This window comes from Balaenoptera ricei, chromosome 9 (assembly GCF_028023285.1).
Source record: "Balaenoptera ricei isolate mBalRic1 chromosome 9, mBalRic1.hap2, whole genome shotgun sequence".
NCBI lineage: Eukaryota > Metazoa > Chordata > Mammalia > Artiodactyla > Balaenopteridae > Balaenoptera > Balaenoptera ricei.
Window position 1 is genome coordinate 11,799,358 of NC_082647.1, and position 59,617 is coordinate 11,858,974.

Here is a 59,617-nt window from a genome sequence, read left to right on the forward strand (position 1 = left end):
TTGCAGGCAGGACAAAAGGCCACATCCCAGTTTGAAGGCAGGAAGAATTCCCTCTTACTCAGGGGAGGGTCAACCTTTGTGTTCATAGCACAACCTCTGCTCCCTTCTCCCATGCCTCCTTTACTCGAAACCCCGTCATGTCATGAGTCCCCTCACTTCCCTGCAAAGTCTGATCTCCCTCAGAACTACCCTACCAGGCCTGACCTGGGATCGGAGGGCAGACAACGGGGTTCACTTCTCAGAGGTTTCCAGAAGTGAGCAACCCGGCAACCCAGGCACAGAGGGGTAGTTTCTGACTACAAAGTCCTTTGAAGGTGAAGGGAAAAGCCAATGTTTGTGCAGTTGAGTGGGGCATCCTGGGGGACCCGGTGGATGCAGATGGGTGTTGAGGGATTGCAGACTGAGTGTTGCTAAAAGACCTGGGCTCCTTGGCCTTGAGCTTTCTCTCTTTCTCGTTCTCTCTGCCAAGACAGCTGCATTTCTCTCTTGCCATATCCCTCCTCCTCTCAAAAACTGACAGTCAGAAGGCAAGTACATGCCTGCCTGCCCACACTCTCTTCCCAGACACAGCAGCAGAGCCCACCATTTTCAGCTGGGGTTGTTTTTGCTGTGCAACTGGTCACAGAGTTTCAGAGCTAAAGCATCTCCTCCAGTCTCCATCTTTATCAAAAAAGGAATACTGAAACACAGGCAGCAGAAAGGGTGCGCACAGGTGGAGATGCAGCATGCCCTGGACATTCAGATGTCTAATTAGGCTCCAGTGGTTTCAGTACAAAATCCCTGAGGCCAAGATCACTGGCCCAGTCCTTTAGGCTTTGCTGTGAGTGTGTGTGTGTGTGTGTGTGTGTGTGTTTTGGGGGCTGGCAGGAGACAAGGCCAGTGCAGCCTGTGAACCTCCTCCAGCCTGCAAACACAAGCAGACTACGTGGACTTCAGCCAGCAAATTCCCTGCCAGTGGGGACCAGGCAGTTTTGCTCAGCTCCTCTCCTCCCCCTGCTGCCTCCCCCCACCCACAGGCCCCTCGCCCCTCCTCCTCTGACGTCACCGACATGCTCTTTGCAGACTGGCTCTGGGCATGGGGAGGAAAGTCTGGCCTTGGGGAGGGCCTGAAGAGGGAAGGAGGGAGAGAGGAGCCCACGAAGACTGGGAAGTTACCTGACAGCCCCTGGGAGTTTAGAACGTCCTTCTCACACATGTCACATGTATGTCAACAACTCTGAGAAGCAGCAGACTTTTCAGCAGCAGTAGAACAACGCAAGTGTTCTGGTGATAAGATGTTCTACCCACAACACTTCCTACCCGTAAAAAACTAAATTATCTGGGGGACAAAGATGAACAACGTAAAAGGGAGAAGATGAACAGAAAGACCGAAGGAAATGAGCATAAAAAGGGCAGTAGATTTAGAACTGAGGGATGCCTGCTGGGTCCAGGACACAAAGGAACAGGTCAAACTCACTCAGAAACAAATGAAAGAGGAGAAGCAGAGAATGGGATGTGATGACAGAAACAGAGATCCAAGGGATGAGATTGTTGGCTTTGAAGACGGAGCAAGGGGCCCAAGCCAAAGAATTTGGGCAGCCTCTTGAAGCTGGAAAAGGCAAGGAAATCGATTCTACCCTAGAGCCTCCAGAAGGAACTGGGAGCCCTGCCTACACCCTGATGTACCCAGTGAGATGCTCACTCGCTGGACTTCTGACCTACAGAGCTGCAAGATAGCAAATGTGTTGTTTCAAGGCACGAAGTTCGTGGTCATTTGTTAGGGCACCCATAGGAAAGGAATGCACTCCCCAGCTGGTAAGTAGAAGATGTGGCAGTGGCTTCAGAGTTCAGGCTTTCAACAGCTACACCTTTCTATCTCTCCCTCATGCGCAGTATCTGTCACCTATTTGTTGGTCAGAAAAAAATTTTAACACCTTCCTGTTTTATTTGGTTTACAAAACAATACATGTGATATTTTTTAAAAATTCAGTGGTTATGAAGATAAGTATCAATAGCCAACATCTTCATTCTTAGCCCTTCGCCCTATATAAGCACCGTGAGATTGTTTTCTTTTTATATAAGCACGTAACCATACCCTCCATTTTAAGGCAACTTCATTCTTTTAATTAAAAATATGTTTAGGACCCATAGACTTAACTCGTCCTTGGAAATAATTGTGCATTATACTATATGAAAATATATTATTATTTTCAACCGCTCACTTGTTCATAGTCTGACGGATTTCTTTTTCGACAAATTGCCCTGCTGCACTCCCAGCGCAGGGGCTGGGGTCTGCATCCCGAATTTAAGGCTGCATCTTCGTGCAAAAACTGACACAAAGCGGGGCCTCTGCGACTGGGGTGACCGGCCAGGCTCCGCCCCCACCACCGCGGCCACCAATCAGATCCCGGGACCGCCCCCCTCTTTGGCCCCCCCCACCCCCGTCCTTTCTACGTCCCAGTCCTCAGTCAGCGGCCCAGTCCCTTTTCGCCTGAGGAGCTCCTGCCCTTTGGGAACCGCCGCCGCCCCCTCCTAGCCGGTGTTCTCTGCCCCCAACCCGCGCTGCAGGGAATAGCGGGGCTAAGGGTGAGTGTGGGCCCGCGATGAGTTCTGGACCGGAGAGGCCTGGCGGTGACACAGGCCACAGTCCGGAGCGCGGGTGGCCGGGCGGGGAGACGGGCGACGTGGGCGATGCGGATGGCCGGGACGTGCGTTTGTGTGGGGCCCGGGAGGCGTGAGGGCTGCCGTGGGGCCTCTGCGGTACCCAAGGGGAGGCAGCAGGTGGGTGCCACCGAGGCTTGCTTGCTGTTTACTTCTCGGCTCCTTGTCTGGTGTCTGCCTGCAGCTCCATCTCTGTTCCCTTCTTGCTTCGTTGTCACTCACCCTTGCTGCTCTGGAGGCGCGGGACCCCCTGTTCTCTTGTGCTTTTTAGTGCTCCGAAGGGAGCCGTCGAGATTTCAGCTGAAAGGAACCGTGGAGGCGATGTCATTTCATCTCCCAGGGACTTGCTCTTGAATTCTTTGGGGGTGGCTTGCTTCTGCAGAGCCCGCAAGGTGCAAGTGCTTTCCTCCCCAAGTGCTCTACGCGCCCTCAGGCTCTGAGTGTGTCTGCGGTGGGGGGGTGAGGGGCAAGGTGCGGTTGAGTGGGTGCGGGGAGTCGGGCGGACTCTTCAGTCCGCAGTGCCTTTGGCCTGAGGCAGTCAGGGTTGGATTGAACAGTTCCCAGGTAAACAGACCCGAGCTGGCCCCTGATTTGGCTCAACCTGAAATGGAGGGAGAAGGCCTTACGCATAGGAGAAAAAAATTTACGAATCAGATAATCATGGAAACTTCTTGGAGGAAGTGCAGGTCTAACTAGACATAAAAGACAGAGCATATGTCTAGCTGACCATCCATCCATCTATCCATCCTTCTGTACCCCAAAATATTTATTTGTGAATTGACTTCACTTCAATACTTTGCTTTCTTTTTTTCTTTGATTTTTTAAAAATTTATTAATGAAAGGTATATACGATAATAAAGTGAGTGCCTGACCATCTCCTAGGTCAAGAAATAGGACATAGCAGTACCCTAGAAGCCCCTTTGTATCCTAGGTCATGCCTATCCTTCTCCCTTCCCTGAGAGATAACATCTACCCTGATTTTTTGTATTAATCATGCCTTTGCTTTCCTTTATAATTTTACCATTTGTGTGTATGTTCCAAAAACATATATATGTGTTTGCTTTCCCTATTTTTTACTTTCGTATTAATGGCATTGTACCATATGTATTCTTAAGTTTTTGAGGTTCACACCAGTTGATGAGTCCTTCATTTTCACTGTTTATGGCTTGAGTCTACTATAATTCATTCATTCTACATTTGTTGGTTGTTGCTCCTTTGGGGTTTGGTTTATATTAGTTATCTATTGCTGTGTAACAAATTACCCCAACACTTAGCAGCTTTAAAACAAAACAGACAAACAAAAAGCCTATTATCTCACAGTTTCAGTGGGTCAAGAATCCAGGAGGAGCTTTGCTGGGAGTCTGACTCAGTGTCTTTCTCAGGCTCTAAGCAAGGTATTGGCTAGGGCTACAGTCATTTCAAGGCTGGGTGGAGGGAACCCCTTTAAGGCTCACTCACATGACTGTTGGCAGGCCTCTTGGTCTCACTGGCTTTGGTTGGACACATCACTTCTTTGTCATATGGGCCTCTGTATAGGATCAGCATGGCAGCTTGCTTCCACCAGAGTGAAGGCTTCCAGAGACGGAGAAAGACAAAAGCCAGAGACTTTTTGTAACCTAATCTCAAAAGTGACATCCCATCATTTTTGCCGTCTTCTGTTCATTAGAAGTGAGTCACTAGTTCAGTCCACACTCAAAGGGAGGGGGTTAAACAAGACCATGAATATCTGGAGGCAGCGATTATTGGGGGCCATTTTAAAGGCTGCCTACTACCGGGGATATTAACAAATAATGTCCTCTAACTATCTTGTACATGCCCTCTGGTTCACATGCACCCATTCACTCTGGTTCCTTGGAGTGTACACCTAGGTGTAGAATACTGGGTTTTAAGATTTGTGTATGTTCAACTTTCTTAGGTTATTGCTAAACTGTTTCCAAAGTGTTGAGCCAGTTTGCACTCTCTCCAGCAACAGATGGGAGTTCCTGTTTTTACATATACCTGTCACAATTTGGTATTATCAAACTTCATTTTTAGCCAGTCTAGCAGGCATGAAATAGCATTCAGTTTTGATTTTGATTAACATTTCTCTGGTAACTAATGAAACTGACCATATTTTCATATAATGATGAGCTATTTTCCTTTCTCTCTGAGAAATTCTGCTTCCTCTCATTCATTTTCATATTGGGTTGTTTGTATTTTTCTTATTGTCTATTGGAATGCTTTCTTTACATAATCTGGATGCTAATCAATCCCTAGTTAACCATATATGCTGCAAATATCTGCTTTCAGTTTGGTGCTTAGCTTTTCTTTCTCCTTATGTCTGCCTATCTCTGCCAATGAATTAAGTTTTGAATTTTAATTTCAATTTTACTATACTTTCCTCTAAAAGTTTTTAAAGTTTTGTACTTGGCAATGTCTTAATCCACCTGGAAGTTTCTGTTATACTGTTTACTCCATATGAATAATCAACTGTCCCAGCACCAGTGATCTGCATGAATCAAGTTTTTCATATATGCATGAATTTGTTTTAAGCTCCCTACTCTCTCTGATTATCTATTTGTCTAACTCTACATCAATACAAAATTGTTTTTAACTACTATAGTTTTATAATAAGTCTTTAAATCTGGTAGGAAAGATTCTCCCACCGCTTCATTCTAATTCAAGAGTTTTTTTTAGCAATTCTTGGACCTTTGATCTTCCATATAAATATTTAAATAAACTTGTCAAGTTCTTCAAAACAGGAAACAAACAAGCAAAGAAACAAATTTGCTGGAATTTTTATTGATACTGAATTAATTCTATGTTTCAATTTTGGGAGAAATGTTCTCTTCAAGGCGAATTTTTCCATCTAATAACTTGGTATATAATGCCATTTATTTAGCTTACCATTAATATTTTTTAATGTTTTGTAATGTTTTATAATATCTTTCATTGTTTTCCTTTTGCTCGTTTCTGTTGACTTTATTTCTAAGTACATTATATTCTTATTGCTATTGTAAATGTTTTCTTTTATAAAAATTACATTTTGTAGCTTATTGTTTGTTGCTGGTGTATAGAAATCCAATTGCCTTTTATATATTGATTATATATCAAACTTGATAACCTCCATTAATAATTCTAAATTACCTATAGAGTCAGATTTGCTAAAAAGGCAGTTATATCATCTGAAAATAATGACAGTTTTGTTTCTTCCTTTCTAATCCTTATACTTTTAATTTCTTTTTCCTGTCTTACTGCATTGGCTAGGAACCCCAGCATAATGTTAAATAAAAGTAGGGAGGGCTGTCTTATTTTATTCTTAAGATAATAGAGAAAAAGATTGCACTATATCAACTTTAAATATTGCATTCATGATGGTTATTTTGTAAATGCTTTGTCCCATGATAAGAAATTTCAGTTCTTCTTTTGGTAAGCACTTTTATTATGAGTAAATGTTTCATTGAATGCTTTTCCTATAGCTATTGATTTTCTCATATGATTTTTTTCTTTAAGTATGTTAATGTGGTGAAGTTTGTTTTATTCAAAGTAATATTAAATCAACTTTACATTCCTGGAATAAATTCTCTATGATAAATATCTAATAACTTTTAGATATAGATATAAGGATAAGCATTAAATATTTGTATCTATATATGTGAATTAAGATTGGCCTGTAAATATTCTTTATGGTACTAACTTTATCTGTCATTAATATCATTTCATAAAATAAGATGAGTAGTATTCTCACTGTTGCTATTCTCTGGAAGAATTTGTGCAAGATTGGAATTATCTGGTCAAATATTACTTCAAATCACCAGCAAAACACTCAGGGTTTAGAGTTTAGTTTGTCAGAGGATATTAAACTTGTTGGTCCAATTACTTTAAAGATTATAGGACTATTTAGGTTTTCTTATGGAATCAGTTTTCATAAATTGCATTTTCCAAGATATTTAACCAAAATTAATGGAACAAACTTGTTCACAATATTCTCTCATTATCTGTTTAAATATTTTCTATTATTATAGCCCCCTTTTCATTACTAATGTGTGTATATTTTCTTTCTCTTTTTGGTTTGATTAATTTTGCCAGAACTTGGACTACTTTGTTAGCTCTTTCACACACACACACACACACACACACACACACACACACACACAACTGTTTGTTTTCTTCATTATTATTTATTTTATTACTTCTTTCTGCTTTCTTAGAATTTTTCTGTTATTTCTCTTCTAAGCTCTTAAGGTATATGCTTAACTCATTAATTTTGAGCTATCATTCTTACATAAACTCTTCAGCCTATAAATTTGTGTCACTGCTCTTTAGCTTTATCTCACAAGATTTGATATGAATATTTTGCTGTCATACTTTAAATATTTATCATTTCTATTATGGTTTCTTGTTTGAGCCATGAAATTTTAAGAAATATGTATTTTAATTTCCAGTCACTCCATAAAGAATATTTTATTATCTTCTAATAAATGTTGCCTAGCTAATTTATAATTAATTCAGAGAATTATGATACCAATTCCTTTGGATTATTGAATCTAGCTTTATATCCTAGCACATTGTCAGTTTTATTTGTGTGCTTGAAAATAATGTGTAGTCTCTAATTATATAATGTCCTGTATATACCTTTAAAACAAGTGTGTGAATTATGCAATCCAGAGCTGCCATATCTTCACCAATTTTATCAGCTTAAATTATCAGTACAAAAATAGATACATTAAAATCTCTCACTATGATGGTGAATTTTAAAATTTCTCATTGTAGATCTGTTAATTTTTACTTTATATATTTTGAGGCAATGTTATTAGGGAATTGGAATAAATTGAAAATTTTATTGTAATGTAGGGATATAAAATATTATGGCTAAAATAAAATAAAATATTAATGCTTTTGTTTTGAATTCTTAATTTGTTCATATATCATCAAATCAAGAGTTTCTTGATTGGTGTTTACCTCATTTATCATTCTTTCATCCTTTCACTTTAAATCTTTCTAAATCTATGTTTTAAATATATATGTCGAATTTTGTCAAAAGCTTTTCTGCATCTATTGAGATGATCATATGGTTTTTATTCTTCAATTTGTAAATGTGGTGTATCACACTGATTGATTTGTGGATATTGAAAAATCATTGCATCCCTGGGATAAATCCCACTTGATCATGGTGTATTATCCTTTTAATGTATTCTTGGATTTGATCTGCTAGTATTTTGTTGAGGATTTTTACATCTATGTTCATCAGTGATATTGGCCTGTAATTTTTTTTTGTGGCACCTTTGTCTGGTTTTGGTATCAGGGTAATGGTGGCCTCATAGAATGAGTTTAGGAGTGTTCCTTCCTCTGTAATTTTTTGGAAGAGTTTCAGAAGGATAGGTGTTAACTCTTCTTTAAATGTTTGATAGAATTTGCCAAAAGCTTTTGACAAAATTCAACACCAATTTATGATGAAAACTCTCCAGAAAGTGGGCATAGAGGGAACATACCTCAACATAATAAAGCCCATATATGACAAACCTACAGCCAACATCATACTCAGCGATGAAAAGCTGAAAGCATTTCCTCTAAGATCAGAAACCAGGCAAGGATGTCCACCCTCACCACTTTTACTCAACATAGTTTTGGAAGTCCTAGCCACAGCAATCAGAGAAGAAAAAGAAATAAAAGGAATCCAAATTGGAAAAGAAGAAGTAAAACTGTCACTGTTTGCAGATGACATGATACTATACCTAGAAAATCCTAAAGAAGTTACCAGAAAACTACTAGAGCTCATCAATGAATTTGGTAAAGTAGCAGGATACAAAATTAATATACAGAAATCTGTTCCATTTCTATACACTAACAATGAAAGACCAGAAAGAGAAATTGAAGAAACAATCCCATTTACCATCTCATCAAAAAGAATAAAATACCTAGGGATAAACCTACCTAAGGAGGCAAGAGACCTGTACTCTAAAAACTATAAGACCCTGATGAAAGAAATTGAAGCTAACACAAACAGATGAAAAGATATACCATGTTCTTGGATTGGAAGAATCAATATTGTCAAAATGACTATATTACCCAAGGCAATCTACAGATTCAATGCAATCCCTATCAAATTACCAATGGCATTTTTCACAGAACTAGAACAAAAAATTTTTAATTTGAATGGAAACAGAAAAGACCCTGAATAGCCAAAGCAATCTTAAGAAAGAAAAACAGAGCTGGAAGAATCAGGCTCCCTGACTTCAGGCTACAATACAAAGCTACAGTCATCAAAACAGTGTGGTACTTCACAAAAACAGAAATATAGATCAATGGAACAGGATAGAAAGCCCAGAAATAAACCCATGCATCTATGGTCAATTAATCTATGACAAAGGAAGGAAGACTATACAATGGAGAAAAGACAGTCCCTTCAATAAATGGTGCCGGGAAAACTGGACAGCTACATGTGAAAGAATGAAATTAGAAAATTATCTAAGACCATACACAAAAATAAACTCAAAATGGATTAAAGACCTAAATTTAAGAGCAGATACTATAAAACTCGTAGTGGAAAATGTAGGCAGAACACTCTCTGACATAAATCACAGATCTTTTTCGATCTGTTTCCTAGAGTAATGGAAATAAAAACAAAAGTAAGCAAATGGGACCTAATAAAACTCAAAAGCTTTTACACAGCAAAAGAAACCATAAACAAAATGAAAAGACAATCCACAGAATGGGAGAAGATATTTGCAAACGATGCTACCGAAAAGAGATTAATCTCCAAAATTTACAGACAGCTCACACAGCTTAATACCAAAAAACAAACAACCCAATCAAAAAATGGGCAGAAGACCTAAATAGACATTTCTCCAAACAAGACATACAGATGGCCAACAGGCACGTGAAGATGCTCAACATCACTGATTATTAGAGAAATGCAAATCAAAACTACAATGAGATATCACCTCACACCAGTCAGAATGGCCATCATCAAAAAGTCTAGAAACAATAAATGCTGGAGAGGGTGTGGAGAAAAGAGAACCCTTCTACGCTGTTGGTGGGAATGTAAATTGGTATAGGCACTATGGAGAACAGTATGGAAATTCCTTAAAAAACTAAAAATAGGGCTTCCCTGGTGGCGCAGTGGTTGAGAATCTGCCTGCCAATGCAGGGGACACGGGTTCGAGCCCTGGTCTGGGAAGATCCCACACGCCACGGAGCAGCTAGGCCCGTGAGCCACAATTACTGAGCCTGCGGGTGTGGAGCCTGTGCTCTGCAACAAGAGAGGCCGTGATAATGAGAGGCCCGCGCACCGCGATGAAGAGTGGCCCCCGCTTGCCACAACTAGAGAAAGCCCTCGTGCAGAAACGAAGACTCAACATGGCCATAAATAAATAAATAAATAAATAAATAAATATATAAACCCAAAAAGTTAAAAAAAAAAAAAACTAAAAATACAGTACCATATGATCCAGTAATCTCACTCCTTTGCATATGTCCGGAGAAAACCATGGTTTGAAAGGATACATGCACCCCAGTGCTCATTGCAGCACTGTTCACAATAGCCAAGACATGGAAGCAACCTAAGTGTCCATCGACAGACGAATGGATGGAGAAGATGTAGTACACATATACAATTGAATATTACTCAGCCATTAAAAAGAATGAAATAATGCCATTTGCAGCAACATGGATGGACATGGAGATTATCATACTAAGTGAAGTAAGTCAGACAGAAAGACAAATATCTTGTGATATTGCTTATATGTGGAATCTAAAAAAAAAAGATACAAATGAAAATATTTACAAAACAGAACAGATTCACAGGAAACAAATTTATGGGGAAAGGTTGTGGGGAGGGATAGATTGGGAGTTTGGGATTGACATATACACACTACTGTTTTTTAAATAGATAAGCAACAAGGACCTACTGTATAGCACAGGGAACTCTGCTCAATATTCTGTAATAACCTAAATGGGAGAAGAATTTGAAAAAGCATAGGTATATATATATGTATAACTGAATCACTTAGCTGTACACCTGAAACTAACACAACACTGTAAATCAACTATAGTCCAATGTAAAATAAAAATTTAAAAAATAAAGAAATAAAAACCACAATGAGATACCAATACATAAAAAAGCATATATGTCGTAAACATATGTGTATTTTTTTAAATCCTAGGTTTTTAAAATTTTTGTTAGACAATTTATAACTTATCAATGAATAATTTAATCCAGTTATATTTACTGTGATTAGTAATACAATTGGATTTATTTTTACCATCTTATATTTGCTTTTAATTTTTTCTGCTTTATCTGTCTCTTTCATTCCTAACCACTCTTTCTTTTTTCTCTTTTATTCCCCATTTTACTCCTTCTCTTATTTGGAAGTTACATGTTCTAATGTTTTAGGTCAAATGTCTTAGCAGTAATTCTAGTAGATAGCACACTTAACTCATTGAAGTATAATTGAGAAATAAAACTTGCATATATCTAAGGTGTACAATGTGATGTTTAGATATATGTATACATTGTGAAATGATTACCACAATCAAGCTAATTAACATATTGATCACCTTGCATAGTTTACCGTTTTTTGGTGAGAACAATTGAGATATACTATCTTTGCAAATTTGAAGTATATAATACAATATTGTTAACTACAGTCATTGTGCTATACATTAGTGCTCCAGAACTTATTCAGCCTGCATATCTGAAACTTTGCAACCTTTGCTCAATATTTCCCCATTTCCAGCCTCTCGCCAACTCCTAGTAACGACCATGCTACTCTCTGCTTCTATAAGTTCAACTTTTTTAGATTCCACATATAAGTGAAGTTGTACAATATTTGTCTTTCTCTTTCTGAATTATTTCAAAACTTAGCATAATGCCTCAAGGTTCATCCATATTGTCACAAATGGCAGGATTTCCTTCTTTTTAATGGCTAAATTCCATTGTGTATATATGCCACAATTTATTTATTCATTAATCCATTTGTTAGTCACTTAGGTTGTTTCCATATCTTGGCTACTGTGAATAATGCTGCCATGAACATGGCAGTGCAGATATTATTTCCAGTTACTGATTTCATGTCCTTTGAATATATACCCAGAACTAGGATTGTTAGATAATATGGTAGTTCTAATTTTAATTTTTTGATGAATCTCTATACTGTTTTCTATAGTGACTGTACCAATTACATTCACATCAACAATGTGCAAGGGTTTCCTTTTCTCCACATCCTCACCAACACTTGTTATTTTTTCTCTTTTTGATATTAGCCCTTCTAACAGGTGTGAAGTGATATCTTGTGGTTTAGATTTGCATCTCCATGATGATTAGTGGATTTGAGTACTTTCCCATATACCTGTTGGCCATTTGAATATCTTCTTTTGCAAAATGTCTATTCAGGTCCTTTGCTTATTTTTAATTGGATTATTTGTTTTCTTGCTATTGAGTTGTTTGAGTTCCTCATATATTTTGGATATTATTAACTCCTTATTGGACATATGGTTTGTAAATATTTTCTCCCATTCTGTGGGTTGTCCCTTTACTCTGTTGTTTCCTTCCCTGTGCAGACACTTTAGTTTGATATAGCCCCACTTGTTTATTTTTGCTTTTATTGCCTGTGTTTTGGGGGTCATATCCAAAAATTTATTTCCCAGCCCAATGTTAAGCTTTTTTCCAATGTTTTCTTCTAGTAGCTCTACAGTTTCAGATCTTATGTTTAAGTATTTAATGCATTTTGAGTTGCTTTTTGTATATGGTATGAGGGAAGAATTCAATTTCGTTTTTCTGCATGTGGATATCCAGTTATTCCAACACCATTTATTGAAGGCACTATCCTTTCCCCATTGTGTGTGCTTTGCACATTTGTCAGAGATCAGTTGAATGTATGGTTACAAGATATAAAGTCAACTTACAAAAATCAGTTGTGTTTCTATACACTAACAGCAGTTTGGCAATTTCCTGAAAGGGAAATTTAAAAAAAGAATCCCATTTACAATAGCATCAAAAACAATAAATACTTAGGAACCAATTTAACCAAGAAGGTAAAAGACCTATACACTGAAAACTATAAAACATTGATGAAAGTAACTGAAGACACAAATTAAAAGATATTCTGTTCATGGATTGGAAGAAGTAATAATGTTGAATTGTCTCTGCAAATTTATACATAGAAAAGCTTAAGAAAAGAAGTTAGTCATCTGCAAACAGAGATATCTGCAAACAAAGACAATTTAACTTCTTTCTTTCCATTTTGGATGGCATTTTTTTTTCTTGCCTCATTGCTCTGGCTAGAACTTCCAATACTCTGTTGAAAAAAAGTGAAAGGGGGACCCCTTATCTTGTCCCTGATCCCAGAGGAGAAGCTTTCAACCTTCACTCTTGAGTGTGATGTTAACTGTAGGCTTGCCATATGTGGCCTTTATTATGTTGAGGTACATTCCTTCTATATCCAATTTGTTGACAATTTTTTGTCATGGAAGGGAGTTGTATTTTGTCAATTGCTTTTTCTGCATCTGCTGAGATGATTTTATCCTTCATTTTGTTAATGTGGTAGCACATTTATTGATTTGCAGATGTTGAACCCTCCTTGCATCCCTGGAATAAATCCCACCTGATCATGGTGTATGATTCTTTTAATGTACTGTTGAATTCACTTTGGTAATATTTTGTTGAGGATTTTTGCATCTATATTCATCAGGGATGTTGGTCTGTAATTTCCTTTCTTATAGTCTCCTTGTCTGACTTTGGTGTCAGGGTATGGGTAAGGTTCAAACAATGCAATAAATTTAAAACCGTTTATCTTCATTAACCCCCACTTGCAGCTGTGCTATTGTTATTGTATATTTATTATGCTTTTATATCCCACAAGATGTATTTGTTTATTTAAATATCAATATTGATATTTGCCCAGCTCTTTACTCTTTCCAGTATTCTCAATTCCTTCCTATAGTTATGTACTCCCATCTGGGATCATTTTTCTTAATTTTGAAGTACTGCTTTTTATACTATAATGCTAGCAAATTCTCTCAGCTTTTGTTTATCTAAAATTGTCTTTATTTTGCCTTCATTTTTTGAGGGATATTTTTGTTGTGCATAGAGTTTTAGGTTGGCAGATTGTCTTCTTTTTTTTTTTTTTTTTTAACCAATACCACTGTGTTCTGGTTTCTATCATTTTCTTTTGAAAAGCCAGATGTATTATTGTTCCTCTAAATGGAAAGTATCCTTTATTTCTCGCTGACTTTCAGATTTCCTCTCTGAATTTGTTTCTTAGCATTTGACTATAATGTGCCTAGGTGTAGTTCTCTTTGTATTTATTCTGCTTAGGGAATGAGGAGGGGTTTCTTTAAATTTGAGTTTTGATGTTTTTCATCTCTTGAGAATTTTCAGTCATTAATTATTAGCATATTGCTTCTGTTTCACTCTCTCTCCTCTTCTTCTGGGAGTCTAATTACACATATGTCAAGACTTTTTACTATGTCTCATAATTCTTATTATAGTTTTACTGTATCCTTTCATCTCCTTATGCATCCTTTCTTTCCTCTGTGTGTTATTTTTAGATACTTTCTACTGATTCTTGTTGCAGTTCATCATTCTTTGGTCATTTGTGTCTAATATGGTATTACAACCAACTATTGAATTCTTGATTTCAATGATTATGTTTTATTTCTAAAATTTCCATTTATGTTTTAATTCTATACTGGAATTCTCCAGCCTATTTCTCTTATTTTTGAACACATTAATCACAGTTATTTTAAAATCAGTCCCTGTCTAAGAACTCAAATGTCTGAACCACTTGTCTGTTTCTATCTTTTGTTGTTTCTCTTGAGTTCTTGATAATTCATCCTTATTTTTAGCCTCCTTCTAAATTTTTGATTGGATGCAGGACATCATGAATGAAAAATCAGAAAGTTCTGGTTGATGTTATTGTTTATCAAAGAGGATTTTTCTGGGGTGGGGGACAGATAAAGTACCAGCAGATTACTTTAATACTATCAGAGATTAGCTTTAAGCTTTCCTAGAATTGGTCCTTTTCAGGTTTTTCCTTTATCCAAGAGCATAGACCTTACTTCTCAGGCATTACTCTTATTCATATGCCATGGTTTTTCTCATGTCTCAAATGAAAGCAGATAGTGTTGATAAAAATCAGTTACTTTGGTGGGACTTGACCTCCATATTTCCATAGTAGTACAGCTACTGAAATGACTGCTCAATTGATTGGCATTTTAGCCGTTATTTTCTGCAAGTTTTTTGGGTCTCTCCCTGTGCATGCATAGCTTAGGAGTCAGCCAGTGACTTAAGGGGGATTTGTACATAGATTTTTAGATTCACTTCTCTGAGGTTTCTTCTTGTCTGAAATTTCACCCCTTTGAGTTTTAACTGGTTTGGTAATCTTGAACCAGTAAGGCTGACACTTCCTGCTTGGCCTCAGTTATCCTGCATTGTGAACTGGAAAATGCCCCAAAAGAAGAAGCCACAGTGAATGTGCAGTTCATGTCCTGTGTTTTCCTTCCCTCAGGATTGTAGCTTCTCTTCTCTCATCCTGCTCATATTGTTTGCTCTTCAAAGTCTTCCCTTGTTTCCTACATTTTATCCAACTTTTATTGCTGTTTTTAGTGGAAGCGTTGTTCTAAACAAGGTATTTTCTCAATGACAGAATTGGAAGTCTCTCACCATTTTGTCTTACGTCTCAGATTATTTATCTAAGATTATTTTATTTCTTCTTGAGATATATCCTTTAGAATGTCTGTTAAAGCAGACCTTTTGATAATAAATTCTCAATATTTGTGGGTCTGAAAGTAACATTTAAGACTCTTACAATAGAAAGTAGGGGATTTCCCTGGCGGTCCAGTGTTTAAGACTCTGTGCTTCCAATGCAGGGGGCACAGCTTCCATCCCTGGTGGGGGAATAAGATCCCACATGCCTCAGCGCGGCCAAAAAATAAAAAGTAGTTTAAAGAAGGTAGTGCCGGGGTGGCACTAGGGAGGAGAAAGCAGTGAGGGTAGCTTTTGGGTAGCTTCCAGACTATTAAGGATAGTGCTGCTTTGAACATTCTAGTACATGTCTTTTGGTGATGTGTGTATGCATTTCTGTTGGGTATATACTTAAGAGTGGTATTACTGAATAGTCTTATTTTTTATTTCAAAATAATTTTTGTAACATTTTAAAAATACAAAATATCTAAAGAAAAAATTACTGGTCAACCCTTCCCACTTCCTGAGGTGGCCAAATATATCCTTATTTTTCCTGTTAGATAAACAGAAACACACAAAAGTAGGATCATTAATTTTTCACTGAAAATATATGTTGAGAGCATTTCTCAAGGTTTGACTTGAGCTTATCTTTGTAAAAACTGCGTAACATTTTGTAGTATGGACTGTTAATAACTTCTTCATTCATTCCTATGTTGCTGAGTATCTACAGAACTTAATATCTCAAGTTATTTCAGTGCTTTCAGGATTTCATGGCAGTCTCTATTACTCAGGGCAGAAACTGGAAAGTAAAACAGAACCTCTAGGAGAAGTAGAAATAAGAAAGGATACAAGATTTATAATTGAGCTAGTGAGGTGGAGTCTGAAACAGGGAAGGAGAGGATAGAACCAGTTGAAATTTTGGGAGACAGAGAAAAGAAAACAAAAGACTTAAGGGAGAAAATTAAAAGAGCACGAAGATGAGGAGAAAACTTACAATACAGAAAATTTGTAATTTGGTCAGTTTTCTATGTCATGGTCCTATTTGTTTCATAGAGGAGTGATCCTAGGATTGCTTTCCTCACCCCACAATCATCTGTCTTGTCCATTCAACCATCAATTGGACATCATGGAGCACCTGTTTACGGCCATATGAAGTGGAGAATCTGGAGAAGAATGAAAGAGTTCTTGGCTTGTGCTTACTCTAGTTTGGGGAGTTGTAATGAAACCCTGAAGTAGTACAAGGTGTGGTACCCTACCCACTTTACCTTGAATCCACATTCCTGTGGAAGGTCCAGCCTGGACACTGTTTTGTGCTAGGGGAGAAAGCTTTAAAATTGTCTCTTCCTGAGGATAGTTTGGTCTGGGGACATCTTCTTAGGTACCCAGCGTATAGGGACCAGGCTGGTGATGGGTGAGGGGTGAGGAAACAGGACAGTATACAGAGGTCCCACAGATCTTGTAGGCCTTTGGGGCCAGCCATAAAAAGGGGCTGTGGTTTTCACCCTGGTTTCTTTTTTTTTAAACATCTTTATTGGAGTATAATTGCTTTACAATGATGTGTTAGTTTCTGCTTTATAACAAAGTGAATCAGTTATACATATACATATGTCCCCATATCTCTTCCCTCTTGCATCTCCCTCCCTCCCACCCTCCCTATCCCACCCCTCTAGGTGGTCACAAAGCACCGAGCTGATCTCCCTGTGCTATGCGGCTGCTTCCCACTAGCTATCTATTTTACGTTTGGTAGTGTATATATGTCACCCTGGTTTCTAATGTTGAGCTCACCAAGCTAGATGAGCAGACAGCTGATTCAAGACAGTACGTGGTCAGGCATAAAGCCAGATCCTGGCTCAAAAGTCAAGTGTTGCATCCCACTCTTTCTTGATTAAAATGAGTCAGGACTAGGAACGAAATTCAAGAAACCCATACACAGGGAGAAATCATATTTATAGAAGGGTCACTACCGGCTGCTTGAGCAAGGATATTTTATCTATTCTTAGTTGATTAAATTTATCTGTTTTTACCACAAAATAATATACATTACCGTTGAAACGTTAATGAGGTGTATGAAGAAAAAGTACAAGTAATCTTCTCTTTACTGTCCGATTCTTATAGTTTGATGTATGTCTTCCATAAAATTTGTGCTTATATAAGCATATAAAAATATTTTTAAAGTTATTTGCATAAAAATGCAAACTCTCCGTTTTACTACCACGTTAAATGTTTATTAAAAATATAAATATAGCCAAACTCCTGGCAAATATATATAGATTTAACACATCCTTGGAAATAGTTGTATTATTTTATATAAAGAACTATCACTATCCACCAACTCGATTGCTGGTAAATAGTCTCACGAATTTCTTTTTCCGCAAACTGCCCTGCCGCACTGCCGAGGCGGGGGCGGGGCTCTCCGTCCTGGATTTGCTGGGGGCATCTGCGCGCAGAAACTGACACAAAGCGGGGCCTCTGCGGTTTGGGGGCTGCCGGCCAGGCTCCGCCCCCACCGCTGCGTCAGCCAATCAGCTCCCGCGAGGGCCGCCTTCTCCTTCCCCCACCCCCACCGCTGCTCACCTCTACCCGCAGCTTCCACCACCACCTCCACCAATTTTCAAATCCCGGGCTGTGTGCCCCCTTCTCCGTGTCACGTCTCTGCAGAGGAGTCCCTTCCCCCTTTGAAGTAGCGGGTGTGGCTATTGCTGGACTACGGGTGAGTCTTGTACAAAGATGGTTTCTGGGACCAGAGCAGGCCACGGAGCACCAACCGAGTTCCCTGCGGCCGGGCTGGGAGAGGGAGGGACGCGGCCAGGGTCCCAGGGGAGTGGGCCCAGCGGGACTGAGAAAGTGGTCGGGTTTTTGGTCTGAGACCAGTTGGGCCTAAGGAGGCAGATGTCTTTCAAAGAGGATTCCCTGCGGTTTCTCCATGTCTGTTTCTGGCTCTGCTTTTTTTTCTACCACTCTGGCTTTTATTTCTTTAGTTCTGTATTTCTTCTCCTCCAGGAAGGTAACCATTAAAAGTCTAATGCATTCTTGCCCTTTCTAAACATTTTTCATAAGAAAATCTTTCAAAGCTACAGATAAGTACAGAAAATAATATAACAGATTTATCAGATGTTGACATTTTATCACCTTTCCTTCAGCTCCCTCTTTCTATCTCAATGTCACTCCCCCTCTCTCCCTCTGTGTGTCTCTCCTCCTTTTTAAGAAACAAAATCTGACATTTAAAACCTTTTCCCCACCAAGTCTCATGCCACCATCCTGAGAGGTAAGTTAGGTTGTATCCCTCCCATGTATATTTTTGTCCTTCTATTATTTATTTTTATGTATGCAGTATATGCATTTTTGTTTTGAATTTTAAATTTTTCATGAAACAATGTTTCAGGGTTTTACCTTGGTGCTACTAGTCTTGGCATTTCAGACCCAAAAGGGTCTTAGCAAGCAAGTCACCAGCCCTTTTTGTTTAGCAGAGGACCCTGACCCCTGGAGAAGATAAAAGACATCCTGGCCATCACTCCTTCACCGAGCAGGATCCTGAATTCAGGTCCTCTTGATTACTGTTCCTGGCATTTGCTCTATGTAAACCCTGCCAGTGAGCTCACCTGCCCACATGCTCCTATTGAATATTGTTCATATGATTCAATTTGGGGAAAGGGGATTGAAGGGAGACGGAGAAAGGAAATATGACTTGGATTTGGACCAAAATCCTAATCAAGATGAAAAAGCATGCATTTTCTTGAAGCATATTTATTAAATCTTAGGATGACCAGAATATTTATTTAACAAGCAGTCATACAGCCTTACTGTATATGCCAGACATTGATCTAAGAACTTTGTATTCACTCACCAGGCTTAAGCCGAGGCACAGAGGAATTAAGTAACTTGTGCAAAGTCACTCAGCCCGTAAAGTATAGCACTAAGATCTGAATCCAGGTTATCTGGTGACAGTCTGAGTTCCTAACCATTATCCTACATTATACTACCGTAGCACCTGAGCTAGGTGAAGTCACCACACAAAGTAGGAACTTGCAATTCAGAGAAGGGAGGAGCAACTGTCAACTGGTCTTCAGAAAGGACTTTAGGAAAGAAAGAGGATTTGAAAAGTACACAGAAGAATAAATTTTAGCCACCTATTGTTTGCTTGAAATATAATATATTCTTATTTTTAATTTACAAAACAACACAAATAACAGTGCAAATGATGCAGCGCTATATAAAAGTTGCCCTGCGCTATTCCTCAAATTAAACAATATTAGCAGGTAGGGTAGAGATGTAGCTATCTTTTCACCACCATAATACAAATATATGGAGGGATGTTTTTTATTATAAAAATGAAAGCATATTCAACAATTTCTACAATTTTTATTTTTCCCTAGGCAATATGTCAAGTACATTCCTCCAACGAAATGGAGATCTAACCTTTTCATGAGAATTGAATAATACTCTGTAGACTGTGTCCTATGGTTTGTTCAGCCATTTCCTTTACTAATGACTAGTCAGAGAAGTTTTGTCTTTAATTAGACGGCCGTCCCCACTGCCAGAATGGGGGCCACCTCAATGCCAAGGCGACAGGGCCGGCGACACAAAGAAGTGCTGTCCCCTGCCAAGCGCCGCCCCTCGGGGTCGCGGTCCCGCCCAGGAGGAAGCGGGGAGGAGGAGACTAGTCCGGAACCCGCCCCCCCTCCACGCTCCGTCTCCGCCCAGCTCGCTCGCCCTGCGCCGCTTGCAGGGACGCCCCTTCCCCGCAGAATCTTGCGTCTCCCTCTGCCCGCAGCCCTCCTTCTCCCAGCTGCCGCCTTGGAAGTTGCAGGGCGACCTGGTGAGTGGCCCTCTCCGAATGCCCCGCAGGCTGGACCAGGGGCGGGTGGCCGTGGACTGAGCTCGGGTAGGGAGAGGGCGGTGCCGGAGGCCGAGGGGGCGCGAGCGGGGCGCGGGCGGACCTGCGGGCCCCGGCGAGCGGCAGGGTTGTCGGTTCCCAGATAGGGGCACAATCCCGCGCTGTTGTGTCCGCCTTCCTGTGAGAGATTGTTCTCTGTTCTCTGGCTCTGCATCCCTCCTGCCGCATTGCTCCTCCTCTTGGGGTTCTAACATCTGATGTTTGTTTAATTGCTTTGTGTTGTCGAGTTACGCACAAAGATGGCCTAGAGAAACAGCATCTAATTCGCAGCTTTATCGGGTGAGACTACCGTAGCCCAGGGAGGTGGCAGGGCTTGCTCAGGGTCACACAGGGAGCTGGTGATAGAGCATCACTTCTGTCCTACTGCCCTTTGATCTTTGCAAACACTCTCTGGGACTGAGATCCCTCGCCCACTTGCATTGCCCCCACGGAGACTAGGGGATGTGTGTGTGTGTGTCTAGGAGGGGCCGATGGTCTGTGTACCTCCAACCCACCCAGACCTCCGTGCCAGCGGGCCTGGAGAATTCCCTGCCAACGCACGCGAGCTTTTCCGCTGTCTTCCCTCCTCTCACCCTTCCCTCTGCTGCTTCCCCCCACCTCAGCCCCCTCTCCACTCCTCTGACGTCACCGACATGCTCTTTGCAGACTGGCTCTGGGCCTGGGGAGGAAAGTCTGGCCTGGTGAGGGCCTGGAGAGGAAAGGAGGGAGGGGGATCCCACACCAGAACTTAGTCCTGACAGCCCCTCGGAGTCAAGGCCGGCCCTCTCCCACACTGTCCATTTGATAGGACACGCTCTGAAGCCGATGATCAACAGCTAGTAAGAGGCAACACCTGGATTTTTTTTTTTTTTTAACTCAGGTCTCACTCATGGGTTCATACGCCTCCATTATGCTATTTTCCTGGGATTTACCTAGTGAGAGAAGTGAGCAAATATGAGTGAGAGAAAGACAGAGAGCCCAGGGGGAACTTAGGAATTAAGAAGGGAGCGCATTAAGATTAAACTAGAGGAATAGAAAAAGCAAAGTTCTGAATCATGCCTACTTTTATGGGGATGGGGGGAGGAATTGATTCCGGAGGGCCACAAGAGGGCCTTCAAAGATGTTAGTAATGGTCTGTTTTTTAAGCTCGGTGATTGGTATATGGAAGTTTGTTTAATTTTTAAATCGTTTTATTATTATTTTACCACCCATATTCTTCCACGTGCATTACATATTCTTTTAAATGTATGAATTAAACCATTTTAAGTGAAAAATAAGTAAGATTGGGCTGGTATGAACCCACCCCAATTCTGGCTATTATTAACGGAAGATGGTGGACATTGGAAAAGATACTGGACATACAAGGAAAAATAAACAAAGAGTTCATGGAAAAAAAGGCATGAAGACGAGAAGACCTATAGGATTGGGTGTCTGTGATATGGATCATTTTTCAAGGCCCGAATAGCTATATGCTGAAGAATTGATCCCAGGTTTGCCCTTACATCCACATCCATGATTCAGTCGTCCATCCCGTGGAGCACCTCTTCATTCTTGTGGGGAATCCGTCCCCTGACCTCAGATACTTACTCCACTTTGGTGATTTCAAATCAAGCTACAGTGCAGGATGTGGTGCAATATCCAAGGCAGGCCCACTACCTTCTTCCCTTCTAGATATGTCTCTTAAAGGGAGGCCCCGTTTAGGTACCATGGGGCCTCTTTGTGGAAGGGGTAAGGGATCTGTAAAGCTCTCTCCCTGAGTTACAGGTCGTGCCTGAGGTGCCTTCTACTCCCGAAGTGCCTTGGGTTCCTTTAGTTAGCGGGCCTGGGGAGAGAAGGCAGGATCCACAGAAGGAGAACCAAGGATGAAGAACTTAAGGGGAGAAATAAGAGATTCCCCCAGGCTATGTCCATCTGCGCTCACCAAGCTAGGAGGGCAAACAGGGATTCGGGCACAAAGAAGAAGCATTTAGTTGAAAAATCGAGTGTGGGAGTCATTGATAGCTGGTTAAAATGGGGACAGAACCGGCTACAAAGTTCAGGGAACCTCCACAGAGGAGGAATTGACATTTATTGGTGGACAAATGTACAACTTGGGAGATGAAGGAAGACATTTTAGAATGAGTGAGATAGGATCAGTTGATGAATCCAATCATTTATATATTCAATCATTTAATGTGTTTACTTGATTGAATTTATATTACCTGTGCTATTTTTAATTGTAATAGCAATACATGCAACAATTCAAAGGATTGTTGTGCAGGCTTATATAAAGAGAAAGAATACTTTTCACCTTTTCCTTTCCCATGCAGTCAGTGTTAGCTTGTTGAAATGTGACCTCCATAGTTTTCTGTTTATATAAAATCCTAGTAACAGGCTTATGTATTTCTGGTACTTAAGAACGTGGACTCCAGTGCTAGATTTCCTGGGTTTGAATGAAGGATCCACTTACCACCTATGTGACTTAAGCAAGTGACAAGTTCTCTGGCCATCAGGTTTTTTGTTTTGTTTGTTTTTTGGTCTTGCGCATTTAAAAAATTGGGATAGTGATAGTACATACCTCATAGGTTTATTGTCAGGATTAAATAATGTATGTAAAGCCCTTATAATGATGCCTGCAACCTGGTAAGCACTATATTGTCGTCACTACTACTAAAATTACTAGTACTACTATTGTTAGTATCTTCATCCATACAAAGGTGGGGTTTTGTCCTACATATTATAGCAATTTGAAATTTTCACTTCAGATATATCTAGGACCTTCTAGGTAGAAGAAAAATAGGTTTAACACTGTTCTTTATAAAAGCCTCGTGATATTCTGTAATACAGATTATCATGCTTTTCTCAAGCATTCTCCTTCTCAAAGCTTGTCTTGCCACACTCAGAGCCTTGCTATCAGACTAAGGCTGACAGGGCAGCCTCACTCACGGTGCAGGAACAAGGAAAACCGGCAGAGAGAAGGGCGCTCAGGTGGTTCCACCCAAACCCCACTCACCTCAGGCCACCCGTCAAGCCCAGGAACCAGGGGGGAGACTCACAAGGAAAAGCACCCCTCTTCTCCCTTGTCCCCTACTCTTCAAATCTCCAGGCCACCTGTCCATCCCTTCGTCACTTCTCTCCAGATATTTCTTCTCCCATGAACTAGCTCAGAGCACAACTACTGAGACAGAACTACGAGCTCCCTGCTCTAGGTGTGTTTGGAGTACCACCGCTGGCGGCAGCATGGCAGTTGTTTACAGCGTGTGTATGGGCGGCCGCCTGGGGGCTGTGCCCCAGGGTCTCAGGTTCGGTGCCATGGCCTATCTGGGGGATACATGGAAGTTGGGTAGCTGTGACTTTGGGTTAGAGATCCTGTACCCACGGGAGTCAAAAATGGTTCTAGGAAATATTGTTTGTCATCTGTCTATCTCCCTGTCTAGGTTTTCACTTATCTATCTCCATTTGTAGTTTTGTTTGGCAGTGACCATCCTTGTGCATATATCTTTAATACTGCTGTTCTTATTTTTGTAAGAAAGGTTATTAGTAGGCTTGCTGATCTTAAGATGGGCACACCTTTGAAACTGAGTTGCCAGATTGCTTTCAGATTCTCAGTCCTACTAACAGACTGTGCTAGTGTTTCCATAGCCTTTGGGACATTGGACATTATTATCTTTACCTTCCTCTCCTTCTCTTCCTCCTCCTCCTCTTCCTCTTTCTTTTTTGCCCCCTTCTTTCTGGACAATCTTATGGGCAATGTACATTGTATTTCAATTGCCTGATTAGTGATATTGAGCATAGTTTCATAGATTAATTAAGTTTCCTTTTCTGTGAATATCTTCTCTTAGAAAGGTAGGATTTCAGTGGCTTGAAAGATGTGGGAGAGGGTACAGGAAGAAAGAGAATGGAAAGAGAACCTAAAATGAAAGCAGAGCATGTCCAGGAAGGCCAAGTATCCTGGAAGCTGCAAGAGATATGCTGGAAAGTAAGAAGCAGCCAGCCCTGGAGGCCTTAAACCCCAAGAGGAAGCTCAGATTTTCCCCTGTGGGCAAAGGCGAAGCTCTGGGGGGTTCTTTTCTGGGAAATAATACAATCAGTGGCTGTGGAAGAATAAAGGCGAGAACAGATGCTGGTGACTTAGAAGCTGGGTCCATTGAGTCCAGGAATGAATCACTGAGGACCCAAACTGGGTTAACGGCAGTGTGATTGGAAACCATGAAGGACGAACGACATTGTGACCAGCTGGATACGGAGCAGAAGAGAGAAAGGACACAACTGTGACTCCTTGCCGTTTGCTGTCCTGGCTATTTGTGGACACCAGGAGGAGCCAGGGACGTGACAGATTCTTATTAACCAACTGTTTGCTGATTGTATCTTCTCAGTAGTTCTCTGGGGTGGAGGTTACCCTCTTTAACAACTAGGGACCTCGAGCTTATGTTTCTACCCAAGAGGAGCTAACTTGGAGGGAAAAGAATAAATTTAAGACTTTTTAGTTTTAGAGACAGTTACAAATGGCAGAGTGTGCTTTCAATAGGGGTCTTGAGTTTACTACTTATGTCAGCACCAGGGCCTTTGCATCTGTGGCCTGGGGAAGGCACAGAGAAGGCCTCTGCCAAGGGCCCATAGAAATCCTTGAGAACGAAATATAATCATCAGTATTAGTACTGGCTCCAAAATATGAAACCTGTAAAATCAGAGTCAATAAATGCTTAATCCAGTGTTGGTAAACTCTAACATTAGGTTAGATTTCTTTTCGCTTTATAATCCCTATTTTGCACACACTTAAATAGCTTATTCTTAACCAAGTAATTTTAAGGAAAGATATATAATAATTGAACATGTATATATCTACATATCTATAGATCCATATATAATACCTAATGGAAAGGCACTTAACCTATGCTATTCCTTTAATCTTCAGAACAATCCTATGTGGTAGATAGTATTATCCCTACTTAATGAACGAGGAAGCTAAGTTCAGCCTAACTTCAGAGCCTAAGCTCGTAATTGCTTTGCCATAGTACCTTGAGTGAGCATATTCTTTCACAGGGAAAAAAGCAGTAAGGGCCAGAGATAAACACCTAAAGAATATCTGCATTTTCAGAAGAGGGGAGAGAAGGATAGGAATGAAGCGGTTTGAGAGGTTACACATGATGAGCTTGGCTCAGGCCATAAGGTTAGAGGTGGTAATAGCCTCAAGGACCAGGAGAGCAGCATTGTCCAGACCCACTGAGTGGTCAGTGAGGCCTGGATGTCCTGACTATTAAACACGTCTGTCCTTGAGGGAAGTGCTTCAGTGAAGTGCATATAGAGGAGTTCAGACTGCAGAGAGACCTTAAGCGGGGAGCTCGTGGTGAAAAAGCAGAGGGTTTTTGTGAGTACGCATCCACAGACATACACACCTTTCTCTGCTATGTCTAGGTGCAAGTAAGAATCTGCCGTAAGTTCATAAATTGTTAACCTCTGCTTCTGATTGTCTGGGACCTGGACTCAAGCCAGAGGACTTCTGCTTTCCTCTTACCCAGCCTATGACTGTGACCAAAGAACCCTCTATGAGGACCCAGACTTTTCAGACTGAAATTCTGGCCCCAAGCTGAGATTAATACGATCAGTGTGGAAGCCGAATGGGGAGGAGTGGGGCTGGGGAGATAGCGTGCTACACCACTGCGTTGGTTTCCACTGGTTACTGCAGCAAAGTACCACAAACTGGGTAGCTTACAACAACAGAAATGTATTCTCTAACACAACGGTCCCCAACCTTTTTGGCACCAGGGACCGGTTTCGTGGAAGACAATTTTTCCACGGACGGGCGGCGGGGGGCGCGGGGATGGTTCAGGCGGTAATGCGACAGATGGGGAGCGATGGGGAGCGGGAGATGAAGCTTCACCCGCCGCTCACCTCCTGCTGTGTGGCTCAGTTCCTTACAGGCTGCAGACCGGTAGTGGTCCGCGGCCCAGGGGTTGGGGACCCCTGCTCTAACAGTTCTGGAGGCTTAGAAGTTTGAAACCCAAGTGTTGACAGGTTTGGTTCTTTCTGGAAGTTCTGAAGGAGAATCTGTTCCACGCCTCTCTTCTACCTTCTGGTGTGTGCCAGCAATCTTTGGCATTCCTTGGCTTATAGAGACATCACCCCAATCTCTGCCTACATGTTCTTGTAGCCTGTGTGTCTCTCCCCTGTGTACCTGTGTCTGTGTCCAAATATTCTCTTCTTATAAGGACACTAGTCATTAGATTAGCGCCCATTCAAATCCAGTATGACCACACCTTAACTTGATTACATCTGCAAAGACCCTATTTCCAAATAAGATCACACTCACAGGTGCTGGGAATTAGTACTTAAATATATGTCTTTGGAGACGCAATTCTGCCCGAATTCTTCACTTCTGTTTGCTTCCTTCTGTGATGCAAAATGCCGAGCTTGTTTAGTTTGACCATGAGAATGTTAGCTGACAGGGCACAACAGGGTCTCCTGGATTGGAGACACTGACGGCCCTGATGAGTGCTTGAGTCAGTTCACAGTGTCGGTCTCATCTGCTTAATGGGAAGAATTGCCCCAGCTAGTGGAGGAGTGAACTCTTGGCTTGCTTGTTTGTTTATCCATTCTTCACCAGGCTGAGTCTTTGCTTTCCTCTCTGCAGAAGCCGATCCAGCCATGGCGACTCCGTCTGCTGCCTTTGAGGCCCTTATGAATGGAGTGACAAGCTGGGATGTCCCCGAAGATGCCATCCCGTGTGAACTGCTTCTAATTGGAGAGGCCTCCTTCCCGGTGATGGTGAATGACATGGGCCAGGTCCTCATTGCTGCCTCTTCCTATGGCCGAGGCCGCCTGGTGGTGGTGTCCCACGAGGACTACTTGGTGGAGGCCCAGCTCACTCCTTTTCTCCTCAATGCAGTGGGTTGGCTTTGCTCGTCCCCTGGGGCTCCTGTTGGTGTACACCCATCCCTGGCACCTCTGGCCAAAATCCTTGAGGGCTCTGGTGTAGAGGCAAAGGTTGAACCAGAAGTGAAAGACTCCCTGGGTGTTTACTGTATTGATGCCTACAGCGAAACCATGACTGAAAAGTTGGTCAAGTTCATGAAACGTGGAGGGGGCTTGCTAATTGGAGGCCAAGCCTGGGATTGGGCCAACCAGGGCGACGATGAAAGGGTTCTGTTCACGTTCCCTGGGAACCTTGTGACCAGCGTGGCCGGCGTGTACTTCACCGACAATAAAGGGGACACGAGTTTCTTTAAAGTCTCTAAGAAGATGCCCAAGATCCCCGTCTTAGTTAGGTGAGTGCATTACCCCAGTGGGGAGTTGGTCCCAGGTTAAAAAGCAGAAGGTGCTTCTTGTCTTCAGGCTACTTCCAGGCTAACAGAAGAGAATCTGGCACTCAACATGGATTCGCCATAAATCAACCAGAGTATTAAAATACCCTGAGGCGCGGGGGGGGGGGCAGGATCCCTGTTGCCTCCTCAGACCAGATCACTTAGCTCTTTGAGGGGAGAAACATCTTAGTGACCATTATGTCCCCCAGCATCTTGTTTAGTAAGATATATTGCTGAATCCCAGGGTTCACATGACTAATCCAGGAAGGTGACAGGTGAAGGTTGCTTGCAGCTGAAATGTAAGGAAAAGGAAGACAGACACGAGGGGTCCAGTAAGACAGAGTCTAGAGAGCTGTGCGAAAGGTTTTGAAATGTCCAACCAGATAGGGTTAGGATGGAAGTAAAAACTAGAGGATTTAGAAGTTGAGATACCAGAAAGATGGCACAAGTTCTGTGTGCTAGATCTTAAATCTAGGAGTCAGAGATGATTTTTATCTCTGGAAGCAAAAGATCTGATGGAGGATGAAGGAGGCAGCTGATGGGTGCCGAGATAGGCTACACAGAAAGTTCTTTGAGGGCCTTGCCCAGCCTGTTCCCTTCACATTGTGCTCACATATGGTGCTGAACATGGAGCAGGTTAGTAGGTGCTCAGTAAACATGTGTTGGATGGATGATTGGATGGATGAAGAGAGAGATGAGAAGCTGGGGTAGTCCCAGAAGTAGAAAAATCACACCAGGCCACGCCCTATATTGTGCATGAAAACTCTCAGCATCCTTGGAGCAAAGAGCATTGGTATTTCTGTCCAGTGGGAGCAGAATGAGGTAGAGCTGAGTGAGGAGGGTACACCAGGGTTAGTACAGAGACTTAGGGGATGAGCTGTGGCCTCTCCTTGGCATGGAACTCCTGGAACACCCCACAGCTCCATTCTCATATGTGCAGTGAGGAAAGAGTTGTTCAGAGGCACAATGACTGATCAGATTGATCAAACTTCAGCTTACTAGTGATCTTCATTCTAAGGAACAGGAAGGTAAAACTTGGGCATAATTCTATTTCTTAACAGCGTAATCCTTTAGTTGCCTTAAAAGATGTTTTTCTCTATCAAAATCATACCTCTTTTTTCTTTGGCTATGCCTATATCATCTCATCATCACTGAATCTGAATTTTTTTTTTTTGGTTAAATCATGTGAGTGTGTGTGTGTGCATGCGTGCACGTGGGAAATCAACTTGAAGGCTAACGCAGGAGGAAAAATCAGACTTAATAAGGGAAGTGCATAGAATCTCCTGTGGAGATTATGGGTTATTAGCATCGGTTATTCACTAGGTAAGACTGCATCGCAACTCTTGACTCTGTGCTTGTGCAGGTAGGTATATCATAGAATTACTTATATGTTATGAGGGTCATTTTTTGACTTGTGGATGGATTGAAGATGGCAGCAATGATTTCCTAAGTTAATTGGCTGAGATGAAGTGAAGAGAAGGAAAAGGTACAAGAGAATATATGTGTCTGTGTGTGTGTGTCACATATATACATTTCTTAACTTATCTACATTAAGAAATACCTATGCATAGGTTGAGATGAGTGGGGAAAAAGAGAAAAGAAAAACCTCTCCTCACCCCGCAGTTTCCTTAATATTAGCTCTCAAGCACCCAGTATGTGCATTCCATCCAACCCTCCTTCCCTCCCTCCTTCCCTCTCCCTTGCTCATCCCTTATTCCCTTCCTGCTACAAAGTAATATAATCACAGAGTTCAAAAAATCAAAACAATGCTGAAAGGTCAACATCAACCTATCTTTCTCCTGCCTCCTGTTGTGGTCGTTACCAAACTATACATTTATCCAAATTCATTAATTATAAACCTAAATTGTGTGAATTTTACTTTATGTAAATTAAATCTCGATTAACCTTTGAAAATATATTTGTTAAAATAGGACTTTAAAAAATAAACAGATATAATCAGATTCATGTATAAGGATTGCAATTCAGCATTGTTTGTTATTGGGAAGAGAATAAATTATAGAACACTATACAATGGATTATTAACTAACCATTAAACATATTATGTTTCCAAGAATATTTAAGGACAAGGGAAAAATCTTCGGGGATACTATTAAGTGAAATAAAATAGGATACTAATTGTGGTTCAATATGTTCCCAATTTTGTTAAAAAAAAAAATAGCTATGTGTAGAAAATATTACATAAGAAGAAAGCCCAAAATATCAGTAATAGGTAGATCTCTTGATTGTGGGATACTGATAGGTGATTTTCAGTTATAAACTTTAATTTTCAAACTTCCTATCAAATTTTTTAAGAAGGCATATATTTCATTACCTTGCTTCACATGCAATTCAGAAATCACATTAAAAATCTTCCACATCTTTATGACACACAAATGCTTTTTTATTTAATAAGCAGAAAATATTTTTAAAATTCTAACTCTCTTAATCACTTTTTTTTCACTTTCCTTTCTAATATTTCTGAAACATGCACACACACATGCACATGCAGTGTTGCCAATACAGTTGACCCTTGAACAACTTGAGGGTTTGGGTCATCCATCTACACAGTTGAAAATCCACGTATAACTTATAGTAGGCCCCCTGTATCTTCGGTTCCATATCCTCAGATTCAACCAACTGCGAAACGTGCTGTACTGTGGTATTTAGTATTGAAAAAAAAACCCTGTGTAGAAGTGGACCTGCACAATTCAAACCTATGTTGTTCAAGGGTCAACTGTACTTTTGAATTATGATTCTTCTTCATTGGATACTCTTTTAGATTACTTTTTCAACATTGCTGGATCTCTTATTTTTTCATTTTCATTTTAAAATTATTAAATCATAAACCCACAATACAACTCTCTTTTCACCTTTGCACATTATTTTCCCCACTCATTCATAATTTTACTCCCTTGTCATCTTAGTATACATGCTATTTTGAATTCTGCTCATAAACATTTTTCATTCTATGTAATCTTTAAAATTATACTTGATTCATTTTATGCAAATGCCAGTGTATATACGTCATTTATTTAATCATTTGCCTACTGTTGAAGATTTGGATCTTTCTTCAGTCCTCTTGTAATTATGTAATACTGTATAACATATCATCAACGCATTTTCAGCAATACTAGATACCAACATGCTTCTATTAGAATTCAAGAAGGAAGATTATTTCCATCACAGGCTGTCAGGTTCACATTGAAAGCCCCTGTGGGTTTAGTTACTCTGCCCAAATATCTTGTTATTTATTTTTAAACCCACATTTGAACATGCGAGTGTGAATTAAGATAGCTTTAACCTTGCTACTTGCACATTTCTTAACTAAATTAAATTCTAAATAAGATACTGGGATGAACCTTCTAAGAATAAACTGTCCACAGGTCTTATCAGGATGAATCAAATTTTTATCAGAAGAAGTTACTACTTTTATGATGGAAAAATAAAACCCTAAGTAATAAAACCAGATGACCTACTTTTAGCCTGGTGAGAATACCTGCAGATATCAGGACACAAGTCTCATAGTCACTGCCCTCACCTCCTGCCTGGAAGGCACCATGATCTGCACTTAGAGCACTAGCCACCATGTTGTCTGTATGACCACACCGCCTGTACTCTGTTCCCTGAACAATTTCTAATCTTCCATCCGCTTATCCTCGGAGGTCTCCACTGTATCTCCAGATCTGAGGGCAATGGCTATTGTACTTTAAATGCAGAACCAGTCCCACCTTCTTTCTATTAAGTATTTCATTTGAACAAACACTGGATCCATTGTCATAAACACAGCCTCATTTCAAGACTCAGGATTCTAGTAAGAGATTTCATATCTACTGGGAAAAGCACAGATTTTAGTGGAGGCCAAATTTAATACGTTCCCAAGCTCTGTCTGGTGCTTGCTCTAAAACCTTGAGCCATAAGTAAGCCTCATCTCTAAAGTAGGATTAATAATGACTACCTTTAAGGGTGGTTGTGAGGATTAAATGAATTAAGAAACATGTTCAGAGTACCTAAAACACTTTAATTATTTTGACATCAGCCTTCAGGCTGTGGTAATGTAAGCGTATGAGGTCATGAATATCATTTCCAAACATTGAAAATTACTTGGCAGCCATCATTATGCTGCTTTGCCCCAAGTCATGTACGTTTCTGCAGTTGTATAAGCTATTGATATTTTAACTGGTATTTTTCCTACTTCATCCACCAAACTGAGGCAGCAGCATCACGATGGATTGCCATGTTTTACCCTCTTTCTACATTTAACAAAACAGGGACTAGACACTGAATTGGCTTTACCAATAAAGGTACTTGATGCTGATTAAACATATCATTAGATAACCAATCTGAGGGAGGTTTGGTGAGAATCCACCACAATAATTTGCTGTTTTTTGGATAAGAAGGCCCTTGTCTCATTTTAACACAAATCTCAGGCTTCTGTTAGAGTTCTAGTTCTATGTGTGTTCATTCATCCATTCATTTAGCCAGCAATTTATTCGGTATATGCTATGTCTCAGGCTTTATTTCTTATTTCAAAAAAATGATTTCCAAAGATCTGAGAATTAGAAGAGCAGAAACATCTCCAATAACCAGGCCTGGAGGAAATCACAAAAACCAAGTAACTGTTGTAGGAAGAGGGCTTGTGATATCAAGGTTCGGTAGAACCTGGAAACCTGGGCTTGCTGCTAGCAACTGCACGCCGTGACCTTAGCGTGTGCTTTCAACTCTCTTTCTCCCTCTAAATGGGAAGTGCTGGAGTAGAAGGTCCTTGCCCTCATTTCAGCTATTACTCCATTGAGATTGGTTTTCAGTCTTCAGTAATCCCTGTATATTCACAGTCATCAGAGATGCAGAGAAAAGCATGTCGAACAGTGGTCATGCTCTGAAATGTCCACATGCTCCAAATTCCTTGGCTTGAAAACACCCCTGTGAAACCTGAATTGGCAAACGTTATATAAATTGATGCCATAGATAGATAGATAGATAGATAGATAGATAGATAGATAGATACACACACATATATATATGTATATAGACATCTCCACTTCATTTTGAAAGATGGCCAAGGGATATTATATAGAAAAGTCTTTTGAATTTCAGATTATGAAGATTTCAGGATTTTGAAAATTGACTATCTACTTCAAATGAGCCGAAATGAAACAAGAAAACTGCCAAATTCCTGAAGATAGTCAACATGTATATGACTCCCCAAGTAGTTTGGAAAACAAAAATATCTGAACAGATATTAATAACTTATTTGTAACAAGGATCCACAAGTCTTTGGAGGTCATTGCTAGGATAGATAGAATGCTAACTGCAGATGTTGGTCAGGGTCATGGCCCTGTGAGATGGGGTGAGCATACCTACCTAACTGTGAGCTTCTTACTACAGTCCTAGCCATGTATAGTAGAATTGTATTAACTGGTTCTCATAAAATAAATTAGAAGTTTTTAGAGAGTGAATTCAAGTGGGAAGATATGCCACTTTAGAAGAGAAATTGCTAAGTCACAATTCAGTTTTCTTTTCCTTTTTATGCACATTTTCCTTTTTTCAATTTCAAAATATATGCTTACTGGAAAAAAGAGAAATAGTCCCAAAGTATACAAAGTAAGTGAAAGATCTTCGGCCTCCACCTCTGCCTCTTACTAATTCTTCCCAGAGGTAATCACTGCTTACAGTTTGGCCTGTATCTTTTTTGATGCTAATTCTACATGAACTCTTTCAGAAAGTAAGAGGGGATGAAAGTTTTTGTAACTTATTAAAACATTATTTCTCTGATGCTAAAACCAGAAAAAGACATTGCAAGACAAGAAAACTACAGAACAATGTCCCTCATGAACATAGATGCAAAAATTCTTAATAAAATATTGTAAGTAGACTACAATATATAAAAAGGATAATACATCATGACCAAGTAAGGCTTATTCTAGGAATGCTTGGCTGGTTTAACATTCAAATATCAAATTAATTATTCTGTTAATACAGAATAAATGAGAAACACCATATATATTCAATAGATGTACACAGACAAAAAAAACCTTTGACAAAATTCAGTGTCAAATCATGACAAAATTTCAGCTAACTAGAAATAAAAGGGAACTTCCTCAGTGTGATGAGTTCTCTTAGAAAAACCTATAGCTAAGAACTTAATGGTGAAATACCCTGAGACTGAGAACAAGGCAAGGAAGGATAGCTGTTTCCACAAATGATGATTAATCCCTGTTCTTTTGTTTTCTTGGTCTTCTCTTTCACATATGTGCAGTTACAGATTCTTCTGTTCTCTTGGGTTTCTGATCAGTCTGATTTCATTTGATTTATATTTCCTATAAATTCCTCCTGTCCCAGCTTGCTGATTGCACCCTTCTTGAAATATAGTGAATCTAGTGCTATCATGACTTTATTGTCTTTTTTTAATAACTTTTGTTTCATTTCAGAACAGAGAGGGAAAAGAAAAGTAAAAATCCAATTCAGGTTTTTTTATGAAACAACTATTTATCTCCCCCTGCACATAAGCCATGGCTGTCAGAAACAACAGACAGGTCTCTGACGATGCTCCCGGCTCAGCAGGGAGCATCTAGGGTCCTGCTGATGAAGCCCTGCTAGTGACGCAGTGTCTGGGTCTCAACTTTGCACATTCAGTATTGCTCATCTTGTAACAGGCTAACGTATAAATCTTCATACCAATGTAAATCACCTCTTCACTGACTACACCTGTAAAACAATTAATTGCATGAAATTTATGAACAGAACTCGTGACAAGAACTAAAACACAAAGCACCGAGCTAATTTCCCCGTGCTATGCTGCTGCTTCCCACCAGCCAACTATTTTACATTCAGTGGTATATATATGTCGATGCTACTCGCATTTCACCCCAGCTTCCCCGTCCCACTCCAAGCCCTCAAGTCCATTCTCTACATCTGTGTCATTATTCCTGTCCTTCCCCTAGGTTCTTCATAACCTTTTTTTTTTTTTTAAGATTCCATATATATGCGTTAGCATACGGTATTTGTTTTTCTCTTCTGACTTACTTCAGTCTGTATGACAGACTCTAGGTCCATCCACCTCACTACAAATAACTCAGTTTCGTTTCTTTTTATGGCTGAGTAATATTACATTGTATATATGTGCCACATCTTCAATAAAGATCTATTAAAAAAAAAAGAACTAAAATATTTTCTATTTAATTTTGTATGCATAAAGTACTTAAATTTAAAAACGAATGTTTTTTGCTTTAGAATCAGCAAATTAAAGATACACTAAGATGTTGCTAGAGAAATATAAATGTCACAAAAAAATAGAAGATTTTGGTTGTCCTGGCCAGTGACTTTCTTTCTTTAGGCAGATGGTCCTGGGAAGTACTATTATTATCACAAGGTTGTTTGGTAAATTTGGAATCAGAGCAAGAACAGCTAGTTGAATGATTTTAATGGCTAGTGCTTCAAGGAGGTGGAGAGTCATCTTGCAGGGTGATACCTTTATCTTCAGGAAAGGTTTGCACCTGCTAAGAGGACTATAGTTTCCCCATCAGTTAATTACAGCTCTGCCAACCACAGAGAGTACAATACAAATACTGTAAACATGCCACCTACCTGACCCCCGTTTTTCCTTACAACTGCCTCTGACCATACAGTTGCCAGAGATTTACCTAACGAGAGTGACTTAACCAGCTCTGGGACCTCAAGCTTAGAGATCACTCTACCTCTTACCCCCTCATAATCCCACTACCTGGGGCTGCATCCCCCATTTTGGGGGTTATAGGTGTCCTGAAGTCTTATAGGAGTTTGTTACCCTTAGATAGGAACAGTTGGTGATGAGAAAAACCTTATAGCACAGATGTGTATCACTCCTGTTGGGCCGGCAATGAACGTGTGGGATTCTGGGTGTAGGCAGTCAATCCTCTTGGGTTCACGTAACAGGAGGGTCCCACTAGAGTTGAGGCCGGTCAGCTCCCTGCCCCACCTTTTGAGATAATAGTGATTCTTCACTAGCGCCACTAACTCACTCAGCTCTCTGTTGACTTTATTTGTAGAAAATTAGCTGCATGAAATTATAAGCAAGCCTCCTTATAAGAATGAAACCATGATTTCCCATTCAGTTCTCTGTATAGTGCTGAAAAGGCTGAAACAAACCCTTAAATCCAGAATATTTAAGATACGGTATTGGGTATACCCAGCAGGACTTCTTTCGAGATTTCCTTTGGAGGGTTTGTACACAGAGAATGAGCAGAGCAGAATTAATGGCTGAGTGCCTCTGTCCTCCCTCAAACAAGTTTCCATACCCAGTGAGGCCAGGTCTGCCCACTTTGTTCTCCCAGTTCCCTTGTAAGAGCTAAAAATGGTATTAGTAGGTCTGACACTTGCTCTATGCTGGGTGCTGTTCTGAGCGCTTTGTAACAGAGAACACGTGTGTCTTTTGCAGTTGTGAAGACGATCTCTCTGAGGACAGAGATGAACTCCTGCACGGGATTTCTGAGCTGGACATCAGCAACTCGGACTGCTTCCCATCCCAGCTGCTAGTGCACGGGGCTTTAGCCTTTCCCCTGGGGCTGGATTCCTACCACGGCTGTGTCATAGCGGCTGCCCGCTACGGCCGGGGCCGGGTGGTCGTGACTGGCCACAAGGTCCTTTTCACCGTTGGTAAACTGGGCCCCTTTCTGCTCAATGCTGTCCGCTGGCTGGACGCGGGCCGCAGAGGCAAGATCGTGGTGCAGACAGAACTGAGGACTCTGAGCGGCCTGCTCGCAGTGGGGGGCATAGACAGCAGCATCGAGCCCAATCTGACCAGCGATGCCAGTGTCTATTGCTTTGAGCCCATGAGTGATGTGGGAGTCAAGGAGCTGCAGGAGTTTGTAGCAGAGGGCGGGGGCCTGTTTGTTGGAGCCCAAGCCTGGTGGTGGGCCTTCAAGAACCCAGGAGTGTCCCCTTTGGCTCGGTTCCCAGGAAACCTCCTCCTCAACCCCTTTGGCATTAGCATCACCAGCCAAAGCCTCAACCCCGGGCCCTTTCGTACTCCTAAGGCAGGGATAAGGACCTATCATTTCCGTTCCACCCTGGCCGAGTTCCAGGTTATAATGGGCAGGAAGAGAGGGAACGTAGAAAAGGGCTGGTTGGCAAAGCTGGGACCGGATGGCGCAGCTTTCCTGCAGATCCCCGCAGAAGAGATCCCTGCCTACACGTCAGTGCATCGGCTCCTAAGGAAGCTGCTAAGTCGCTATCGGCTCCCAGTAGCGACCCGAGAGAACCCTGTCATCAACGACTGCTGTAGGGGTGCTATGCTCTCCCTGGCCACTGGGCTGGCCCACTCTGGAAGTGACCTCTCTCTGTTAGTCCCAGAAATTGAAGATATGTACAGCAGCCCCTACCTGCGCCCCTCGGACTCTCCTATCACTGTTGAGGTCAACTGCAATAATCCAGGTAAGGAATGAGGGGTGGGAGCCTGGCGGGGGGGAACTGGGGGGCAGTGGGTTGTGATGACTTCAGCAGCTTAGCTCCAGATCTGATCACCCCCAGGGGGCCATCTCCATCCTCTGCCGTGCACTCTCAAGGAGATGGGGGTTGAGGTTTTAGGTGATGTTTGGAAGAGTAGAGCCAGGGCAGCATGGAGGCAGGAAGATGTGCAGAGCTCGTGAAGGGACTCTGGAAGCTGGGTGGCGATGGAATCATGGAGGAAGGGTCATGTCTACTCTTCCTTTGCTTTTGGCAGGCACCAGGTATTGCTGGATGAGCACCGGGCTCTACATACCCGGGAGGCAGATTATAGAGGTCTCGCTGCCTGAAGCTGCTGCCTCTGCTGACCTGAAGGTAAGGCATGCCCCATCTCACCACACAACGTGGAACCCAAATATGGAAGCCAAATGCTCTTGCTTTCGTAGTGGGCATCTTACCTGACCTTCCTACAAAACCAACTGGCAATACAGGGCATGTACTTCTACCCCCTTAGTTGCTTAGGATGAAGCAACTAAGGTGCAGAACAGCTAACTGATTAATTTAAATGTATGGATTTGATACATTTCAGCACCCAGGGCTCAAACCTAACCAACTTCTGGCTCAAGGTTTGTGCTTTTAACTTATGTCATAGGGTGGGGAATAAGAAAGGTCCCAGATGGCTGGTGCCCTAGCACACAGTCCAATAAATCTCAGTCCACGTTCCATCCCGCGTACATTTCACCTCGAAGCACGAGGTCCTCCTGACTCCAGCTTCTTCCCGGTGACACCATACACTGTTCCTAGCTTGCCCAGTCCACGTCAGCCCTGTCACTTTCACATACACACGCCCTATTCACAAAATGAAGCTGCCGTCCTGCTCTGTCCCCCTTGTGGGTCATCGTGATGGTTAGCATCTGTTTTGTGCCTGTATCTGTCCTGGAACTTGTTGAGCATAAACCCGGGAGAACAGTCCCAGGATGCCTCTGAGGACAGGGGTGGCTCCACTGGCGCAGGAACAGGGGCCTGGGAGAACAGGTGGAACTGAATCAACCTTCCACTACGGCAACCGGTCACGTTGTCTCCCACTGGGCCTCCTCTCAGGTCAAAAGGCAGGATCCCCTCTGCCCCTTCCCAAAGCCAGAATCACCACGGGGGAATAGGCAGCCTAGGATTCGGGCTGTTACAGAGACACCAAGGGACTCTGTGTGGGAGTCGCCCACCTCAGAATTAGCATCTGGGTCACACCTGGTGCCCCTACATCGGCGTCTCAGCATGACCCTTTGTGGAGCTGTTTGACCCGCCCTGAGAGTGAATTTACACGATGTGGTCCATACGACCTTGAGGGATGATACAGTTTCACGGGTTTAGCGCACAGGGCTTATAAATGGTGGGATGCCTGGACTTGCCTAGGGTCATGGCCCCGTGACCCTTCCTGTCCCCATGTCCTGGGCGCTCTCCCTTCGGCTCGTGTATGCCCCAGGGTCACTAGGTGGGGGGTCTCTCTGCTCCAGGTACAGATTGGCTGCCACACCGATGACCTGACCAGGGCCAGCAAGCTGTTCCGAGGCCCCCTTGTGATTAACCGCTGCTGCCTGGACAAGCCCACAAAGTCGATCACCTGCCTCTGGGGGGGCCTCCTGTACATCATTGTGCCTCAGAGCAGCAAGCTGGGCTCTGTGCCCGTCACGGTTAAGGGGGCTGTGCATGCTCCCTACTACAGGCTAGGTGAGTGGACGCCCTGGCGCGAACCCCGAGGGACAGGGAGAGCTGGGGGTGAGGAGGTCATCTGGGCTGCCTGGTACAGGAGGAGAGAGATTCGGACTGGTGGAGGGAAGGGAGGTAAGCTTCCTTATAGTCAGCTTTGAGGCTAAGGGGATAAAGACCAAACTGTATCACATCCCTGGGACCTTTGTAGAAGAAGGATAGAGCAGGTATGTGGCTGTTCATGGCATTGGTGTTCTCCTGCTGGGGTTCAAGTTGAACGTGTTAATGTCAGGGATTTGGGGAAACAAGTTTCAAGCGCTGTGGCCTGTCTTCCAGGGGAGACATCCCAGGAGGAATGGAAGAGGCGTATCCAGGAGAATCCAGGTCCCTGGGGAGAGCTGGCTACAGACAACATCATCTTGACAGTGCCAACCGCAAACCTTCGCACTCTGGAGAACCCTGAGCCACTGCTACGCCTCTGGGACGAGGTGATGCAGGCCGTGGCCCGGCTGGGGGCTGAGCCTTTCCCCCTGCGTCTGCCTCAGAGGATCGTTGCCGACGTGCAGATCTCAGTCGGTGGGTGCCTGGGGCGAACCTCTGTGCGTGCTGCCCCCCCCTTAGCGCCTTCCTTCTTGCAACAGTGATGCAGTGGGCAGCCAGCAGGGTAGAAGTGTTCTTATGGCAAGACATATAAAATGTAATCCTTGCTATTTAAATGGAAAGGGAAAAAAATGTGTCAAAAAAAAAAAAAAGACTCGGCTGTGTCCCCCAACAAAACATTGGAAACTACCTAAGTGCCCAACAGTTATGGAATGGTTCAGTAATGTATTGTGTATACCTTCAATGGACATTAAGGAAGACATTTAAAGTGATATTTTGATGGCATAAGGAAATATGATGAGGTTATGTGACACATAAAAAGCAGGCCGTAGAACTATATGTACACAGTATGTTAACATATGTAACAGTTTTAGTCAAGAGATGTTATCAAACAGTGGGAATGGTGCAGTAAATACATGCTGGGTTTTCACAGACTTCCATCAGGGGACTTCAAGGAGTGGATAAAACCGACCGAGGGCCTCTTCCTAGGTCACAGGTGTTGGGAGAAAGCACTGAATAAAGAGATCTTTGCCAGAGGGTCAAGAGGCCTGAAAAATGAAGGGTGTATAGAAATTAAAGAACCAAGGAAATCTCTCTGGACCTTAGTTTTCTTGGCTTATGTAGATGATCACTATAAGGTAGTGTCGACGTGGGCAATTCCATGTCTAAATAATGAGAACCACAAGTTCTTAATTTTGAGAAAAGAGTATAATGATGGGTTCACATGGACAGAGCACTCTCAGAGAAGTAGAAAAATTGAATGGTAACATGAACAGCGATCTGTAACCTGCCTCGGCTCCATAGCCAGTCAGAGTGGCGATGAAGCGTTATTACAGAATGAGAGGATAAGGAGGAAGGCCCGGGAGGGTCTGGGTGTTGCCCTTCTGAGCATTACAGGGTTCTGGAAGTCATGGGGTCGGCGGGGACTGGGTGTCTTGGGAGACACGATAGAGAGAATAATTTTGTTAGATGGGTGGGGAGCGCTCTAACCCTCTTTTCCCCCTCCTGCATTTCCCAGGCTGGATGCACGCAGGCTACCCCATCATGTGTCACCTGGAGTCGGTGCAGGAGCTCATCAGTGAGAAACTCATCAGAACCAAGGGGCTGTGGGGCCCTGTGCACGAGCTGGGCCGCAACCAGCAGCGGCAGGAGTGGGAGTTCCCCCCGCACACCACCGAGGCCACCTGCAACCTGTGGTGTGTCTACGTGCACGAGACGGTCCTGGGCATCCCTCGAGGACGAGCCAATATCGCTCTGTGGCCCCCAGTTCGGGAGAAGAGAGTCAGAATCTACCTGGGCAAGGGTCCCAATGTGAAAAACTGGAACGCGTGGACGGCCCTGGAAACGTACTTACAGGTGCTGGGCCAGCGCGGGGGGTGGTGGGAGCCCCGCAGTGGGGACCCTGAGCAGATGGTAGCGTGGTGCCTGGGGGACCTCCCGCTGACCCGCCTCCCGCACCAGGCAGGGGAGGTGCTGACAGCGCCCAGGTGTGAAGGTGCTAGTTGAGGATGCTTCTCGGGGCATCACTTTGCATGGCCCTAGGGTGGACTTAATTGCCTCAGCCCCACCCTTCACCCCAGGACTCTGAAGAGATTTTTGAGAGTAGACAGAAAGCACTGAGAAAGGTTAAAAATTGGTGCAGGCAAATGTGATACTACAAATATAGTTGCTGTCACTGGCTTTAAACCTAGACATACCTGAGACTGAAGCCAAACTGCGCTGTTTAAATAGCTCCCTAAAGCCGAACACGCCCCGACTTGTGCGTGCGCGCGAGCGCACACACACACACACACACACACACACACACACACAGACAAATATGTGGGAAAGGAGCTGTTTTTTCCCTAGGTGGGTAAACCGTCTTCTCATTATGACTTGGCTGTGCCTCAGTTTCCACCTTATAAGCAAGCCAAGTTTCCTCACTGGACTGGACATGGGGGTGGCCTTTGCCTTTTAGTCATCACGCAACACCCCAGTTCCAGCCCCCCAGTCCTTGGATCAGCTCCCAGCTCACTGTGGAGAGTTTCATCACCTTGGATTCTGGAGCTCAGTCTCAGGCCAGCCACACTCTATTCTGGCCCTTCCACCTGCTGGAGTTCTCACTGCGGATCCCCTCCGCCACAAGAATGACGGTGACACTGCTAGGAGACTGCTTTAACCTTGTCATCGGGACAGAAGTTCCTCCTCTGTGAAATCAAGTTGAGGTTGGAACTGCTTCCCTGGTGGCGCAGTGGTTAAGAATCCACGTGCCAATGCAGGGGACACGGGTTCGAGCCCTGGTCCGGGAAGATCCCACATGCTGCGGAGCAACTAAGCCCGTACACCACAACTACTGAGCCCGTGCTCTAGAGCCCATGTTCCACAACAAGAGAAGCCACCGCAATGAGAAGCCCTCACACCACAACAAAGAGTAGCCCCCGCTCGCCGCAACTAGAGAAAGCCCACATGGAGCAACAGAGACCCAGTGCAGCCAGAAATAAATAAATTAACATGGGCTGTTTCCAACAGCCTCGGGATGGCTGCCTTTTCCTAAAATTATGCCTTACTCTTAATTCTAGCTACCTAGACTCTACATCGTCTTCTGCTTCTACTGGACTCACCTTTTTTCCCAAAGGCCGTTTTTGGTCACCTTGCAAATGGACATAGACCTACAGTTAGTGTGGATTATGTCAGGATAGGGCTGGGAGTTCCCTAATTGTTGGGGTTTAACTTTGAAACTATGAAAAACAGTGGATTTTTTCACTTCAACCAATTTTAAATCCACTTGTAATATCCTATGACTACTTTCATGATCTAGTGAGATAGATGAATAATGATATTGGTAGTAAATCCTGATATTAATCACTGCAGTTTTTACCACAGCTGTCTTGAGTGTCCGCTTTGTGTTGAGCCCTGTGCCGGCTCAGAGGCCCTTCTCATCGTCAGAACATGAGAGAGTAGCACGTGAGGTGGGCAGGTAAAACAGCAGAGGGTCAGTGATAGATATGAAACTGGTGTTTAAGGGGTGAGATGCATTAACTAATTTAGAGTGTTTGTTGGGTCTTTTGTAGATCAGATGTCTCATCCTCCTTCTTGCTTGTCGTTCCAGCTCCAGGAGGCCTTTGGGTGGGAGCCGTTCATCCGTCTCTTCACTGAGTATAGGAACCAGACCAACTTGCCCACAGACAATGTCGACAAAATGAATCTGTGGGTGAAGATGTTCTCCCACCAAGTGCAGAAGAATCTGGCTCCGTTCTTTGAGGCCTGGGCCTGGCCGATCCAGAAGGAAGTGGCAACCAGCCTGGCCTATCTGCCTGAGTGGAAGGAAAATATTATGAAATTGTACCTCCTCACACAGATGTAAGGAGTGCCCAGCGAGGTGGCAGGTAGAGAGGTTTGGGGAGTTAGGCAGAGATGGGGATTCACTCCTCGACCTCTGTCTCTTAGGTTCTAGCCTTGCCCTCTCAAGCTCACTGCCCCTAGATCTTAGTCATTTCTCTGGGGAGTGGGTTCGGAACACAGAAAAAAGTGGAATCATTATTCCTCAGGAGCAAAGCCTTCTGTTTATCAGCTCATTCCTCTGCTCTCAGCCATCAGGTGCCCTCCTGACCCTGTGTTGGGCCAGTGCTGAGAGCTTTGGCCCCTGCTCCTATGCCAGCCCTTGGTTCACCATCATGGGCCATAGCCCATAGAGGGTGGCTCTCACCCTGAGGACTCTCTGGGCTTTTATTTTTGATCATTTCCCCAAAAACCTGACCATAGAACCCAACTGAAATACTAATTTACCATGATATTCAGGCAGCTCCCTGATGACTCACATATTTTATGTCTTGGGTAGTTTTCCAAAAGCTGTCTGGTGTATTACGAAGAGCCCATAACTAGGGTTAGCTCTTGGGAAAGTCGTTTTATCTCTGAACTCCCATTTCGTTGTGTGTAAGGTGAGGGTAAAGATCCCTGCCTCACAGGGTTGTGGGTGAAGACTCAGACCGGTGATTCTGAGGAGGAGTGTGGATACTGCGCATGCTCTCCAAGGGGTGGTTTTATTTCATGCTGGTCCACAGAGTAGTGAGTTTCCTACTCCCCATTCTCTTCCCACAGCCCAGGGGTTAAGGTCATCATCTCTCACAGTTGACTTAACCACATCCAAGTCCTGGTTCTTTCACCAGTTATATGACTCTGGGCAAGCTCCTGAACTTCTCTGTGACTCAATTTCCTCATCTGTAAAATGGGATCTATTTCATAGGACTATTGTGAGGATTAAATTTTAGTACCTCTAAAAGTGACAGTACCTGGCATTTAGTAGGTACTGAGAAATTGTCAGCTGCCACTGTTATTGTCAAATTAACTCAATATCATTTTAGATCGGGACTGCACTTTCAGATGGCATTTACAGATGCAGTGAATTAATCCTATCCCATCCTACACTTTTATACACTGACTCTAAAAGGATTCTGGTATATTGCCCTATGATCTAAAGGAAGGTCTATATATTTATAGTGGGGTTTTAAAAGCTGCTTGGGGTTTGGTCTCCTCCTTCAATTCCATCTTTCAGGTAAAATCCCTTCTTTGATTAAGAGTGGAAGTCGCTTGAAAAACCAGAACAATTCCATGAGGATGTTCATCCTTAGCAAACAAGGAGCATCCGGCTGAGTGATGGTGTTTATATTTCCGTAGTGACACAGATTCCTGTCGCTGTTTGGCAGACAAAGTCCGTGCACAAATAGAATCTTTACACTGGAACAAGATAACTGGATGCAACTGACCCAAATTTCATTTAATTACAGTACATTCAGAGATTTTTTTAAACTTTTCTTCCAGTCTTATTCAGAACCTCCCAATTCTTCGTAGTTTCAGCTAGAGTTGGGGCTCCAGGATTAATGCTGGGTACATCCAGCCAGTTTTCCTTTAGCTCACTTCTTTTGATTTAGTTGCTTTAATGCACTGTTTTATTTGCTTAATTGGGAATTGGGTGGATGCATAGACAATAAGAGTTGACCTAGAAAATATTTTTCTTTCGATTCTTTTATTGTGTCATTTCTTAATACTAGAATTATTTTCCCTTATTTCATGAATATCTATCATCCAAGTACTTTAAACATAGATGTTAAATATTCATTCAGCATTGAAAATAATTGCTATCAATTAGTGGGTTGTTGAGTATGTGCCAAGTATATGGATTGTTTCATTTAATCTTCACAGTAACCTTATGGAATGGAAACTTACAGCTCCCATTTTTTCAAATGAGTGAACTGAATTTTATGGAGATTGAGTAAATTGCCTAAGCCTTTATTGCTAATAAGTGATAGATCTGGGATTTGAACCCAGGCATTCTGAATACAAATGAGTGTTTATTAGTAACTACAGTGCTTTGAACAAGCAAATAAATGAGTAAATGAAGAAATGAACCAGCAAATAGAAGGACCTTTATGTCCCTCCTTGCCAGCACTTTGGCTGTTTTTACTTAGCCCTCATCTAATTTTATCAGAACAGAAAGTCCTTTTGTTTACCCCAAATGCCAGTTCAAAGGAAGACTTTGAGGTAGGCTCCTGAAGTGCTTCCCAATGGACAGTGCTGGGATGATCCCTTTAGTATCGTCCCAGTCATCTGGGTTCCGGGATCTTTGGGTTTCAGTCCTTATCTCCAGGGCACCATGAAAGCATTCTACTAGCTTATTGGATTTTGAACGATGGGCTATTTTGGTAAAGTGTCTGACTCCCAAAAGTCTCAGACACTGCGTGTTTTCAGAAAGGAAATTAGATCCTCAGTCATTTAGAACAATTTTTATATCCATTCTTGCCCTCCTTAGTCCATTTTCAGCAGTACAGCCCCGGGGACCTTTTAAAAATATCGAGTTATCCATGTCACTCCCCTGTCTAAAAGCTTCCAATGGGACTTTGAATTTAAGATGATGAACTGAACATGTAAGTTTACTTCCCTCCCTCCTCAGGCCCCACTGAAACCGAAGTCAAGAAACGTAAAAGAGAACTGACACATCTCAGCAAAGAAAACTGAAGGAATTTGGTTATAAGTGAAGAAGATCTCAACACATTTCTGGAAGAGAGAAAGTGGAAGAAGTGATAATGAAAGAGTGCAGCTCCTTTCAGACGGAATATAAGCTGATCTGAACACGTAACCCCAAAGAGATTTGGGCACCTGAAAAGTCTGTCTACTAAAGAATTATGTCAGTTGTGAAATTGAACCCCATCTCATTCTACCCCAACCTTTGCACAGAATACAGGCAACCTACCACTGGTTTCTGTTAAGTCTGTTATTATTGTTGTTGTTTGTGTAAAGGAATCGAATAAACTGCTTGAGGAGAGGCAGGAGTTGGTGCTCCAAAATAAATTTCTCTCTTTTGTGGAAATAAGTGAGCCCCTAGCCTATTAGCTAATTCTCTACATATGGCTAAGATCCCTACTCAAGTAACCAAGTGCTTTCAGTCACAGAAAGGCTTACTGCAGAAGCAAACAGACCACACAATGGCAGAGGGAAGCCACAACTCCTATAAAAACAGTTATACTGATTCTTCAATGCAAATGATCAGCTAGGAATTCCCAGACATTGATCCTTAGGGGTAGGGGTTGGGGGAGGGACCAGGGGAGCAGCATGTGAGAAAAATAACCAATCAGAACCACGAGATTTGAAAAATATAACAAACTCTAGGGGAAACAGTTAACATGGAATAAATATCTTCGGAGACATATGAGGTGCATTTGTAAGATAAAAACAGGATGCTACAAAGAAAGGGGAAACCCTGAAAATAAGAGGAGCCCTTAAATTGAAATAAGACTGCCAAAAATATTCAGTAGACAGGCTGTAAAATAAGGTTGAGGGAATCTCCCTAGATATAGAGCAAAAAATATATATATATATAAAGAGGGGAAAGAGACATAGACAATATCTAACTGTTAGGAGTTTCTGGAAGAGAGAACACAGAAAATGTTGTGAAGAAAAAAAGAACAGAAATAAGTCTCCAGATTGAGAGGGACCCTATACAACCTACATCTAGACATAATCTTGTGAAATTTTGGAATATTAAGGATAGAGCGAAGATATTGAAAGTGCCAAGAGAAAAAAATAAAATTAGGTCATCATAATTAGCTCAACTAAAAAGGGATGAGAAATAGACTGGGAGTGGATTTTTCATCACCAACACAATGCTAGAAGCCAATAGAGGAGTGTCTTCATACATGGAAAATCTTTGTACCCAGAATTCCATAGCAAGCCAAACTGTCAAGAGTCAAGTCGAAAGAAATTTTCTGACATGCAAGTTTTCAGAAAGTCTACCCTCTTAGCACCTGGAAAGGAAGTTCTCTCTCACCTACTGAGGAAGTTCTCCAGCAAAATGAGAATGAAAATCGGGAAAGAGAAAGAAATGGAATCCAGAAAACAGTGGACCTCACCCAGGATGGCTGACTCCAGAGTGACCATTATGCAATAGGATAGCTCACTCCAGAGTGACAGTTATCCAACAGGAAGGCTCACTCTAGAGTGACAGTTATCCAGCAGAATGGCTCACTCCAGAGTGACGTTATCCAATAGGATGGCTCACTCTAGGGTGACAGTTATCCAAGAGACCCATTTCAGATGAGAGTACACAGTCTCAGGCTCTCTGGGGAGCATATGCATTCTGTGCCGTAGATATTATCCTTGAGAAGCTGGAATGTTTGAGAATATGGAGGAGATACATTCTTTAGTAAACAAAAAAGAAAACAAAAATGTCAAATTCAGGTTCAATTATGAGACAATAATAAAAAAATACTCATGGAATGTAAGAAGAGACTCGTTTTGACATTGGCAGTAGGTACATTTCATTTCAAGTGACACAGGAATCATGACATTGGATATGTTTAGAAGAAAATATCCTAGCTTCTACTTAGCTCCCAGTAAACAGTATTTACAAAGCCAAAATAATGTAGATACTATTTATTGGTATTCAGTGTTCTGATCAGCCTACAGATAAAACATGAAAGGCTTAATCTTTTATTCAGAAATGAAATGGAAAGTAAGTAATCCTGAAAAGGAAAAAGAAAGCAGAAAGAGGTTGAGAATTAGTTGGGGGAAGAGAGGTGGAAGGAAGAGTAGAATTACTTACCTATTCAAAATGGGGATGAAAAGATAAAGTCTACAGTTAATGGAACAAGGACTAAAGGATTGTTACTGTTCAAAACTATAAACCAATAGAAGTATTAAAAATGACATCTGTCAAAAATTTGGAAAAGGATAGGCAAATGAAAGGTGGGAATAGTGTAAGTTAAATCCTTATCTTTTGTAATGGGGGATTATTAAAGATTGTCTAAAGTTAATAAGTCAAAAAATTATTGTTCAAACATATTATTTAATGTTAGGAAGTTAACAGAATATCTAAAAATAGAAATTGTTAAATGCATTGCCTCTAGGGTATGGGACTAGGGTTAAAAGGGTGGGGTGGGAAACTGTGTTTTTCATTTTAAGTCCTTCTGTACTATTTAATTTTTTACCTTGTGCATGTATTACTTTGAAAAATTTTTAATAAACTTAAATAAAAACCCTCAATGGCTTCATATAGACTAAGATACAGTCCAATTAAAACACATAAAATGGCCCTCAAGTATTTGGATTCACCCAGTGTGTCCAAGGCTCATCACATCTCCCCATTACTCTCTAGTTCTAACCACACTAAATACCCTCCAGCTATTCAGACACACTTCCCCTTCTCTTGTTTCTACAGGTGTTCCACAGAAAACAAATCCTGTCCTGATCTCACCATGTGTCTGCTGATTAAGCTTACTGTCTAGCAGGTTTTCAGTATCTGTTGAGTGAATGAATGTGCAACAGGAAAATGAAAATCACCAACTAGTGTTCTTTCCCAAGAAGGCACATGGTGTTTGTCTCTATTCCAGGAGCATTTCAAGACCGTGATGTAAGCTTTCCTGAACTATTCATTTGACAGTTTTGATAAGTTTTAGTCATATACAAGACCAGGTGATGTCAGAGGATCTCTATCCATCTGTTAGTCTCTTTGGTATGTTCTTTGCCAAATTGCCTCAATATCATAATCGATTTTCAGCTATTTTTTCCCTGTAGTTGGGAGAAACAGCCAGCTATCTAGTGGACATCTTCAGGCTCCCAAGTTTCATGTGTCCTGCTATGCCTAGTTTCTTGGTGGCTCTTCCTTCTTCATTAATTTACTCTCTTCTATTGTCTACCTTCCAAGGCCAACTGGAGCTCTCTAATGAGTATTGACCTTACTGCCAATCTTCAACAACTGCATTTATTGGAAATCTTTCCTATCTCCTCTTAAGATCACTCTCTGATTTACCTAGTCCCTAAACCAATGTCCCCACCCAGTGTCACAACCTCATCTAATATATGTACTAAACAGGCCAGTAAGTAATCAAATACTGCCCTAGATATTGACTATTCTTGCTGACAAAAGTAACACACCCTTCTTTCAAGACTAATTCACACTTATGTTCTTTACTCCTTCAAAGATTTTGGACCCCTACTTGGCTTCCATTTTGAAACAGATTTCTTTCATTGACCCACATAATTGGAGTCAGTCTTCCAAGTGTGGTAGAGAAGGGGTGGAGGTTATCCTTAACTTTTTAGACATCTAGCTACAGATACACAAAAACAATTCCACATCTAATTCAAGAGTTACAGAAATGTTACTTATTTGGATTCTTGTGATTTAAATTCTATAAAGAGAAGCGTTTCTTTGATAGGAAAGCTTGAGCAGTTTATTTCCAATGTTCTAGTGTCATGCATGTTAGGTGGTTGGCTTCATAGGTGCTCATTAGAAATAAATAAAATAAATGAATAAGTTAAAAACAAGGTATGCATTGACCAGTGATGACAGTGTCAGGAGCCAAGGATTATGTTAATACAAATATGTGCACCTGAGGGCCATCAGAAAGTTAATCCTGTTCATCTGCACTATATAGGAACTCATATAATTGGTTAAGAAATACGTACGTGGAGGTACTAAAAATTTCTTTGCATGAACTACCTAAATTTGGACATAATAGGCACTTTCACAGATTGCCAAAATTATTTAGTATAATTTGAGAACTGAGATAGTGCTGAAAGGGTAGGAGGGAGGGCAAAATGATCAAATGTGCAGTATAAAAACAAGTCAAGTGGTTGGGAAGAGGCCCCAGAGACATAGAAGACCCCTCTCCGCTTCTCAACAATATAGCAGGCTCTACCTATGCCTAGTCCTCTCATCTGTGAAGTGTCTGTGATTTAAACAGGAGCCAAGAACCTGAAAAGATCATAAACTCATTCCTCACCCTTTGTCAAGGTTAATAGAGACAGGAGAGGAAACTCCAACTTTTTTTTTTAATAGTTTCTCCCTTTCTTGCTATCTGTGTAGCCTTGGAACTAAACTGTTACAAAGCAAACAATAACAAGCCTTAGTTAAGGCTTTTGACATTTAATCACAGGACGATTGGCACTATAAGCTTATTTATTGATGACAAACTTAATCAAAACTTAGAGCAGACTTACATCTCAGGTCCTCACAGGGAAACTTTGAGATAAACTATAAAAGGGCAAAGAGCTGACTCATATCAGTAGTGTTTGAGTGACCTTTGGATAAAACCTAGTGGATCTCTGGTACTGGATAAAGAAGGGCCTTTGATGGGGTGGGGAGGAGAGAATATCCTCAGGTATAGCAGGTGATGGTGTTAATGCCCTCCAGCCAAAGACCATCAGGAGCACACCTGTAGTTGAACAAGTTGGATGTATTACTTATTGCAGCTGGGGGAAATGCACACCATAGGGAACTGTGCGAGTCTCAGTAAAAGAGTGTTAGAAAGAACCTGTTACAGGATTTGGGCTTGGGTAGGTAGTTTAAGTGAGGGTCTAAGGAAGCAAGGCTTTGTTCTGGATTGGATGCTCTCAAGAAGCAGTGGCACGTCTATGACTGACTTTCTCAATAAATCTCATCTCTTAAGGAGGGCTGACTAAAGTGAGCTTAAAGCTGGAATTGGCTTTTTTTAAAAAACCAGCAGTTACTCACTTTAGACAAGAGAGAGATGTGTTTGGTATTTTGTGGTTGCCCGGAGATCTTGTTTCCATCTAACTTTATTTATCATAGTCTCAGAGTGACCTTGTCTGACGTCAGTGTTCTGTGAAATTGTTTATGTCCGACAGGGCAAACATGGCCATGTTCTAGCTGTGAGTGTCAGACAACTTCCTGGGTGTCAGGGGCTGCTTTTTTTTTTTCTTTCCTAATGCAAAAGAATAGAGAAAGAGCCTTTATTTCTCTTACAGAAAATTCAAAACTGTACTTCTCTTGACTGAGCATAAGGGATAAGTTAGAAAAAAATTAATATCACAATAATATCACAAGAGATATCCTGGGAAAGGATGGTTCCCTAATGATCCCCTAGACTTGGTGTTAGTCTTGGTTATAAACCAAAATGAAGTTGGGACCATGCTCAATACTCAAGGGGCACTCACTTATTGTCTGAAACATGCCCACTCCTTAAATGTAGATTCTGGGCCATCCCTAGGAGGAATAGAAAGCAGTCATGAGAGTAGCAGTTTGCTTTTACCTAGGAGGGATAACAATATACCTTTACAGTTCATGTAAATTCATTTGCTAACTGCTATAACTGGGGCACACAGAAGGAAATGAAAGTTAAAACAGAAACTGGAAGATGCTTTTCCATTAGATAGATAAAGCTTGGATGAAAGTGTAGCAGAAACCATTTCCCCAGTGCTCAAACTTCCCTTGCTAAACTTACAATCTCTGTTGGGATAGGAGATTAAGGTAGTAAAGGTCCATGGCCTCACCCAGATTTTCAATATTTTTTTAGCACTAAACTAGATGAAGCCACTAGAGAAACACTTCTCCAAGTTAAATTAAAAACCTTCTTGTTTTATCTGCCCTCTTTTAAGAAACATTCATAACATGTTTCTTAAACATTCATAAAACCAGTATAAAATTTTGGTTTCTGAAAGATGCATTTCCCACATTTGGGCATCCTCTTCTAGTCTAGCCATCAAGTCACCTAAAAATTCATTAAATAAACATGTATTGAACACCGACTGCAATGCTAGTTACTGTTACAGGGTCTGGAAATACAAGGTAAACATAATAAAGCTCCTGCCCATGTTCCAGTTAGAACATAAAAAGAACAAATAAGCATATATCAGGTATGATAAGTCCTGTGAAGTATTATAAAACTAAGGATGGGGAAGAGAGTGTTCTGGGATAGAGGAGCAGACAATGGGTAGTGGGGTCCAGGAAAGCCTCTCTGATAAGGCGACATTTGAGCAAATTCTTAAAGGAAATGATGGAGCAAACCTTGCAGATAATTCACGGCAAAGAGAGGTAAAATTATATTTGGCATATTGAGAGCAGCAAGACAGACATGAGTTTCATCCCTAGAATAGTCAATAGCTACTTTCTCAGATGTAAGTCTTGACCACAGATTTCTGACCTTAACATTATATTAGGGGCCATTAACCTAATGGACACTTGTAACTTTTGAATGTCTGTCCTCAAACTTCAAAGTCAAGCCACATTTCACAATAAATTTTGCAGCTGCTCCCCTCTGAAATTTCTCTGACTAAAAAGAAAGAGGGGCTCATCTCAGTAGCTGTTATGGCCTCTACCAAAGGGATTGAATGGAGACATGACTCTATACTTTTCTTTACTAATTTCTGGGCCCCTGTCAATGACCCGATGGATCCAGTAAGTAGAATTTGGAACCAAATTCATATGGAGAAAATTGATCTGGAAACAACTGACAAAATTTGCATAGCAATGAAAGTTTTAGTCTTACATATTGATGCCCATCACGACAAATGTGTAGAGAGTAGTGGGAACCTTAGACTCAGTTATTCCTGGCTTCTCATTCTATATCCACCCTTCCCCCTTTCCCCCACCTGCCCAAGCTGAATGATGTCCATTCGACCTCAGTTCAAATTAAAAGACACTTTGGATCACAAGTCTCAATATATAACGGAAAGACTTAAAAAGGAAGGCCTTCATGTCACAGGAACTTCAGAATAAATTTTGAAATAACATTTGCAGGAAAAAAAATAATGTTACATTTGCAGGAAAAAAATATTATGTTGCTGGTCTTTATAAGACTAGGAACTTTGACACACTCTTCCTCTGTAGGAATTTTGTTATGGAGATATGTGACCTTCCATGATTCCCAGTCCCCATACAACAGCCCCTCTGGCATCTTGATATTTGCAACCCTTGTGGGATTGTGTGTGAAGATGTATAAACCACACTGGTGTAGGTGCAATTATAGGAACTTGGATCTGTTGTGTGCCTACCCATTGGGTCTGATATTTCAGAGCTGGAGGAAGAACATCCACTCAGCCTTGGGCTAAGTCAGCTCCACTGGTTCCCAGATGGCTGAAATCTTTGGTACGAAACCAAAGTTTATGTCTGACCTGGAAATGGGAGGAGTTTAAAAATGTAAGAAGCCCCCTCCCTTGTTCATCAATGGAGGGAGATAGTTTCAGCCTGGAAATCTCTGGAGTGGCAGTGATTTTTTCCAAGACATCGTCTGTGGTTGGAATATTACTGGCTCCTACCATATATATTCCATACACTTATAACCCAAAAAAGAAAATATCACCCCACATTAATTTCACAAATACACCAAAGGAGAATATGAAAACTTTTATAACTCTGAATTAGGGCTGGCCACCTGTCGAGATGGCCAGCAAACTCCAGCTTATTGCTTTAAATAAATATGCAGGCAGGAACTTGACCCTGGAAATAGACCATGCTATAATTTGAACAAAGGTTATCATACATGTACTACAGAATGAAAAATGTGGATGAGTCTTCCCTAAATACTCTCAAGTTGATGACTTTGCTCTTTACTCCCACTACAACACAATTTTAATGAATACACTTGAGCATTTTAATGTTAGGAGATATAATTATAACGGTACTTATATTAGCCTGGGTCCTCCAAGAGGCAGAAGCCAGATGAGGTCAGGTGTACAAGAGGTTTATTAAGGGAAACACTTGTGAGAGAAAATGGAGAGAGACCCAGAGGGGGCTGGAAGAGCCATCAGACTGCGATGTAGTTTTAACCTTTGTGAAGGAGAGAGTGAAAGAGGGAATGGCTTGCATTGTAGGTCTCAGAAGGTTTTGTCAAGGCCTCTGGAGAGTCCGTGAGCCAAAATCCCCCACCAAAAAAGTCCCATGTCTCCTTAGTGTCCCCACCATACTTAATCACTGGCCAGCAGAAGCTCCTGGGCCGCGTGGCTTTGGCGCCAAGGATTCTAGAGCACAGCAGCTGGGTCCGTCTGTCAGCTGCATACCCACTCCCTGCAGTTGGAGATCTGAGCCGAGCATTTTCATAGCCACAAAAACACTCCTTCTTAAAACAGCTGTAGACACCTGTTCTGGATCATCTTAGTGACTTAGGTAACCTCGCCAGTGACTCATACCAGTACAGGCACATAGGTGGATTCATCCATCTCTATTCCTAAATTAGAGTGTGGCTAATCCTTTCCAGATTCTTGAGGCCCCTTAGGGAAAGACTATATGGGACCACATTAAGTTTAACTCATAACTAAAAATAATTGAAGAAGGAGGCCAGTGACTATTAATGCTAGCCCACAGTTGGAAAGCATGTGTATAAAGTAACCCCTGCATTTGGCTTAGTGAAAAACTGGAATTACTGCAGAGATTTTCCTCTATTTGACAAAAATGGACTGATGTACCACTAGTAACAATGAAAATTCTGATTTGTGTAAGCTTACTGCGTACGCTAAACAATTATTACATTATTTATAACCCAAAAAGAGCCCGTCGTTGCAGTACAAAGGGTATGGATTAGCATGCTTGGCTCATATCTACCCTGGAACTGGAAATGGCTTCATTTCCCCCTGAATCTCGTAGGGGAGAGGTAGATTATCTGAACAAAATTGGGATTTGGTTAGAAAGCACAAGAGAGGTGAGGTAGAAAATAGATGTTGAGGAGGTAACCTCAGTGTTTCCTACATGGCATTTCTTAAAAACCTTTCTACAAACTGGAGACTACAATCCAAGCTCCTTAGTATACCAGCCAAAGTCCCTTAAAATCTGGCCCAAATGCCTCGTAGAACTAGCACTATATATACAAGTCTTGTTAACAAGCTTCACTCACAATGAACATTTTCTCTTTCTCAAACCAAGCTTTTCACACTCACATCTTCATGCTGCAGACTATGACATAGCCTCACTTTGTAATGTCTGCCACTCTCATCTGCCCACAAAGATCATACATATTTCTCCAAAGCTAAGTTTTAGTGTTACCTCTGTAAGTTCTTCTCTGATATCTTGATTAGAAATAATTGCTTCTTCCTTTCTGTTCCCTTGCACTTAATTCGCAGCCAATTCAGCACCTACATAAATCCATCTGATACTATAGTTGTTTCGTGTCTCCTCTCTTCTCTCGACTTACTGACCACAGTATCACCATCATCTCCCAGAGTGCCTCACAGAATATGTGCCCCGTGAGAATATGCTGACTTTCATGGACTAGTTTCTGTGTTCTCCTGGGTAGGAGGAAAGGCCTGGGGGTCCACACCTTCACATGAGCAATGATCCTTTGTCACATCCATGCTGGTCACCATCTTTCATTTCCCAGTTTTTTTAAATGGACCCTTATGCTGTGCCCTATGTTGCTTTGTTTCCATTCTTTAGCCAACCCTTGCTGCCAAATGGCAGGTACGTTAGTGATGGTGGGTCTGCTTCTTCTCTCTGACCCTGGAAAAATCACCTTTGTTTGAAATCCCTTCTTCTATTAGATCAACACTGAAATAGTCTCAGGAGTTCTTTTAGAACAATATGGTAAAGTAAATATGGTATTTTACCATAAAGACTGAGATTGATGTAGGTAGAAACCGGTTAAAACCTAAGAGCACAAACTCACAAAAGAGATCTTGAGCTCAGCACTGACATGGAACTTGCTTGACCCTCCCTCAGTGTTCATTTCCCACTTTGCTTCTCAAAGGTCAGTTGTTTGCTGGTATGAGACCAAGAACTCAACTAACTTCACCTCACATTGGGTTTCCATCCTGAAGTATTCGGAAATTCTGAGCTGTTTTATCCAAACTGTCTTCCTTGTACAGGTTTCGCCATGCTCCTTCTTTCTGAAACATGACTGCATTTGGTTCTCTGCCAATCAGGTTTGCACTAATCCTCCAAAGACTTAGTTATTTACAGGTTTGCACTAATCCTCCAAAGACTTAGTTATTTACTCACCAATTCAATAGACATTTCTTGAACATTCACTATATACTTATTTATTCAACCTACATTTATATATTTATTAAGATACTACATTCCAGAAATGAACCAAAATCAATGGTGGGCAAATAGGGGACAGACTCTACACTCATACCATGAGAGCCTATGTGAGAGAACAACATTAATCAGATGAATATACAAATAAATGTAAAATTACAACCTGGGTTAAGAACAGAGGAGCAGAGGTATTTGGTGTAGGTTTATCAGAAGGAGGATTTAGTATAGTCTGGAGGTTAGGACAGTCTTTCCTAAGGAAGTGATGACTGAGCTAAGATATGAAAAAAGAGTCATTTTCTAGGAGAAGGAAATTGCACTTTGGTAGGCAGGAGTTTTGCACATCGAGCAACCTTAAAGAAAACCCCTGGAGGGGAGTTTGGCCAAGACGGTGGAGCAGGAAGACTCTGAGCTCACCTCCTCTCACGGCCGCACCAAAATTACACTAATATTTACAAGGATAGTAGAGCAAGGATTGATGAGAAAAACCAGAATCTACCAGAAAAGATCTTCTACAACTAAAGATATAAAGAAGGAACCACAACAAAAGGGGTAGGAGGGACAGACTCACGGTACAATCAAGACCCATACTCCCATGTAGGTGACCCACAAACAGGAGAATAATGAAAATTGCAGAGGTTCTCCCCAAGGAGCGAGGGGTCTGGGCCTCACACTGGGACTCCCCAGCCTTGGGGGTTCTGCACTGGGAAGACAAGCCCCAGAATGTTTGGCTTTGAAGGCTAGCAGGGCTTACTTTCACAAGAGTCAAAGGGCTGTAAGAAGTAGAGACTTCACTCTTAAAGGGCACACACAAAATCTTACACACTCTGGGCCCCAAGGCAAAAGCAGTAATATGAAAGGAGCCAGGGTCAGACCTGCTTACTGATCTTGGAGAGCCTCCAAAAGAGGCAGGAGGCAACTGGGACTCATTCTGGGGACACAGATGCTGGCAGCAGCCATTTTGGGGTGCTCATCCCACCATGAAGCACTGGGGTTGGCAAGTGCGATTTGGGGACCTGTCCTCTAGCTTATTAGAACTGGGACCTGACCCCACCGACCAGCCAGCCAGGCCCAGTCCTGAGACACCCCAGACCAAGTAGCTAGCTGGGTAGAAACACAGCCCCAGCAGACAGCAGGCCAGCTACCATAGGACCCCTTGAACCCCCAGTCACCCCAGGACACGCCACTGCCCACAGAGGGGCCAGAACCCAGCCCCACCTGCCAGTAGGCCAGCACTAGCCCTGGTACCACCAAGGCCCTGCAGCCCCACACAATGGAGTATTACTCAGCCATAGAAAAGAATAAAATCTTGTCACTTTTGACAACTTGGATGGACCTAGAGGGTATTATGCTAACTGAAATAAATCAGACAAGAAAGACAAATACTGTATGATTTCACTTACATGTGGAATCTAAAAAACAAAACAAGTGAACAAACAAAACTAAACAGAAACAGAGTCATAGACACGGAGAACGAACAGGCGGTTGTCAGAGGGGGGTGGGGGTGCGGAAGAGGTGAGGGAGATTAAGAGGTACAAACTTTTAGTTACAAACTAAATCAGTCACAGGTATGAAACGTACAGTGTGAGGAATATAGTCAATAATTAGGTAATATCTTTGTACAGTGGTAGACAACAACTAGACTTATCAAGGGGATCATTTTTAAACGTATAGAAATATCAACTCACTATGTTATGTAACAGGAAACTAATACAGTGTTGTAGCTCAATGATACTTCAAAAACAAACTAACTCCTAGAAAAAGAGATTATATTTGTGGTTACCAGAGGCTGGGTGTGGGAGGAGGGCGAATTGGAGGAAGGCAGTCAAAAGGTACAAACTTCCACTTATAAGACAAATAAGTTCTAGAAATGTAAGGTACAACATGATAAAGATAATTTACATGCTGTACCTGATATATAAAAGCTGTTCAGAGAGTAAATCCTAACTCTTCTCATCACAAAGAAAAAAAATTTTTTTCTATTTCTTTAACATTGCATCTATATGAGACGATGGATGTTCACTAAACTTACTGTGGTCATCATTTCCTTACGTATGTCAGTCAGATCACTATGCTGTACACCCTAAACTTACATAGTGCTGTACGTCAATTATATCTCAATAAAAGAAAAACAAAAAAGAAAAAGAAAACTTATATTTAAAAAAAGAAGGACTTCCCTGGTAGCTCAGTGGTTAAGAATCCGCCCGCCAATGCAGGGGACACGGGTTCGAGCCCTGGTCCAGGAAGATCCCACATGCCACGGAGCAACTAAGCCCGTGAGCCACAACTACTGCGCCTATGCTGTAGACCCTGAGAGCCGCAACTACTGAGCCCGCGTGCCTAGAGCCCATGCTCCACAACAAGAGAAGCCACCGCAATGAGAAGCCCGCGCACCGCAATGAAGAGTAGCCCCTGCTCGTCACAGCTAGAGAAAGCCCGCACACAGCAACAAAGACCCACAGCCAAAAATAAATAAATAAAATAAATAAATTTATTTAAAAAAAAAAAGAACTACAGTAGATGAAAAGGAAAAGTATTCTCCATTCCCATACACCCTGGAATCACTTATCAGAGGTAACCATGGTTATCAAGTTCTTCACACACACACACACACACACACACACACACACAGAAGCTGTGTGTCTATATAAAATCTTTTTCTATATTAAAGAAGATAATATTACACACAGAGGTAACCATGGTTATCAAGTTCTTCACACACACACACACACACAGAAGCTGTGTATCTATATAAAATCTTTTTCTATATTAAACAAGATAATATTACACACACTAATCAACACATTTTAAACATTAAACTTTTAAACATTTCCATACTAGTACCTGCAGAGTTACTTCATTCCTTTTAACAGTTGGAAAGTGTTCCACTGTATGATGTAGCTTAATTTAACCACTAACTTACTGTTAGAATTTACTGATTAGGTAATTTTGAGTTGTCTTTGGCTTAAAGAACAGAAATTTACTTTCTCATGTTCTGGAGACTGGAAGTTCAAAATCAAGGTGCCAGCAGGGGTCAGTTTCCCTGAGGCCTCTCTCGGTGGCTTAGGGATGTCTCCTTCTCACTGTGTCCTCATATGGTTTGCCCTCTCTGTGAGGGCATCCCTAGTGTCTCTTCCTCTTCTCACGGGGACACCAGTCATATTAGATTAGGGCCCTGCCTCACTAGCCTCATTTTAACTCAATCACAATTCAGCCCATAACAAAAAGCATTTCATAACATATTAAAATAAGTATCAGCACTTCATTCCTGGTTGTGCCCACTCTCAAAGAAAAAAAAAAAAACTGCTTTAAAATCCTGAAAGTATATTTTGGTAAAGATCCAAAGAGAAATAGAGTAATAATTAGCATTATGTTAGTTTAACACCAAAGAGTGAAAATGAAGAGTCGGTCAGCACTACCCAGTGTACACTTAAGGCAAGGAGGCAGGGGTGGAGCCTGGACTTGGGAAGGAAATGAAGTGGAAGAAGCAGAAGCTGGATTGCGAGGTTTGAACTTCATTCTTGGCAAAGGGGAGGGTGAGCTGCAGGGAAGAAATGACATGTTCTATACAGAGAGGAAAGAAACGGAGTTTACCAAAGTATATTTTTATCCAGGAAGAAGTCAAAAAAGAGATTTAAAAAATGAAAATACATAAAAGGGAACTCGACAGGAAGATCCTGGATGAGGTGTTACCTATTTTACAAAGAGAATGGGCTCGAGATCTGGTGAAGGCAATGGCCTTGATAAGCCCCGAGACAGAAGAGAATATGAGTGAAGTGTCCACAACATGTTAAAATTCAATGAGGATGTGAGATTAACTGCTACTTTTAAATAATGCTTATAAAGAGACAGTCATGAACCTTTAAGAAAAATAGATACATCCGGTAACTTTATGAACAGTGCGATGATTTACATGTATAACCAGTGTTAGCCCCAAACGGGGGTGGGGGGATTATAAAATAGGGATCTAAAGCCCCCTTCTCCATAATCACCTTCAAGTACGCACGCGTGTCCCCACCCCTACCTGTCACTCTCTCCCCCTAACAAAACAAAAACTCCATAAAAGTTAAAACAGCGCATCTGCTGCACAAAGCTGTGCAAAATCAGATTCGCGGCAAATTTAGAACTCTTTAACCTTGATTTTGACCTTCCCACCAGTTTTAGGTAGAAATCCAAGCATTAGCCACTCTATAGCTTTA

General features: G+C 41.7%; 1 protein-coding gene across 4 annotated transcripts; it reads left to right on the top strand.

The window, feature by feature from the left end:
* The first annotated feature begins 2,433 nt into the window (after positions 1–2,433).
* Positions 2,434–45,505, top strand: LOC132371714 (TRPM8 channel-associated factor 1). 4 transcript variants are annotated; one of them, XM_059933159.1, is made up of 9 exons: positions 2,434–2,565; positions 26,788–27,421; positions 35,871–36,865; positions 37,155–37,252; positions 38,389–38,602; positions 38,918–39,157; positions 40,200–40,537; positions 42,270–42,520; positions 45,108–45,505. In XM_059933159.1, the coding sequence occupies exons 2-9, from the start codon at positions 26,802–26,804 to the stop codon at positions 45,115–45,117; spliced, it is 2,766 nt and encodes a 921-aa protein (XP_059789142.1). In that variant the 5' UTR covers positions 2,434–2,565; positions 26,788–26,801; the 3' UTR covers positions 45,118–45,505. The 4 variants fall into 4 exon arrangements, with proteins under 4 accessions (XP_059789142.1, XP_059789143.1, XP_059789141.1 ...); XM_059933160.1 differs by lacking the exon at positions 2,434–2,565 and adding an exon at positions 17,853–18,014 and having other exon boundaries at positions 42,270–42,546; XM_059933158.1 differs by lacking the exon at positions 2,434–2,565 and adding an exon at positions 17,854–18,014.
* The last annotated feature ends 14,112 nt before the right edge of the window (positions 45,506–59,617 follow it).

Coding starts and splice junctions, on each gene's coding strand:
- LOC132371714 (XM_059933159.1), top strand. CDS start 26,802: ATGGCGACTCCGTCTGCTGCCTTTGAGGCCCTTATGAATGGAGTGACA. Junction 39,158..40,199: donor CGACGTGCAGATCTCAGTCG/GTGGGTGCCTGG, acceptor TGCATTTCCCAG/GCTGGATGCACGCAGGCTAC. Junction 40,538..42,269: donor CCCTGGAAACGTACTTACAG/GTGCTGGGCCAG, acceptor TTGTCGTTCCAG/CTCCAGGAGGCCTTTGGGTG.